General features: G+C 42.2%; 1 protein-coding gene and 1 long non-coding RNA gene across 4 annotated transcripts; one reads left to right on the top strand and one right to left on the bottom strand.

Annotated features, from left to right (window-relative positions):
* Positions 1–17647: 17647 nt before the first annotated feature.
* LOC111962564 (ubiquitin-conjugating enzyme E2 H) lies at positions 17648–46026 on the top strand. 3 transcript variants are annotated; one of them, XM_070443129.1, is made up of 8 exons: positions 17656–17935; positions 33143–33219; positions 33633–33665; positions 33827–33901; positions 34046–34085; positions 34263–34315; positions 43573–43701; positions 43789–46026. In XM_070443129.1, exons 5-8 carry the CDS (start codon positions 34051–34053, stop codon positions 43908–43910), a joined length of 339 nt encoding a protein of 112 aa, XP_070299230.1. In that variant the 5' UTR covers positions 17656–17935; positions 33143–33219; positions 33633–33665; positions 33827–33901; positions 34046–34050; the 3' UTR covers positions 43911–46026. The 3 variants fall into 3 exon arrangements, with proteins under 3 accessions (XP_023841492.1, XP_070299230.1, XP_023841493.1); XM_023985724.3 differs by lacking the exon at positions 33633–33665 and having other exon boundaries at positions 17648–17935; XM_023985725.2 differs by lacking the exon at positions 17656–17935 and having other exon boundaries at positions 33141–33219; positions 33633–33901.
* Positions 46027–48574: 2548 nt separating this feature from the next.
* On the bottom strand, positions 48575–48991 carry LOC111962566 (uncharacterized). The gene is made up of 2 exons (XR_002877122.2): positions 48918–48991; positions 48575–48684 (listed from the first exon to the last, which is right to left on the bottom strand). It is a non-coding gene; the product is annotated as an uncharacterized lncRNA (long non-coding RNA).
* Between the last annotated feature and the right edge of the window lie 2534 nt (positions 48992–51525).

The raw sequence follows: 51525 nt of genomic DNA, 5'->3' as shown, positions 1-51525 counted from the left end.
GTAATATCACACTAACATACGCAACACACATTCACACTAACATACTGCACACACATTCACACTAACATAGTCACACACATTCACACACAACACCGCACACCACATTCACACTAACATACGCACACACATTCACACTAACACACTTAGCACACACATTCACACTACATACGCACACACATTCCACATAACATACGCACACAACTTGTGTGTGCGTGTGTTAGTGTGAATGTGTGTGCGTATGTTAGTGTGAATGTGTGCGCGTGTGTTAGTGTGAATGTGTGTGCGTGTGGTTGTGTGAATGTGTGTGCGTATGTTAGTGTGAATGTGTGCGCGTGATAAGCTAGTATAAAATGAATTGTTTTGTACAACAGACCAGYGCTCTCSTAAATAAACGTTCTGACTATYGTAGCTGGGCCTCCRTCTGATTCATTTCAACCAGTTTCTTACAAATTCTGGGTTTCAGGCTGAGTAGTTAATTGAATTGGGTTTATGAACATTGAGAACATAATTCTCGTAACAACTTATTTTTTACTTTAAAATTGCACTGTTGGTTAGGGCCTTAAGCATTTCACTGTAAGGTGTATTCGGTGCGCGTTACAAATAGACTTTGATTTGATTTGACTTTGATTTGAAATGGATCACTAGTTACTTTAAATAACGSCACTTTAATAATGTTTACATGTCTTACATTACTCTTATCACATGCATATACTGTATTTTATACCATCTATTGAACTTTGCCTATGCTGCTCGGCCATCACTCATCCATATATTTACATGTACATATTCTCAATCACACCTTTTAGATTTGTGGGTATTAGGTAGTTGTTGGAGAACTGTTAGATTACTTGTTAGATATTACTGCTGTCATGACGTTGCCTGCTTGGGTATTGCAAACCCCATCCCCCGCTCCCTGCCTCTCCCTTTCCTCCTTCAACCCATGCTGTGATCACAGAGAGACGTCRTAAATTCCTGAGAATCTCCTCATGGCTAAACAGTATTAGAGAGAGGGTAAACTTTCAGGACAAAGGAAGTTTCCTCCACCTCACAGAACTTGAGGTACGAACATATTTCATGTTCCGGAAAAAGTATTAAAGCTCGGTGGAGATTCCAGTTATGAACCGGTCCGTTTGTCCCCATGTGGGCAACTCATGAGAGACGGGGTGGCTGCATTACCATACCGCTGTTTATATAATAACCTCAGATATGAGGTTTACATCTGTTTGTTGTATAAAATGAATGAGTGAGTATGATACTGTTTGTATAATTGTGTAATATGATTTTGGACTGTTTAATGAAGAAAAATACAAATCCCGTTTGATTTGAACTAAACCCGAGGACCCGCCCCTGAGCCAGTTGGGTCAGACGATCCAAGGAAGCCCCTCTCTGCTATCCGAATAAAAAGCTAAACTCTGAAAATTACCATTTAGACATGTTTTTTCTCCATTAAGGGAGGAGAACGAAGGTTAAAGTAAACATTGCTGAAAGTCTTTAACCATACCAACGTGGTTTAAACTCTTAGACGAAATAAGAACAAGTCCGTTGATATTGACTACTAGTCTGCAGCTAGGCAGATTCCCGGTATCATTGAACGCGAAGAAAAGACAAGCCGCCAGACATCCATTCTATAACGAATGTCACTCTGAACTATGGACACAATAACTACGACGACAGAAGAACTCAACAAAACGAACTTCTCTCGCAAACGATCAAGACGCACACACCGAGCGTAACTATATATATATTGATTGGCAATTGTTCCCGAATGAGTGAGCGTTCATAGGTGTTAATGGATTAGCATGTTCAATTGAATAATAAAGGAGTAATAACCTGTAGTGACTTCTGAATCGACCCCGCCATTTTCCCTTTTGTCGCTAAACAAGCCGCCAATGCCGTTCGAGGCCACTAAGGGCATATTTTCTCCATTTCCATGTAAACCAATTTTAAAGTTTGTTTGTTTTGTTTTAATGCATTTCTGTGAATTAAATTAGTTAGTAAAATAAATAAATGATTTAAGACAATTGATGTATGGATGACTCATAGTGAAGACTGGGTTCGTGCAGATAACCAACAATTTGCGACGTTTGGAATGAGACTAACGTGAGGTAAAAATAGATAAATCATTAATCAGAAGACTATTGATCAGATATGAAAATATCTGAAAGGTTATATTGGGAAATTATAATTTTGTAATCTGACTACTTTCCCTSGTGCCCTCGAATTCATAGTTAATTAGTTACGTTATTACTCAGTTGATCACGTAATCCCTAATTACAGGAATCTTTGATAAAAACTATAAGTCTTCAATTTAATGATAGCAAAGACACGACACTGCACTGTCGGAACCAGAAGCACAAGCATTTCGCTACACTCGCATTAATATTTGCTAACCACGTGTATTTGAAAAATACAATTTGATTTGATTTGAGATTTGGCCTTCTCAGTCCACCAGGTACTGGAGCCAACCCACACGACGTTGGGAGACCAGGAGGGATCTGACAGCATAGGCAGGGCTTCCGTCGATGTGGATGGGGTGTCGTGGGGGACAGCCTCAACCAGGGGACCAGGAACCACCAGGAACCACCGAGGGTGAGATCTGGTAGTCACTGGGGAGCTGTAATCTATATGTCACCTCATTGACCCTCCGGAGGACCTTGAATGGCCMCACAAACCAGGGACTCAGCTTATTACAGGGCAGGCAGAGTGGGAGGTTCCTGGTGGAGAGCCAGACTCGATCACCAGGATGGAACACGGGAGCCTCACTGCGGTGGCTATCCACCTGATCCTTAAGGTGGCGGACAGCACGCTGGATCCTCACGTGGGCATCGTTCCAGACCTCTTTTGCATGCCTGATCCACTCGTCCACCATAGGAGCTTCGGTCTGGTTCGGGGTCCACGTAGCCAGGGCTGGCTGATAACCCAGAAAACACTGGAAGGGAATCAGCCCGGTGGAGAAGTGACGTAATGAATTCTGGTTGTACTCCGCCCAGGGAAGGAATTGGGCCCACTACACCTGCCGGTCCTGGATGTGACTCCTCCGGAACCTCCCCAGCTCCTGGATCAACCTCTCCACCTGCCCGTTAGACTGAGGCCGGTACCCGGAAGTGAGGCTGGCCATGAGCACCAACTTCTCCATGAAGGTCCTCCACACCCGTGACATGAATTGGGGGCCATGGTCGKAGCCCATGTCCTCTGGAAGGCCATAGTGTCGGAAGACCTGCTGGAACAGTGCCTCAGCGACCTGGAGGGCGGTAGGGAGATCAGAAAGAGGGAGAAAACTGCAGGATTTAGAAAATCTGTCCACAACAACCATAATAGCGATGAAAACAACAGATGAATGAAGATCCGTGACAAAATCTATGGACAGATGGGACCAAGGCCTCTGAGGCATGGGAAGGGGGCGGGGTTTCCCTGCTGGAGTGTGCCAGGGAGATTTTGTTTGGGCACAGACGGGGCATGAATTAAAATAACGGACGACGTCCTGTGCCAAGTTGGGCCAGCAGTACTTAGCGGAGATGGATTGACTAGTGCGGGTGATACCTTGGTGTCCAGCGGCGAGGGATGTGTGTGACCAGGTCAACAGCCGATCCCCCTCCGTGGGGGCGTAGATGCGCTCAGGAGGACAGGTTGCAGGCACACCCCCCTAAACATTGTTGGTTAAGGGCTTGTAAGTAAGCATTTCACGGTAAGGTGAGAAATAATCATAGATTTGATTTTGATTTGATTTATGGGGGTTATTAGTCAGAGTTAAATTAATCAATAAAGAGTTAACAGGTTTTTCACATTTAGCCGGGGAGGGTTTTGAGATCAGTTGAGTAAGATTAATATCAATGCATATACTATTGATCTGAGTCCTGGGAAATCCCCTAAAATGACCAGCTCCGAGGACAGAAAATGTGTTAAACACAGATATAGCACCAAAACCATCTGCCATGGCAGCAGGGGTGCGGTAAATCCCAGCAACAAATACATGTGTATTCTGGKTTATGGACACATCTACAACAAAATACATTGTACTCATTTACTTCAAGCCTTTATCAGAGACAGAACCATTTAACCATATTTCTGAGAGAACCCGAATGTCAGGACATGAGTCCTGTACCCAAATGTCACTTGCTGATTTTTGAAATCATACTATGCATATTAAGGTACAATAGCTCAAACCCCCTACGAGATTTAAAGTCAGAGGGGGTATTAGGCTCATTCAAATAAGAGCTAACAGGCAGCTATTTGTTGATGGGGGTGGTTCGATAATGCTGCGGGGTTGCTTTGCTGCCTCTGGTACTGGAGGGCCTTGATGGTGGTGGTGCAGCACGTCATGGTGCAGCACGTCTTCCGGATCCATGGACTGCCGTGGACATGGTCTCCGACCCCTGGCCCTCAGTTCTCGTCCGGTTCTGGAAGGTGTTCTGCACCCTCATTGGGTCGTCGGCCAGCCTGTCCTCTGGGTTCTACCCCCAGTCTAACGGCCAGTCGGAGTGAGCCAACAATGGCTTAAGATGTTTTTTTCATTGTGTCCCAGACCATGAAGGACACAATACACTTAGAATTGGTCTAGGAGACATGTTTTCTGTAGTTTATATGTGTKAGACTAGGCACAAGACAAGTCTAACACTTACTTATACTCAGGCAGACCTACCCCGGACATTACTTTTCCATATACGTGTCGCTCCCGCTCTTCCCCCCCGGCGCTCGAGGGCATCAGGCTCCCCAGCATTGCGTACTCCTGCCACCATTATTACGCACACCTGCCTTTCCCCCGTCACGCGAATCAGCGATTATTGGACTCAATCACCTCTGTCATTACCTTCCCTATATATGTCTGGTTCCCCGCTCTGTTCCCTGCTTCAGCATTGATTGTCGTATGTCCTTGTTTACCCGTGTGCCGACGCTGTGCCTATCTTGTTACCTGTTTGTTGCTGATTAAATGTTGACTCCCCGTACCTGCTTCTCATCTCCGGCGTCGGTCCTTACAATACAAGGGGTCACAAGATGTACAGCAGCTCCACAAGTTCACAAGAAAAATTCCCAACTGTATCACATTTTTCAAACACAATTTCTTTCAGTTCAACAAGGTCACCTCACATCAATCATCAGGCCATTACTTTTATTGCAAACATTTGCTTTACTTCAAAGAAACAGCTGCACTACCACGTTACATAAGCACACCATAAACAGCATGAGGACATCCGGAAAGGACATGGACACAGAAATAGCTCATCAATACCTTTTTGACACATACCGTCTACTATATTATCTCTGGTGTGCATCAGCAGCAATGTGATCATCCTATGCAGTAGGTTTGACTGTAACAAAGTAAATAACTTGGTAATTATGTGTCAGTTATTCACTTTGACCAATCTTTCTAGATCAGAGGTCAGAAAGGAGAGGAGATAGGGAAAGGAAGCCATACAGGACTATTGGAACATACCACAGCCCAGGTTTGAAGCTAACCGCTAACTCTCCACAGACCACACAATGTGTCAGTGGGGAGCAGATGACAGCTCTTTACCTGCCCGTAGATTTGGTTGGGTTTCTTCCTTTGGCAGTTGAGCAGGTTCCAGCGTTTGGTGTGAACGTTGCTGTCACGCCCTGACCATAGAGAGCCTTTTTATTCTCTGTGGTGGTTAGGTGTGACTAGGGTGGGTAATCTAGGTTGTTATTTTCTATGTTGGCCTGGTACGGTTCCCAATCAGAGGCAGCTGTTTATCGTTGTCTCTGATTGGGGATCATATTTAGGCAGCCATTTCCCCACTGTGTTTTGTGGGATCTTTTTTTTGTGTTGTTGCCTGTGAGCACTCCAGAGCTTCACGTATCATTGCTGTTTTTTGATTGTTTTGTGCGTTTCACGAATAAAAAGATGTGGAACCCATATCACGCTGCGCCTTGGTCCGAATGTTGTTTCGACAATCATTACAGTTGCAGACAAGTACATCATTCCCGTTGCTTTCTCCAAAAKGAATCCTGCTCAACTTGGAAAGGATAGATAACTAGGCTTCTTACAAAATGCGCATTTCTAACGAAGATCTACAAAAGTAAGTCAATAGACTTATTATACAAAAAGATATGTAATTTCGTCAAACTTGTGAGGCTCTCTATGCTCGTTAGTTGCTCATTCAAAATATTTGCTGCTACTCTACTTCACTCAATCCCATTTGAAAAAGTCTCCCTAACTGTTGACATACCTTGACACCCACTCAAAATGTTTCCTTGGCAAAATATTCAGAGATATTCCGACAGCCATTGTCTTTTGTTTCTGCATCACCAAATTTGTCAAGAGGCAAAGAAGTAGGCTAGGTGTGCTTCAATAAGCTTGCTTTGTGCTGCAGGGGCTGTGTGGTGTGTGTGTGTGTGTGTGTGTGTGTGTGTGTAGGCCTACATTTCAGTATTTTCAATGTGATCATCCTATGCAGTAGGTTTGACTGTAACAAAGTAAATAACTTGGTAATTATGTGTCAGTTATTCACTTTGACCAATCTAATCTTTTTAGATCAGAGGTCAGAAAGGAAAGGAGATAAGGAAAGGAAGCCATACAGGACTATTGGAACATACCACAGCCCAGGTTTGAAGCTAACCGCTAACTCTCCACAGACCACACAACGCGTCAGTGGGGAGCAGATGACAGCTCTTTACCTGTAGATTTGGTTGGGTTTCTTCCTTCGGCAGTTGAGCAGGTTCCAGCGTTTGGTGTGAACGTTGCAGACGCATGTCATTCCCGTTGCTTTCTCCAAAAGGAATCCCAGTGTCCCCAAACACCAATAGATTGTTGCTGTGTAAGACAGCTGGGACACAGAGAAAAACCCAAAACTGTTCAACTGTCTGCTCTTAGTCTGACCAGGGACTGAAATTAATGGTTTAACAAGTTAATTCTGCAATGGATAGTTGTACATATAATGGACAGAAAGACAGACAATCTCCAACTCTTTCCCGACATGGAGGCCAGCTCGGTGGGCATGTAGCCCTCTGTGTGGACCTGTTGCCAGGTAGCCGTGGCGAAGTGGAATCTCCACAGCTCCCTGTACAGAGGGTAGTCCTCGTTCTCTGAGCCGCATGCCTCCTCAAAATCAGGGTTGTACCCTCCAAACACATACAGGTTGGCACTGTCTGCCACACACCGGTGCCCACTGCGCGCTAGGGAGACACAGTGACCTGAGGTGGGGGAGATAACCATGTAGATGTAAGCAATAGCGCCACCTAGTTTTGATCTGACATATTGTTTTCACTTATTTAGTCCAGCCATATCCATGAGGGGGGTGAGGTCAGGAGGGAACCATAGAGCGGAGGGAACCGTTATGGAATGCAGCCCTGAAACATTGGCTAGATTCCAATCTAAAAATGTGTATCCTGCACCTCTACCCTTGTTGACTTGACCTCCCCTACATGTTTTGCATGGGCTGGAGAGCCATAGATGTGTAGGCCTAGACTCTGTCATTTCTCATCAGTGTGTTATAGACAGCCGATCTAGAGACATAAATTAGTATAATAAACTGCGGTGAAGTAATCCAGTGGGTTTCCAGCAGATTTCTACCCAGAGCCATTATCCCTCTAGTAATTCTATAATCTTCTGCACAAATGACCAAGAACATGACTGCACTGAACTGTGTACACCTACACAAGCAGGCAKCTTTTAAGATGCATATGCTTAAATATTTTGGATTGTTTAAGAATCTAGCTAAATAGGGCTAGCGATCACACAAAGTAAACATCAGAATAGCAAGCATTTGTTTAATGTGCTCTCTATACGACAAGTTAATTTTGAAATAGTCACCAGGTTAAATGAATAATCAACTATTTCTTATTGACATGCTTTGTAACATCTGCACTGTGGATGGGGAGGTAGTTTAGTTCTGTGTGTATCGATTAACTGCCCATCCGTCATATCAGTATGATGAGGTGTATTTAAACATTTCAGACACTGGAAAATAGGGGGCCACACAGGTCTATTGTTTCCTATAATGATTATGACAATAACCACAACATAACAGACTCAGAGATAAATAGAACAGAGAAAGCGAGACATCGGAGAACACCACTCCATGACAAACATACATCCAAACCCAGAGACAGACACTGAAGGAGAGAAAGCCTCCCTGGTCCAAAAGTGAAAGCTGGAGAGGAGCTCTGCAGACTGTAAGAGGGGAGGTGGGATTGAAGAGGAAGACAGTGCTTGACCAAGTGTAGGAGAGATAGTTTACATTCGATTTCAAACCAGGCTGCCTCCTGGGCATGAGCYGGGTGCCCATTTCTGGCTGACATCGAATTAGGCTGAAAACAAAAGTGATGTAGGTTAAGCACGTGGAGTAATGAGTAGGATCCGGTTTTTACATGCAAAAGTGATTGCTTTTGAGAAAAATGTTTTATCTGCATAACCAATGAAATCTACTTTGAAAATTGAAACATATATTTTATGTAAATAAGATTTATGTTTCCAAACACTGGATCATGCTGCCTTGTAGACAACATGACCGAGCGGCGCAGATTACTGTTCAATTTGAGCAGGGTGTGCCTCCCTCACCGGCTTCGCCCGGTCAAGTGACTGGCCATAATGTGTTTTGTCCTACATATATATATTTTTTAATCTCAGCCCCAGTCCCCGCAGGAGGCCTTTTGCCTTCTGGTAGGCCGTCATTGTAAATAAGAATTTGTTCTTAACTGAATTGCCTAGTTAAATAAAGGTTAAATAAAAATATAATWWAAAAAAAACTGGTTCAACCCGGGCCAGTTTAATCTAATCCCATCATTCTTTAGCGGAGTCTGAATGCACTAAAGTTGCGTTAGTATTGGTCTGTGAAGAGAGCGCTGATAKTCGGGAAACTAGTTCAGGGAGTGAGTGTTTTAATAAAATAAAACATCATACAAAACAAGAAACTCGAACAGCACACAGACATGAAACAGAAACAATGACGCCTGGGGAAGGAACCAAATGGAGTCACATATATAGGGMAGGCAATCAAGGAGGTGATGGAGGCCAGGTGAGTGTCATAATGCGCTGATGYGCTTAACGATGGTGACAGGTGTGCGCCATAACGAGCAGCCTGGTGACCTAGAGGCCGGGGAGGGAGYACACATGACAGTACMCCCTCCCCGGCAAGCGGCTCCAGCTGCAGGACGCCGACCAAGATGATGATCCTGGGAATCAGGAGCGGACCGGTCACCTCTACTAAGGCACTGCATGGGTGCTGTGTGGGAACCTATGGCTTAGTCAGTCTCTCTCACTCGCACAGGTAAAAACATGCACAATGTGAATATTTTTGTCTTATCTGTGATATTTTGGTAAAACATTCCATGAAATGAAACAAAATACAACATGAATTCTTACTAGTAATACATGTATTGTTTTAAAAACATTACAAAGCATGCTAATCCATTTTTKGGGGCTTTTTGTTAGTGTAATTTTAGCAGGCCAAAATATTTTGGCTGGTAAACAATCTAAGTGGCTGGTAGATTTACCTGACACAGTGGCTGGTAGACCAAAAAGTACATTTTAGGCCCTGACTAAAAGTGAGGTTCACTCCAAATTTGGTCTTAGGACTCATAACAAAAGAGAAAATAACATGAATGCATTCAAAGATGGCCACGCTATACCAGTATATTCATATGCACATACGCTAATATGCTAAAATATACAAAAAATACTTAACTCTTATGCTCGTGAACCATAGGACCAAATGACACCAAATCTGGAATGGTAAATGTCTTAACTTAGTTTGAGRAAAGCTAAGGGATTGGTAGAAAAATGGCTGACTGATTGACTTTTGCATTTTACATGTCCATTTTAACCACTGTAAATCCACTCCACAGTGGCCTATCAATTTAAAACTGGTCGCCTATATAAACTCAACACAAGTGATGCCAATAAAAAATGACCGGCTGATTACCTGCTGCACAGTGGCGAACAGCTAACTTCCTGCAATTCTACACTTTTTAACATGTGCCAAATATCAAAATGTTCTGTTTTATAGCTAATCTCATCCCACAGGGCAAAAACTGGTTAAATCAACATTATTTCCATGTAATTTCAACAACAAAAAATAAATGTGATGACATTGAATCAACGTGGAATACTGATTGGATTATTAAAAAGTAATCAATTTAAGGGAATTTCATATTTTTTTTTACTTAACTTTTAACCTAAATCGAATGACACAGTGACCTTTTTGTTGATTTGTCATTGAATTCATGTAAATTGACAACTCAACCAAATGTAAATCAAAACTACACATTGAACTGACATCTTTGCCATAAGGCTCAGAGAAAATGTTGCTGTTACACATTTTAGTAAAAGGCATAAGCTGATGCACACCCCCTAACATTTTTGAGAAGCTTACTAACAGAAAGTATACTATAAAAAGAAAGTCGCACACTCTAATTATGCTCCCAAGCATTTAATTGGTGTAGCAACCAACGTTTTGGCATGCAGTGCCTTCCTCAGGGTTACATGGTAAATGCTTGAAGCAGGTTATGTAGACAAACAGTACAATTAGTGCAGCCAATTAACACAGTGAGGGGTGTGTCCAGGGCCTGAAACTAACTTTTTGGTCCACCAGCCACTCAGATTTTTTACCAGCCAAAATAAAATCGCTAAAATTACACCAACAAAAYACACAAAAAAACGGATGAGCATGCTTTGTAATGTTTTCAAAACAGTACCTAATTTGCTAGTAAGAAGTACTCTGCCTCACCTGCCCTGAATGACGGGTCGCCTCTGACCCCAATACATGTTCATGTCATCATCCTCAATCAACTRCATGACAGTTAAAAACGACGTTGACTATCACCACCAATTTCTGTATGCTAGCTATGGTACCAGATTTTACGAATGGGAGTTGGCCAATTCAGTGTCATTCTCTCCCCCACGGTCTGCATTCAATTGGTCAATTACGATGCAAYGTTGCAGAGTATTTGAATAAAGTTCATTTTATTCAAGGTTATGGATATACTGACAAGATACTCGTCTCTCCGCCCTAACATYGGGAGTCATTGTCCACAAAGCGGCACGRCGGGCTGTCTAGCTCCTGCCTATCCTTTCTTTGGATTGGTGGAACAAACTAATTATTGTAATCTTTTTTTAATATTCGATGAGGGTTGTTGATGTCAACCGCCGGTATTCAATGGAGAGAGATGCTGTGCTACTACTGTAGCCCATGACATGAATATGCATAGCCATCTCGAGACAACTCCAATATAAAGTGTATTTTCTCAAAGTTGCCAGARTGTCATGTGTCCTACTTATATCAGTATACTCGTAACAACTTATGCATTACATAACTTTTATTAGATCAAATAAGCWATTTCTTCTTTTGTTGACCAAATTCGACACTATCATTGAAAATGTATGGGCTTCAGTTGTTTCATCGCGCCCAACTTGCTATGTGGATATCTTGTGTGACTAGCAGCCATGTAGTCTTCTCTTTCCTGGCAGTTGAAACTCAAACATTGAAAAACAAACTAACTTGTGAACGAAACAATGTAAATAGCCCAAAAAAAACACAAGGACAAGGTCTCACGTCAGTAGACTTCGTTTCAAGTAAATTAGACCAATTTTTATGCCTGTGCACAGTGCTCCTAAAAATTAACTCAGCACTTCACTTGTTGTGCCAGGTGGGATAGGCTAGGATTTGCAGTTCTTTGACTTTGTGCGATTAATTTACCAGCTATGAAACAAAATGGCAGAAATACTTTGAAAACAGCAACTGCAGCATTTATTTAGGTATAAATGTGATCATACTTGACAATTATTTATTCACAAATTAAAGTGAAATACATTAAATAATTGATCTTTCGTCTCCCTGTGTTTCATAACTTTCCTTCAATTAGCAAGAGGCTTAATATATCTCACCGGCGAAAGCAYCCGAGCGAGCGAAACAGCACCYCTCTGTCTCTGTATGTTTTGTCCATCTATCTGATGCTGTCTGGCCAAAAAAGTATGACCTACTTGTAGAGAGACAGAGGGGCTCTGTTTCACTCGCTCGGATGCTTTCTCATGTGAGATACATTCAGCCTCTTATGAATTTAAGGAAAATCATGAAACACAGAGAGACGGAAGATAAATAATGGTATTTTTTATTTTAAACATGYGGCTATTCTGTGTCGAGTGGTTAACAAAKAAATAGGTACTACTATATGCTTAATTTAGAGTTATTTGTCACATGATTAGATTTTTAACACATTGTATGGTTGCATGATCCGAATTTAATGATCCGACTTTGTTTGAAAGGCATGAGCTCTGCTTTGTTTTTTTGCGCAGGCTGTACACACTTCATCAGTCTCTCATTCACAATTTGACAAGCACTTGATAATGCCTCAAATTTCCTGGCGGCATCCCCTTTGTGTGGCTGTAATGCCCCCTAAAAAAATCCATGCCTTTTGCGGCCAGTGGCCGGGGTTCCCTTGGGCTAAATATAATAATTATAATTCCCTTCTCATTGAGTGTTGCGTGCTCCGAAGCACCTCTCACTCACTTGGTCTCCATCACGTGATCGGGTCTTTCTCACAGGCTACAAGTGAAGATAGACACATCCGAGATGCAAATGTGCTCGTTCTTATCCAATTCCGAGGTACGTATTGAAGATATTGGAAGAACTGTACACATTTACTTTCCGTCAGTAAACAACATGAGTAGGTCTAGCAAACAGCTAAAGCACTAGCCTATGTCAATCTACTATCCCCCATAGTACAAAAGTTGACCTATTCTGTGCAAGAAATAAATATTCCAACCACAGTCTGGGACAGTCGTGGGATGCGATAGATCACAAATTAATACAACTACTAGCATCAAAAAAACTTTGGCGCAATGAGGCTGACGCAACAGATCAGAACGTTTAGCTTAAAATGTTGATAAACTATTAGGCTATTTCTTCAAATTATAAGCGAAGCAATGCGCACACGGCAGTAGGCAATAAGCACGAATGTTCCATTAGCTGGAAACACCATTATCAAAATTGACCGCAAGTGTGATTATGCATGTAATGCTTTTATTATAAAGGTGCATTTTTATGTTGAACATGTTCTTCCCCAAACTTGAAACTCACATGCTGCTTATGTATGCCAGTTAGGCTCTACACTCCTTGTAAAGCGGATTAATGTGCTTAATTTAAAAAAGTTATTTGGCCCCTTTAGTTGTGGTACAAACCTTATCAAAACATATAGGCCTATGGGCTAGGCTAGATGAGGTGTGAGACTTTGATTTGAAAAAGTTACAACAAAAAAGGCATTGTTTCTTGCCTTACGCTGGGCATCATTCACAAGTGATAATATACAATTTACAAGTGATAAGCTAATATTGTCACCCATCAGACTATTCTTTATTTAATCTTGTCTTTACATAATATGTGTGAAATTATTTTTGATTTAGAATGGACCATTATCATGCACCTGTCTCAAAAAAGGGGGAGGGAAATGTAATCTATGCACTTAAATAGCTAATGGAGGACGCTTTCCCGTGGTTCATTTTCATGCCAGCCTGGTAGGCTATATTCCTGTTGTTAAGAGAAGCAATGTGCTTAATATTACGAAAGTTGAGAAATAAATATAGTAGGCCTAGCCTATAGAAATCTGATGTGATCCTCTTCTTTTTAACAGAGGCCATCACTCTGTTTTCTCACGCAGTTGCATAGCCTATAGAAATGTTGCGCAACATGAGCACATGCTCTCATGAAGTGTTTGTTTAGATTTTTGGTTAAATTTGCATTGGTGTCATAGTGATTAGAGGGACAATAGAGTGCTGAGTACCTGACAGGTAGCAAGTTTGGTAGGCTACTAATGACCATCAGCAGCATCAGAGCTTGGAGAAGCCTAATTACTGTGAGTAAATGTTTACGTGGAATTTGAATGCTTTCATGAGACGTGACCGCCTGTGTGGCGGTAATACGGTCACTGTAACAGCCCTACTCATCACTACATTTAGCCAGTGGTGACCCATCATTCAGGTGAGGCAGAGCCCCACCTGCCTAGCTCAGTGCTTTCTGTGGTGGGGCAAGCCAGAAGAAAATACGGAGCGTTGCGCCGTGATTGGCTCAGTGTTCTGTCACTCATGGAGACACTATGTCACCGCCAAGTCTAATGGTAGAGCTTGAAAATTCAAGCCCCTTGGGTGCTGCCATAGAGTTAAATTAGAAGTGCCCATCCACGAAGGCTCAAGGTCATTGGCAACAGATAAAATGATGTCAAATCACGTTATATCAACAGTAGCTTTGATTGGACTGATCATGTCAACGTCATACTTTCAAAATATTAGCTAGCAGTCATCATCATGAATCAAGTCGACAATCTTCTGGCAAATACTTTTTAATCCTTGTCATATGAAGAGAAATAATGAAGAGAAATTATAGATCAAATGTATCGGTGCTCACCGGCCATTGGACATAACCATTACACAACAAGTTGGAAATTGCCAGTGGTGTAAAGTACTTAAGTAAAAATAATTTTAGGTACTAGTTAAGTAATTTTGGGGGGTATCTGTACTTTACTATTTATATTTTTGACAACTTTTACTTCACTATATTCCTAAAGAAAACAATGTACTTTTTACTCCATACATTTTACCTGACACCCAAAAGTACTTTTTGAATGCTTAGCAGGACAGGAAAATTGTCCAATTCACGCACTTATCAAGACAAAACATGGTCATCCCTTCTGGCTCTGATCTGGCGGACTCACTAAACACAAATGCATCTTTTGTAAATTGTGTTGGAGTGTGCCCCTGGCTATCCATACATTTTTAAAACAAGAAAATGGTGCCGCCTGCTTTGCTTAATTGAAGAAATTTGAAATGACATATACTTTTACTTTTGATACTTAAAAGTATATTTAGAAACAAATACTTTTAGACAAGTAGTATTTTACTGGGGGACTTTTACTTGAGTAACTTTCTATTAAGGTATCTATACTTTTACTCAAGTATGACAATTGGGTACTTTTTCCACCACTGGAAATCGCAAATTCAACAATGAGTGGTTTGGCTAACTTCAAGCATTGCAAAGCAATCATTATCCTGCTATTCAGTGGAGTGTCTGTGTGGTCCCAAGTCTAAGATTAGTTATAAACATTCAACATCGGCCATGCTGTCAATGAAGCATAATTTGTGCCGTGCTCCAAACAACTGTAAACTCGGAACTGCAAAATCTGACTTTAGTGAGTTCAAGACAACTGGGAACTCAGGAAAAATGAGCTACAACTGGCAAAATAAGTTTTGAACTTTCAACCAAATCGGAATTGTAAATTGGGAACTTGGGGCTCTTTCTAGAGCTACAACCTGAAGATCACTGATGTCATYATGATTCAACCTCTTAAATCACCTCTTAATTTCGCATACTGTTCTGACTTGGTGGTGCACATGTAGCCTATAACCTGTTTTTGAGAAATGTAATCATTGAATATTGTAAGAGCATTCATTGTCTGCTTATATGCCCCCTTTATTTATCATATGGTTTCTGACTTGGTGTACAGGGAGAACACTGTAAGAATGGCCTATGTTCTAAATTCTGTCGCTGTACATTTCAAAAGTGCTGAACAAATAGTTATATTGACTACATCCGTCCTAGCTCGCTCATTAATGTCTTAATAGATATTACGGATTGCCTCTTATCCGCTTGTCGTCCCCTTTATGCCATAGCTTGTATATCTCAATTGTCAGAAGAAACCACATTTGTTTAAGCAAGTCAGCCATATCAGCTATGTTTAAAAAAAAAAGGCAATAATAGCTGATAGCAAGGTGTAGCAGTGGTAAGGTGTTGGGACTGCTGTTGGGACTCTGCTGTTGGGACAGCTTTATGTAGGCCCTAACAGTTTGTGGGCACCGCTTGTCACCATTATAGTGCAATTAATGTATTGTTTAGTGTTATGTTGTATAGTGGTTTTGCTGGCATGCATACCACTTTTTTTTTTTTTTTTGCCCCACCAAGATTTTCATGCTAACATCGCCACTGAATTTAGCTAACATTACATAGTTAATCCAGAGATTCTTACCTTTGCCTCAATTCGGCAGTCTCGTCCAGGTCATCATGGCATTTGTAGTTATTTATGATACCCACATTATCAGCTAATTAACATTTCATTTGTTGGGGGTAAATACAGGCAAATATAATAATTTACTTTCATATTTGTTTTATTATCTTCTTGTGGTTCAAACATAATGCATAATGAACATCATCAACATGGGAAACATGATATGCAGTTTAAGCTAATAAACTGTGGGCAAATTATGTTCATTGGGTTGAAATGTTCATAGAAAGGGCCTGAGATCAAATGCAATATTCAAACCACTAGAGGTCCACGTTTTTAGGTAGGAGCTCCAGCTGTTACACATTTTTTTCATGGGGCAGAGAGAAACATTTGCAGTTTTACAGATAATCTTATGCTATTCTACATGTTTTGCCATGAGACTGAGACATTTTTGCATTTTTAAAGCAAATGTACTGCTATACTACACTTTTTTTATAAGGGTGAGAGAAAATGTTTCAGTATTAAAGCAAATTTCCTGTAATTCTAAACATTGCCATGGCTTCTGACGTGTTGATAATGCTATCTGTGGAGGCTGATTGAGTGTCTGTTACGCTACACTTCACTAGACTACACTTCACTTGCGTAATCCTTGTGGTATTGAGAGATAAACATGGTAATGCTTTCACTGATTGCACATAAACTTTGAAAAGCTGTGACCAACGATGGTTTACGATTTGACAAGAGTGATCTGCTCTAACGTGCCCAGGAAGTTGGTGCCCAGGAAGAGCAACTACAGAAACTTGCAGTGGACTGCAGCAAAGACTGGGCACGTTCGAGCAGATCACTTTTGATAAGTCGTTACCAACCATGATCACAACCTTTCAAAGTGTGTTGCATTATGGGGCAAAAAAAAATCCGACTTGTGCCTACATGTTGACTGCACGAACTTTACAAAAATTATTTGATCAAAGGTCATGACGTTTTGACTGCAGTCGACTTCAAATTTCTGCAGTTGTTCTTCACCAACTTCATCCTGCAGCAATCACCTGCATTGTGGGAGGCTCTATTGTCAACCAATCATGGGGGTGTTTTTGTTTGACCCACGTGAACATGATCAAAGACATGACTGAAACAGGAACCAACTTTGCCTCAATTCATGTATACAGTGGATATGTACAAATTAATGTGTTATGAGTCTCTCTCTCACCAATTGATTGTACACACATTTTCAGCTTGAGTGTGTGATATGGGGGTTWGAGACATGTTTATTTCATTATAAAGAACAACTTTTATAAACAATGGCAACACTGTCATGTTGCACTGATCCTTGCTGTTGGAAAACCACACAGTGTCTGTATTTYGGCTTTCCCAGATGCACTTCCCCCAACTTTTGTCTACAGTTGGTTGCTTTTGCCTTACCATTCAAACAAGGCAGGTGGGCTGCCTTAATCGACCCATTGGCGCCAGTGGGGGGCAGTGGGTTAAATGCCTTGTGCAGGGGCAGTATGACACATGTTTACCTTGTCAGCTTGGGGATTCAATCCAGCAATTTTTCAGTTCCCGKCCCAACACTCCTACCCACCAGGCTACCTGCCGTTTTGCCTCTTCCGCTCTGACTGCAAAACGTAGTGTACTGTGATCACATGATTTCTGCTCATGCAGTCCACATATAGGCACAAATCAGATAATTTATATCCCCATAATGCAACACACTTTGAAAGGCGTAACAAAAGTARTCTGCTCAAACGCGCCCAAAGCTTCAGGACAGGACAGGAACGAACTAGGTAGAGAGAGGGAGAGCGACATACATTATCTACTGTTAAGAGAAAGTGCAGATTTAGATCGATGGACAAACGTGAAAGGGATACGATATATTTGAAGTATTGAGCTAGCATCGGATTTAACGTTATTACGTTGACACTTCTCAAAGGAATACAACAATGTCGTCGCCAAGTCCAGGCAAGAGGCGAATGGATACCGACGTGGTAAAACTGTATCCTTTTCTGAACATAAACAACAGGCAGGCGAAACATCTTTGTCGTATTTTAACTAGTTAGTGACAGGTCTCTAGCATTGATTGTTTATTGATTAAAGACAACTGACGTGTTGTGTAAGTGAACAATAACTGCTGATGGTTGTTAGATTTTCTGACAAGAAAAGCAGATTTTGTTTTTGTTTTGATCAGGCATCACACGATTCGTTTCAGTTCTGTAAGGTTAACGTTACATTGTTGCCAGATATAGGTTAAATATTTTACCCAACAGTAGTAATATTTGCTAGATATGTGTGATCAAACATTTTTGCATGTTTGCTCAGATCAGAAAACTACAGGTGCCAGTAGGCCTATTGGATGACATTTGGGCACTTATCAAGCAATGTAGTTTTGGCTTGCTTAATAGTGACGCTCTCATCAAAACAGCCCATGATTGTTTTCTACAATGAATAATTTATTTTATGCAAAATTAATATAGCTTTATCCTTCAAACGACGATGGCTAGAAAAAGCTAAACAATGACGCTGGCCTTGTTGAGCACCATTTTCTGCGAGCTATGATCGTCAACCGTCCAAATGTAATGGTCTTTCTTTACAATCTAATAATGTTTCCTTGACTTTATGTCTGGGTATTTAGCTAATATGTCTCGATTTTGTAAAGTCATTTCGGTTGACAGTCCCGTCATTGTAACGTTAGCTGATCAATATATCATCGAATCAGTATTGCCATTGCACGCGTAGCTAACGTAGTCTTGTTTACGAGTCGGTTACATGTCCCCTGTCAAGTTTGCCAGTTCGCTACAGACAGGCCTACTTCTGTTTTCCACCCGTGAGTCATTGGGAAATCATATTATACAATGGGGAAATGTTTGTGGTAAAAATGTATTCCCATCTTAAAGTAGTAAATATTGTAGTTGCTAGTTAGTTATTATTGTTATATTTTTGCATTTGTGTTTTCCTCCCTAACAAAGCTATGATGTAGTGGTAATTGAATTACTAATATAATCCAAGCTCTCATTAACACTAGTTCTTAAAAACATGTATTGTAACCTTTTACACCGAGGTATCAGAATGTATACATTATATTTTATCTCACGTCTAGTTATTTAAGTTTGACTGAAAGGTTCAGACGGCATGAGTTGTTTTGTTTTTGTGCTCCTGCAGCGTGAGCTAGCTCCTCGATTGGTCAACCTGTTACTACCCGGAAACTGGTAGGGGGCGGGACTAGATAAGCAGCTGATCAAGTGACAACAAACCCTGCTTGCACAGGATGGGGGGGGCTGGGAATTGACCGAATGTACTAGTTAGTAGCTAGGCCTATCGGTCTTTAAGATGCGGCTCACCTGCCATATGAAATCAATCCAGTGGAAATGAATCATTGTGTCTATTTGTCTCTGTATATAATCTGCAGAATGGCCCTGTCTAATTTCAAAATATGTTTTATTTTGGTGTAAAATGCATGTTGAATATTTGAGTAATATTTGACACTATAGGTCATTTTTGGAGAAACCGTTTGATTTTGTTGTTACAGACGGTTGGTGTTTAAAAAATATATAGTATCCTAATCTCATGACGTGTGTGAGAGATTTCTGATTCATGATCACTCTATATTTCAGAATAGGAGCATTTCAATATAAAAAGAAATTCATARAAGCATGTCAAATTGGGTGCCAAATCAAAGCTAAGAGTCTTATTTTTGAGAAATTAAGGCTACCATTTTCCATCCCACAAATTAGGAATAAGCAAAGGCTTTGATTTCTGGTCAAACAGATGGAAAAGTGGTMTAAGAAAACATCTACCAGAAAAAGTCTTAGAAGGTATTAAGAATACATCAAAACACAATAATGTTGAAGTAAAGACCCCTGCCAACTAATATCAACACTTATATTTAGTTTTGTAAAAATTATTTGCCTTCTGTAAATTTAAGAAATATTGTCATTCTGTTACCAAAAACTCACATATATTTAAGATACTTTAATTTCTCTCCCTTATGAGGAGGGAATATAATAAAACTTCAGAGGTAACAAGTAAAGGTTTGCCTACCAATTAGTTGTTTTTACTGATAAGTTTGTTTATGAATTATTAAGTGATTTAAAACTCACTGAAAATCAGTAACAGAATGGCTGCAATTGAATTGGCTACAATGGGAAATCATAGTAGTCACAAACCACAGCTACCTGCTACTGTCCTCTCTTCCACTTAGGTGGTGGGCCGAAGCAGAAAAGAGGGAAGTTGATGGGTCCCCGTCGAGGTAAGAGCAGATTGTCTTGTACAGTGGTTCGTCCTTTAAAATTTGCAGCGTACTGCAGCACAGCTTGCGCGGTGCAGCAGAATTCTATGGCACGTTATTTAAGTGCCAGCCACTGGTACCATTAATGCTAGTTTGACCACCAGAGGGCATCTTTGAGAAGCATTTGATAGCCATCAATAGTGGCTGTACTTGAGAATTTAAAACCTTCTTTTGTAAGATCATGGTATATGGGACTGATTTYWAGAAATTTTGCTTAATTGATTTGATTGATATGGTGTTTCTACTCCAAGAAAAATGAAAAACCCTCTGGGTTTCCGTTAGGATGGAACGGAAAATATGGTRCTGTACAACGTGACGGTCGGGAGTTGGCTACAGTGCTGGGCTATTTAGCTAAAGAATCCCTGTGTCGTGCACGGGCACGTGGGAGACGGGGGTTCAATTCCCCAATGGGGARGAAAGGAGTAGGCTGTCCTTGTAAATAAGAATTTGTTCTTATCCAGCTGATCCAATTGAGATGATTGTCTTGAGAGCTAATTACTCATGATATCCATGCATTGATTTCAAACCAGACAGTATACAGTGCATTCGGAAAGTATTCTGACCTCTTCACTTTTTCCACATATTGTTATTGTCACGCCCTGACCTTAGAGATCCTTTTTATTTCTCACTTTTGGTTTGGTCAGGGCGTGAGTTGGGGTGGGCATTCTAGGTTTCTATTTCTGTGTGGTTCTCAATCAGAGGCAGCTGTCTATCGTTGTCTCCGATTGAGAACCATACTTAGGTAGCCTTTGCCCACCTGTGTTTTGTGGGTAGTTGTTTTGTGTTGCACCTTACAGGACTTTCGTTCATTCTCTTTGTTATTTTGTTTAGTGTTCTGTTTTAATAAATTAACATGAACACTTACCACGCTGCGCTTTGGTCCGATGATTCCTCATCTTCAGACGACGAACGTTAGTTATGTTACAGCCTTATTATAAAATTCAATAAATGTTTTTTTTCCTCTAATCTACACACAAYAACAAAGATGACAAAAAAAAMTGGTTATCATTTATAAAACATAAATATCACATTTACATAAGTATTCAGACCCTTTACTCAGTACTTTGTTGAAGCACCTTTGGCAGCGATTACAGCCTTGAGTCTTCTTGGGTATGACGCTACAAGCTTGGCACAACTGTATTTGGGGAGATTCTCCCATTCTTCTCTGCAGATCCTCTCAAGCTCTGTCAGGTTGGATGGTGAGCGTCACTGCACAGCTATTTTTAGGTMTCCAGTAATACCAAGGAATCGAGGCTGTAATYGCTGCCAAAGGTGCTTCAACAAAGAACTGAGTAAAGAKTCTGAATACTTACACTGCATTCGGGAAGTATTCAGACCCCTTTACTTTTTCCACATTTTGTTATGTTACAGCCTTATTCTAAAATTGATTAAATACTTGGTTTTCCTCATCAATTTACACACAATACCCCATAATGACAAAGCGAAAACAGGTTTATAGAAATGTTTGGAAATATAAAAACAGAAATACCTTATTTACACAAGTATTCAGACCTTTGCTATGAGACTCTAAATTGAGCTCAGGTGCATCCTGTTTCCATTAATCATCCTTGATGTTTCTACAACTTGATTGGAGTCCACCTGTGGTAAATTCAATTGATTGGACATGATTTGGAAAGGCACACATCTGTCTATATAAGGTCCCACAGTTGACAGTGCATGTCAGAGCAAAAACCAAGCCATGAGGTTGAAGGAATTTCCGTAGAGCTCMGAGACAGGATTGTGTTGAGGCACAGATCTGGGGAAGGGTACCAAAAACTTTCTGGAGCATTGAAGGTCCCCAAGAACACAGTGGCCTCCCTCAATCTTGAATGGAAGAAGTTTGGAACCACCAAGACTCTTCCTAGAGCTGGTCGCCCAGCCAAACTGAGCAATCAGGGGAGAAGGGTCTAGGTCAGGGAGGTGTCCTAGAACCCAATGGTCACACTGACAGAGCTCCAGAGTTCCTCTGTGGAGATGGTTGTCCTTTTGGAAGGTTCTTCCATCTCTGCAGCACGCCACCAATCAGGCCTTTATGGTAGTGGCCAAACGGAAGCCACTCCTCAGTAAAAGACACATGACAGCCCGCTTGGAGTTTGCCAGAAGGCACCTGAAGGACTCTCAGACCATGAGAAACAAGATTGAACTAATTTGCCTGAATGCCAAGCTTCACATCTGGAGGAAACCTGGCACCAGAAAATGTGTAAGAATTGAAGGTACCAACAAATGTTATAGTCATCATAAGAATGTTTTACCATCATATACAGTGGTTGCTCCACTCCCGACCGGTCACATTGTACAGCGCCTGAGTGGCGCAATGGTCTAAGACACTGCATAGAAGTGCAAGCTGTGTTGCTACAGATGCTGGTTCAATACCTGTGCCGGCCTCGACTGGGAGACCCATGAGATGACTGTAGCAACACAACACAGACTGTTTTTGGTTTCTCTCCCTCTAAAAACAGAAAKAAATAATTCTAAGTAACAAACTGGCTTTATTTACAAATTAGTAATGTCTCACTCCATGTTCAAGAATGGCCTTGTTCTCGCTCATTTTACGTTATTTGAAAACGAAATCATGCCAACTGCACCAGCATATGGTCTCACAAGGAGTCTGAGGATCTCATCTCGGTACCTAATGGCAGTCAGGCTACCTCTGGCGAGCACATGGAGGGCTGTGCGGCCCCCCAAAGAAATGCCACCCCACACCATGACTGACCCACCGCCAAACCGGTCATGCTGGAGGATGTTGCAGGCAGCAGAACGTTCTCCACGGCGTCTCCAGACTCTGTCACGTCTGTCACATGCGCGTGTGAACCTGCTTTCATCTGTGAAGAGCACAGGGCGCCAGTGGCGAATTTGCCAATCTTGGTGTTCTCTGGCAAATGCCAAACGTCCTGCACGGTGTTGGGCTGTAAGCACAACCCCCACCTGTGGACGTCGGGCCCTCATACCACCCTCATGGAGTCTGTTTCTGACCGTTTGAGCAGACACATGCACAGTTGTGGCCTGCTGGAGGTCATTTTGCAGGGCTCTGGCAGTGCTCCTCCTGCTCCTCCTTGCACAAAGGCGGAGGTAGCGGTCCTGCTGCTGGGTTGTTGCCCTCCTACGGCCTCCTCCACGTCTCCTGATGTACTGGMCTGTCTCCTGGTAGCGCCTCCATGCTCTGGACACTACGCTGACAGACACAGCAAACCTTCTTGCCACAGCTCRYATTGATGTGCCATCCTGGATGAGCTGCACTACCTGAGCCACTTGTGTGGGTTGTAGACTCCGTCTCATGCTACCACTAGAGTGAAAGCACCGCMAGCATTCAAAAGTGACCAAAACATCAGCCAGGAAGCATAGGAACTGAGAAGTGGTCTGTGGTCACCCCCTGCAGAACCACTCCTTTATTGGGGGTGTCTTGCTAATTGCCTATAATTTCCACCTGTTGTCTATTCCATTTGCACAACAGCATGTGAAATGTATTGTGAAATGTATTGTCAATCAGTGTTGCTTCCTAAGTGGACAGTTTGATTTCACAGAAGTGTGATTGACTTGGAGTTACATTGTGTTGTGTTGTAAAGTGTTCCCTTTATTTTTTTGAGCAGTGTATTTTGGTCATGGCTCCCGAGTGGCGCACAATGGGATTGCCTTGCAGTTCTCCATTTGTATCTACTGAAAGTGCGCAAGGCTCAATGCACGAGGGCAGGGGGCACGGGATGGGCCATAGAGCCGCACACAGAAGACAGACTTAGCCCATGGGGAACGGAGGAGGGAGGGAGTTGGACCCCCACCCCGCCACACTGGGTAGCACAGAGCAACACTTTAAGGGGCATTGCACTAATAATGGCGCTGACTAAGGAAACGTTCGCGCTGTTGTAGCAGGTAGCTGGACAATAGACTTGCCTAGATGGAGGGTAGGGGGAGAATTATATCGTAGCACCGTTTAGCTCTGTTTTGCGCTGCTCTGAGACAAGCATGGGGACTGGTCTTGATAAATCAATGAGATTTTTATTTTGACTGAATCTCAATTTGTGTATTGGTTAGACTAAAATTATGGTGTAGAAATGTCTAGGCAAGTCAGTTAAGAACAAATTCTTATTTACAAGGACAGCTTACTCCTTCCTCCCTGTTGGGGAATTGAACCCCGGTCTCCTGTGTACGACACAGGGATTCTTTAGCTAAATAGCCCAGTACTGTGTAGCCTACTCCCAACCGTCATATTGTACAGCGCTATAGTTTCCATTCCATTCCTAACAGAATATAAACACCATAATATTAATCAAATTAATCCCAAACTCTAAAAGTAATTGGAAAGGTAGATACAAATTATTTGTGACATTGTAGTTACAATAAAGAATGTAAACAAGATGTAAACAAGATGCTGTGCTTTTATTTACAGTAGTGATGGACATCTGGTAGCATTTTGAAAATAGGTTTTCAAACACTTGTAGCCCAATTATCAGGACAATAGACTCTTCATAGCCCGGCTAATTTTGGTGTGAACATCACCCTACCTGCAATGTATTCGATGCTTAAGTACTCTGAAGTGTTACATTTCTAACTCAAAACAGTGGTACAGTATTTTTCATCAACATCTTTATGCTTTCGTTAATAAAATAACTAGAAAAAAGACACTCAAAATGCAGATGGTTATTTAAACTACATTTTAGTTGCAGTTCCACCCTGCTCCACGACCACGGGTAAAACCTTGCTGAGATGATCAATGTATATGTTGCATTGTAGTATCATCAATTTCTCTAGCCAAAATGTCTAAAAAGTTTGGACACACCTACTCATTCCAGAGTTTCTTTTCTTTTTACTATTTTCTACATTGTAGAATTATAGTGATGACATCCCAACTATGAAATAACACATCTTAAGGATCGGCGTTCCGTCAACGGGACAGTTGTAAATCATTCAGCACGTTATGTCAAGATCGCAGATTTTAGAGAAACAACAAATGTCGATAGATATAAGTGTCTTATATCGGCTGAAAGCTTAAATTGTTGTTAATATAACTGCACTGTCCAATATACAGTAGCTATTACTGCGAAAAAAAATGCCATGCTATTGTTTGAGGATAGCTCCTAACAACAAAACACTTTATTCAACRCGATAGGTTTGATAAATTCACCTCTGAAGKTGAAATGTGTACTTACATTCTGAAATCTTGCTCTGATTTATCATCCAAAGGGTCCCAGAGATAACATGAAGTGTCGTTTTGTTAGATAAAATCCTTTTTCATATCCTAAAAAGGTCCCTATAGCATGCACAATCGATGTTGAATTTCCACTCGTTCAATTTCCAAAGAAAGGAATCTGTGAAAATCTCACCCTAAACGTTGTTTGAACGAGTCAAATCACGTTCGTATCTATTCTTCAGAGATCCTAGAAGGTAACAAGACTTCCCTATTTCATTAGGGGTGTAGTATATCCTATAGGACACCATATCTGGTSAGAGAGCACCAATTGKCGTCAAACAAAGCTAGCTAGATAGCCAATGAGCTGGGCTTTACGGGAGTATCCGGAAACCATGTATATGTCGTAAAATGTAGCTACTAACCTTGTACGACCGCATGCCTTTTCATTTTGGACAAAATTATAAGAATATTCAGAGTTATGAAAACTGGTTGTTTGCAAATGTTGAATTTATAATATGGCTACTAATACTTGGAAAGCTAAATCAAAGTCCAAGTATACAGATTTGATGATATTCTTGCAGAAAAATGAAATATGAATGTGAATGTCTCCTTCACAATTTGCCCAAATGTACCTGGGGACTTCACACTAAAATTATTGTAGGTCAGTCATTCTTCAAGTTATCCATCTGAAACTTTGCACATACACTGCTGCCATCTTGTTGACACTATCGGAATTACAACCAGAGGGATGGCTAGAACTATGAACTTTCTCTTGCATTTCAAAGACGGTGGTAGAAAAAGACCGGTTGTTTTTTTCTTTGTATTTTCTTCTAACAGATCTATTGTCTTATATTCTCCTACATTCAATTCACATTTCCACAAACTTCAAAGTGTTTCCTTTCAAATGGTACCAAGAATATGCATAACCTTGCTTCAGGGCCTGAGCTACAGGGCAGTTAGATTTGGGTATGTCATTTAGGCGAAAATTAACAAAAAAGGGTGCTATCCCTAAGACGTTTGGGGTTTAAAGGATGGATTTGGGCTGTTTCAACTAAATGAGCAGTGGCCTATTGAGTGGGGCAGGGGTCTGTCTGAGGGGTCTGTCTGTATATGCAGGAGACTGGCTGATCTAACAGGCAGCTGGGGCTCCCTGAGCTGAGCTGCTGCAATCTATGTGATGTCTGGGAGCAGGTTCACACACACACAGCACTTTTGAGTGTTGGAAAGGGAGATATACTCTCATCTTGATATTTGAGCATGTTTGTTTTTTGCCTTTGGATATTTAGTGTTTTCTGTGTTTGTGTGCATGCATGTKTATGCACTTGTGGGTGTTCCTGAAGCTCAGCAGCAGGTGGGGTCTGGGTATTGCGGTAAATCCTTCCTTTCTTTTTGTCAAACCAGCATTGTCTRTTGCCTTTACTCAGTCATTAGGACTTGTATGTTAGTCTCTGAGCTCTCAGCTCTCTTTATCTGAAGAGCCTGGTAGAAAAGCCTGCACACAGTAAATTGAGTGTTTTTAGCCCAGCACCTGTGGAGAAATGTGGCATGTCCATGATATCAGCCACCCAGTGTGAGACCTGGCTGGTGTTTACTCTAGGCAGCAGAAGACCTGTGAATGTAGAGTGTGCTCAATGTAGAACACAGCACATGACTGTGTTTGTCAGGCCCTAGTCTCTTCCCTTTGCACCTTCTGGTTCTTTCAGTGTTTGCTTATGTCTGTGGGTGCACCACGGGAGGCTGGTGGCACCTTAATTGGGGATGATGGGCTCATGGAAATGGCTGGAGCAGAATTAGTGGAATGGTATCAAATATATCAAACACGTTGTTTCCAGGTGTTTGATTCCATTTGCTCTGTTCCGGACTTATTATGAGCCATCCTCTCAGCAGCTTCCTGTGTTGTGTGCACAACAGGTTGGACCCTAGGTCTATTTGGGCAACCCCCCTAGGAAAGACAATACCGAGATACACCGTTCCAAACTGCATCATTGTAACCAGGCTTATTTATAGGTCCTGTCTGTTGTAGGTCACCGCTGCCTGCCTTGCCTCCGTCCTTTATTCTAGGCCATTGTTCTTTAACCCGGCTTCTAGGGACCACAGGGTGTGCAGGCTTTTGTTTCAGCCCAACACTAACACACCACCTGATTCAACTAATCAGTGGCATCTGCCCTGTCCTCTAAGTTAGTATTTCCTAAACCCAATAAAAAAACATGTTCTTTAGACCTACAGACACGCAACCACAACCTAAGTGTTAGCCTAGCTGCAACTCAAGACAAGCTAAGTACAACCCAACTGTGGGTCCTCCTGATTGACATGAAAAGACACCATTTTGGTAAAGCTATTTCACCAGGCCCTCTGCTCTGGGTGTAGGTGGAGTCTGTGTTTAACAGACAGGTTATTCCAGGTCTGAGTATAGCTCAGGGTTCATGTTTGCATCTGATTACCATAACAGTGAGGTCAATAGAAGGTCTGTGGCAGTTAGCTATCAGGTTTATATATACAGTGGTCAGAAAAAGTATGTGAACCCTTTGGAAATACCTGGATTTCTGCATAAACTGGTCATACAATTTGATCTGATCTGCATCTAGGTCACAACAATAGACAAACACAGTCTACTTATACTAAAAACACACAAATAATTATATGTTTTCATGTCTTTATTGAACACACCGTGTAAACATTCACAGTGCAGGGTGGAAAAAGTATGTGAACCCTTGGATTTAATAATTGGTTGACCCTCCTTTGGCAGCAATAACCCCAACCACATGTTTTCTGTAGTTGCGGATCAGACCTGCACAGCGGTCAGGAGGAATTTTGGACCATTCCTCTTTACAAAACTGTTTCAGTTCAGCAATATTCTTGATGTCTGGTGTGAACTGCTCTCTTGAGGTCATGCCACAGCATCTCAATCAGGTTGAGGTCAGGATTCTGACTGGGCCACTCCAGAAGGCGTATTTTCTTCTGTCGAAGCCATTCTGTTGATTTACTTCTGTGTTTTGGGTCGTTGTCCTGTTGCATCACCCAACTTCTGTTGAGCTTCAATTGGYGGACAGATAGTCTTACATTCTCCTGCAATATGTCTTGATAAACTTGAATTTCTTTTTCCGTCAATAAGAGCACGCTGTACAAGCCTTGAGGCAGCAAAGCAGCCCCAAACCAAGATGCTCCCTTCACCATACTTTACAGTTGGGATGAGGTTTTGATGTTGGTGTGCTGTACCTTTTTTTCTCCACACATAGTGTTGTGTTCTCATTCCAAACAACTCAACTGTAGTTTCATCTGTCCACAGAATATTTTGCCAGTAGCACTGTGGAACATTCAGGTACACTTTTGCAAACTTCAGACGTGCAGCAATGTTTTTTTTGGACAGCAGTGGCTTCTTCTGTGGTGTCCTCCCATGAACACCATTCTTTTTTAGTGTTTTACGTATCATAGACTCATCAACAGATGCTAGCATGTTCCAGAGATTTCTGCAAGTCTTTAGCTGACACTCAAGGATTCTTCTTAACCTCATTGAGCATTCTACGCTGTGCTCTTGCAGTCATCTTTGCAGGATGGCCACTCCTAGGTAGAGTAGGAACAGTGCTGAACTTTGTCCATTTATAGACAATTTGTCTTACCGTGTACTGATGAACGTCAAGGCTTTTAGAGATACTTTTGTAACCCTTTCCAGCTTTATGCAAGTCAATAATTMTTAATCTTAGGTCTTCTGAGATTTTCTGTTCAAGGCATGGTTCACATTAGGCAATGCTTCTTGTGAATAGCAAATTCACATTTTGTGTTTTATTTTATAGGGCAAGGCAGCTCTAATCAACATCTCCAATCTCGTCTCGTTAATTGGACTCCAGGTTAGCTGACTACGATTAGATTTAAGAGAAGTTATTAGCCTAGGGGTTCACATACTTTTTGCAACCTAAAATGTGAATGTTTAAATTTGTATTATGTATTCAATATAGATAATAGAAWWACAATAATTTGTGTGTTTTTAGTTTAACCTCTAACGAGTCACCATCCGGGATCCTCCTCATCAATAAAGCTGACTAGCATAGCCTAGCCTAACGCGACAGGGATATCATATAATATAATTTCATGAAATCACAAGTCCAATACAGCAAATGAAAGAAACATCTTGTGAATCCAGCCATCATTTCTGATTTTTAAAATGTTTTACAGCGAAAACACAATATATATTTATATTAGCTCACCACAATAGCCAAACACACAACGCCATTTATTCACCGCCAACATAGCTTTCACAAAACCCAGAAATAGAGATAAAATTAATCACTAACCTTTGGACAACTTCATCAGATGACAGTCTTATAACATCATGTTATACAATACATTTATGTTTTGTTCGAAAATGTGCATATTTAGAGCTACAAATCCTGGTTTTACATTGTGAATAAGTAGCCATGATGCACCAAATTGTCTGGAGCAATTTTGGACAGTCACGTAATCTAACCAAAAAACTCATCATAAACTTTACTAAAAAATACATGTTGTGCAGCAAATGAAAGATACACTGGTTCTTAATGCAACCGCGGTGTTAGATTAAAAAAAAAAAARAATAACTTTAGTACAGCATGCAATATTGTGAGACAGCGCCCACCTATTCTCCGCCTTGTTGGAGCCAACATAWWMCACAAAAATACGAAATAACATCATAAATATTCTCTTACTTTTGATGATCTTCCATCAGAATGTTATGCAAGGAGTCCTAGTTCCAGAATAAATCGTTGTTTTGTTTTAGAATGTCCATTTCTTCTGTCGAATTAGCAACTTTGGCTAGCCATGTGGAGGGCACATGTCCAAGAATTCTTTGCGCACTGAATGAAAAATTCCMAAATTCCCAATAAACGTCGAATAAACTGGTCAAACTCGGTTGAAAATCCTACTTTAGGATGTTTTTCTCATATGTATCCAATAAAATCAGAGCCGGAGCATTTCGTCGTGTATATGTAACGCATTTCAGAAGACAATGTTAGGTTCCTTGGTGCGCAGTTCAATACTGACAAAAGAGCGGACCTGTCACTCCAAGCTCTCATTCGGTCTCAGATCAAGCTAGACACCCCATTCTACTGCCTGTTGACATCTAGTGGAAGGCGTATGAAGTGCATACAGATCCATAAATATAAGCCAGTTGAATAGGCAGGCCCTGACACAGAGCCCCATTTTCAGAATTTTCACTTCCTGTTTGGAAGTTTGCTGCCAAATGAGTTCTGTTTTACTCACAGATATAATTCAAACAGTTTTAGAAACTTCAGAGTGTTTTCTATCCAATAGTAATAATAATATGCATATTGTATGATCTAGAACAGAGTACRAGGCCGTTTAATTTGGGCACAATTCTTTCCCAAAGTGAAAACAGCGCCCCCTATTAAGAAGTTAAGCACTATGTTTGTCTATTGTTGTGACTTCGATGAAGATCAGATCAAATTTGATGACCAATTTAGACAGAAATCCAGGTAATTCCTAAGGGTTCRCATACTTTGTCTTGCCACTGTAGAAGTACAGGTGTGAGCGGCAGATTTCAGATCCTAGGGGCAAGCCGGCAGCCGAGGTGAATGTTGGATGAATCCTTTCCTGCTTCAACTTGCTTTTCAGCCTGTTTGAGCTGTGAGAATGAAGAGGATAAGACTTGAGGTCCCCCCTGAGGAGTGTAAGACACATGAGGTAAAATACATCAACCCATATACAGTACACAACAAGCTAGCATTTTTGCCTTCTAGTGAGCTGGAATAGGCTCTATGACTGCCTTATTGAGAAGGGAAGTTTAGGAGATCATGTCATGTTTTTCATTGGGAAGGAAGTGACAGGATGATGAAACATGGAATAACTCTTGCTACTGGGGTGTGTGTGTGTGTGTGTGTGTGTGTGTCAGGTGAGAGTAACAGACACACTAAGGTCTGGATTCATGTCACACACTCAACATGTCCCTGGATTCTCCTGCTCGGTCACCAACACATCCTGTAATCATGACACATCCTCCCTACAGCAGCACCTTCCTCCCAAGAACCCAAGAACTCATGTTGTTTCTAGTCCCCTTAGTCTGAATGACATATTTCTTCACACGGAAATATCTGGATCATACTGTACTGTGTAGTCACACTGGAAAACAGTGGATGCTACACAACTGCCCAGCACACACACACACAACCATGTGTCAGCCATGTCTCTGATGCTGCAGAATGGAAACCTTTCTACCCTGGTTGTCTCTCTCTATCTTTCTCTCTCTCTGAGGTTCAGCTGCTGCTGTATGTCAAACTCTCTTCCCCATTTCCTCCTCTTTCAAATTCTCAGTTTTTCTATTTCTCTTTATTTCTTTTCTTTCCCATTATTTTCCCTCCCTGAGCCTTCTCTTTACCCTGGTGAACTAGAACATTGGCCAACTGAGCTGTAACAATTCATTGGTCTAAACAATACCAGGACACAGGTGTCAGAATGTGGAAGGTCATTCCATCCATAAGGCTGGAGAGGCTAACTCAAGCCCCAGAACCCCAGTGATTGATGCCCAGCGTGTAGCATCAGGGCAGGGATCCTCATCAGTCCAGAACCTGGTCTCCCAGAGCCCTAGTTGATGGGACACTGGTAATTTCTTATTGTTTTGGTTCCTATTCTCCCCAGGAGAGAAGCTTATATCTACAGTTAGTTCTGGGTAGAGTCTGAGGTTGTCGTGGGTGTTAGTTCTGGTTAGGTTATATTTACATTTGGTGTTTCTGATCCACTGGTTGACCTTTTCTTCTGACAGCAGGTCACACATTTTGCTGCTGGGATTGCACACTGCAGTATTTCGCCTAACATACAGGAGTTTGTCAATGTGATTTGTTTGAATTCTTTGGGGTTTGTGTAATTTGAGGGATATGTGTCTCTTATATGGTTGTACATTTGGCAGGAGGTTAGAAAGTGCAGCTTGGTTTCCACCTCATTTTGTGGGCAGTGGGCACATATTTTGTCTACTCTTGAGAGCCAGGTCTGCCTATGGCGACCTCGCTCAATATCAACGCTATTATTCAGGTATTCTGCCACTGTGTACTCTCTGTAGGGCCAGATAGAATTCCAGTTTGTTCTGTTTTTTGGTTGATTCTTTCCAATGTGTCAAGTAGTTCTCTTTTTTTATATATATAATTTGGTTGGGTCTAAATTGTGTTGCTGTCCTGGGGTCTGTTTGTATTTGTGAAAAGAGCCCCATAACCAACTGGCTGAGGGGACTCTTCTCTAGGTTCATCTTGCAGGTTAGGGCTTTTTGATGGAAGGTTTGGGCATCACTTTCCTTTAGGTGGTCGTGGAATTTAACGTCACTTTTCTGGATTTTGATCATTAGTGAGTATAGTCCTAATTCTGCTCTGCATGCTTTATTTGGGGTTTTGTGTTGTACTCTGAGAATACTTTTGCAGAATTCTGCATGTWGAGTCTCAATTGGGTATTTGTCCCATTTTGTGAATTCTTGGTTGATGAGTGGACCCCAGACCTCACAGCTATAGAGGGCAATGGTTTCTATAACTGATTGGAGTATATTTCTTGCCAGATCTTAATTGGGATGTCAAATGTTGTGTTCCTTTTGATGGCGTAGAAGGCCCTTCTTTCTCTCACTCACTCACTCATTCACTCACACAGACCACTAATGTCACACTATTTAGTGCACTACTTTGGACCAGTACCATTTCTCCCAACGAATTGTATCTTATTTGTAGCTCATTTAATTTGCTTGCTTACAGACATTTCAACATTTGTTTGTACTGTTTCCCTCTCCTTGTTAGTTAATTTTCAGTTGTGTCTTTTCCTTAACAAGTGCTCAGCATCGAGAGCAAGCATGAGGTCACCATCCTCAGTGGACTCAACGAATTTGTGGTCAAGTTCTACGGCCCACAAGGAAGTAAGTAACCTTGAGCCAGAACGGCTCATAGTGCAGGAGTCTCCTGTTTCTGTAGCACGAGGCAGCTTGATGTACAAGTACACCCCCTGGACCGGATCTATCGCAGGGCAATACCCCGTAATGCTGAGGGCCAACCAGAGATGCATCAGGTCCCATTTTTATAGTCTTCGGTATCCCGGGGCAGCATGTAGCCTAGTGGTTAGAGCATTGRGCCAGTAACCGAAAGGTTGCTGTATCGAATCCTGAGCTGACAAGGTACAAATCTGTCGTTCTGCCCCTGAACAAGGCACTGTTCCCCTGTAGGCCGTCATTGTAAATAAGAATTTGTTCTTAACTGACTTGCCTAGTTAAATAAAGGTTAAATAAAATGAATGACTCAGCCAGGGATTGAACTCACAACCTTCAAATCTCAGGGTGGACACTCTAACCACAAGGCCACTAAGTTGGTAAGTAAGTGTTTTCATAAACATCCTCACTGGCTAATTGTGTCAATGCAAGATATGTATGTTGATATCTGCTATGGTGTGGAGGCAATCTTCCTCCCAGTGTGTGAACATGTGGAGGTATGTGCACGTGTGTGTGTTTCTAATCAAATGTTGTTGTTTAGCACCGTATGAAGGAGGTGTATGGAAGGTTCGAGTAGACCTACCGGACAWATACCCCTTCAAGTCTCCATCTATAGGTACAGTGTGACAATGCATCGGTCACAACACTCTATGTAATATACAATTATAAACACAACTGGTGAAAGCATTATGGAAATGACAGTAACATCTTTTCAAGCCACAGGTTTTCTATGCAGACTGACTTATTGTTCTCCTCACAGGATTCATGAATAAAATATTCCATCCCAATATTGATGAAGCGTAAGTTCTTATGATGATTATCGTTTTAGTAGTTAGCAATTAATCCATGTTGACGTATAGGCCTGGACAATCTTATCAATTATCCATGATGTTTGTTTGATGTTAGCCTATATCACAAAAGGATTCTCACAATTTTGATAATTTTATTCTTTCTCTCTCATCTCCCCTCTCCTTCAGGTCAGGTACGGTGTGTCTAGATGTCATCAACCAGACATGGACAGCCCTGTACGGTGAGTAACAGTTCCAAAATGTCTACTTGGATATATAATGGACATGGTACCACCTCAGTTTGACAATGTTTGAAACCTACTGAATGGTTTGTTCCATGACATGGGTACATACCTTTTCTCTCATCAAATCTGGACTGTTGGCTGTAAGGAGCAGCTGTGACAAGCTGATATAAGAGGGACAGACTGGAAAAACAGGTATAGAATGTCTGTATAAACTTAAGTAGCTCCCAACTGAACATGATTGTCAAAAATCTTGGTCGACCGAAAGTCATCTGTTMTTTCCACCAATTGAAGGGTTGAAATTTTTAAACGTGCGTCTKTCCTTATATAGACACACCGTATGTGTTTGAATAAAATCAACTATATGCATTTAGCTTGTCTAAGCACACTGTGTGACAAAATAAGACACAAATGACTCAAAAGGGAGCCAGAGATCAAGWTAACCAGAAAAAATATAATAATACTTAACCTGACACGACCATCCTCCTCCTGCTGGCTTTCACAGATTCTTCCGTTACTCTCCTGAAGTTGCTGGTAATAGGCTACACAAGGAGTCTGCAACCATTCTCATGTACAATGCCAATTTATCTCACCATTTCTATCGATATGTGTGTCAGTTTTGGTTTTCATATGCACATTTGTTTAATGTAATTTATAATAACATCTTCGCATTTCAAAAGGATTGTAATGTGGGTAATCAAAATTCTATCCAAATCTAAATGAAAATGATGCAAGCCTAAAAAGTAACTTCTATTGCCATTGCCAACTATGTGGAAATAGCCTACATAAAGCCGACAAATAAATATTGCAGCCTGCAGGTAGAAAATATTTGATGAAAATAAATATCCTAGAAATCACATTGGCTACGCATGGCCTATCTGCAATGAACTTGAAACATTGTATCAACTATGAACTTGTGCTAGCAAGCTTGAGTCATTCTATAAAACATTCTGGGCTCTCAGTTTCCCACTACAGTGAGTTCGGGACAGACACAGGTAGGCCTATTTTATGACTTTTCCACAGGATCAGAGCATGTCATTTACCACGCCGAGTGGTTATGGAAAGGGAGAGGGCTGGATTTTTTTCCTCAAATATATTGAACTACTGTACTGTCATTTTCAATGGATGTAAAACAGACTTTGTTTGCTTGCTGTTTGAGGTGAAGAAAACATTACTTTGAGAAGCTCCACAGCTCAAGAGTGTGCAAAGCTTTCATCAAGGCAAATGGTGGCTACTTTGAAGAATTTCAAATATAAACTATATTTTGATTTGTTTAACACTGTGGTTACTACATGGTTCCATATGTGTCATTTCATAGTTTTGATGTCTTCACTATTATTCTAGAAATAAAGAAAAACCCCTGAATGAGTAGGTGTCCAAACTTTTTGAGTGGTACTGTATATGCTACTGCTCGACTCAAAAAAAAAATATATATAATAATCTTGGTCGACCAACAGCCTATCGACCAAACAATCAGCTAGTCGACTAATTGGGGTCAGCCCTAATTGCCAAAGAGAAGTTCCTWTCATTAAAACCTGTAATAACAATTTACCTTTCTGCGGTAATGTGTACTCTGTTTCAACAATTATGAACACTGTCAGTGGGACATACCAGACGGGGAATAGTATGGTTTTTTTAAGCAGGGTCAATGGGTTTCAACATGATCGGAACAGAGCACCCTTTCTGGTTTGAGTTGTTGCCCGATTCACTGCTTCAGAGCAGCGGCGCCAAACAGAGATGGCAGCCTCGCTTCGCGTTCGTAGGAAACTATGCAGTATTTTTTKGGGGTGTTATTTCTTACATTGTTACCCCAGGAAATCTTAGGGTTTATTACATACAGTCGGGAGGAACTATTGGATATAAGAGCAACGTCAACTCACCAGCATTACGACCAGGAATACGACTATCCCGAAGCMGATCCTCTGTTTGGTCCACCACCCAGGACAATGGATCGGATCCCAGCCGGCGAYCCAAAACAACGGCGCCGCAGACGGAGCGGTCTTCTGGTCAGGCTCCGTAGACGGGCACATCGCGCACCGCTCCCAAGCATACTACTTGCCAATGTCCAGTCTCTTGACAACAAGGTAGACAAAATCCAAGCAAGGGTTGCCTTCCAGAGAGACATCRGAGACTGTAACGTTCTTTGTTTCACGGAAACATGGCTCACTCGAGACACGCTATCGGAGTCGGTACAGCCACCTGATTTCTTCACGCATCGCGCCGACAGAAACAAGCATCTCTCTGGTAAGAAGAAGGGTGGGGGTGTATGCCTTGTGATCATAACAACATACAGGAACTCAAGTCCTTTTGTTCACCTGACCTAGAATTCCTTACAATCAAATGCCGACCGCATTATCTACCAAGAGGATTCTCTTCGATCATAATCACAGTCATGTATATTCCCCCCAAGCAGACACATCGACGGCCTTGAAATAACTTAATTTGACTATGTAAACTGGAAACCACATATCCTGAGGCTGCATTTATTGTAGCTGGGGATTTTAACAAGGCTAATCTGAAAACAAGGCTCCCTAAATTTTATCAGCATATCGATTGCGCGACCTGGGCTGGCAAAACCCTGGATCATTGTTATTCTAACTTCCGCGACGCATATAAAGCCCTCCCCCGTCCCCCTTTCAGAAAAGCTGACCACGACTCCATTTTGTTGCTCCCAGCCTATAGACAGACAGTAAAACAGGAAGCACCCGTGCTCAGGTCTGTTCAACGCTGGTCCGACCAATCGGATTCCACGCTTCAAGATTGCTTCGATCACGTGGACTGGGATATGTTCCGCATATTGTCGAACAACAACATTGATGAATACGCTGATTAGGTGAGCGAGTTTATTAGCAAGTGCATCGGTGATKTTGTACCCACAGCCTCTATTAAAACCTTCCCCAACCAGAAACCGTGGATTGATGGCAGTATTCGTGCAAAACTGAAAGCGCGACCCACTGCTTTTAATCAGGGCAAGGTGACCGGAAACATGACCGAATACAGTGTAGCTATTCCCTCCAAGGCAATCAAACAAGCTAAGCGTCAGTATAGAGACAAAGTAGAGTTGCAATTCAACGGCTCAGACACGAGAGGTATGTGGCAGGGCCTACAGTCAATCACAGACTACAAAAGGAAAGCCAGCCCTGTCGCGGACCACGATGTCTTGCTCCCAGACAAATTAAACAACTTCTTTGCTCGCTTTGAGGACAATACAGTGCCACTGACACGACCCGCTACCAAAACCTGTGGGCTCTCCTTCACTCCAAACTCAAGACCCTGAGTCTCGACCCCGCCCTGTGCAACTGGGTCCTGGACTTCCTGACGGGCCGCCCCCAGGTGGTGAGGGTAGGTAACAACATCTCCACCCCACTGATCCTCAACACTGGGGCCCCACAAGGGTGTGTTCTCAGCCCTCCTGTACTCCATGTTCACCCATGACTGCGTGGCCATGCACGCCTCCAACTCAATCATCAAGTTTGCAGACGACACTACAGTTGTAGGCTTGATTACCAACAACGATGAGACAGCCTACAGGGAGGAGGTGAGGGCCTCAGAGTGTGGTGTCAGGAAAATAACCTCACACTTAATGTCAACAAAAACAAAGGAGATGATTGTGGACTTCAGGAAACAGCAGAGGGAGCACCCCCCTATCCACATCGACGGGACAGTAGTGGAGAAGGTGGGAAGTTAAGTTCCTCGGTGTACACATCACAGACAAACTGAAATGGTCCACCCACACAGACAGCGTGGTGAAGAAGGTGCAGCAGCGCCTCTCCAACCTCAGGAGGCTGAAGAAATTGGCTTGTAAATCAAAAACACTCTCAAACTTTTACATATGCACAATCGAGAGCATCCTGTCGGCTGTATCACCGCTGGTATGGCAACGGCTCCGCCCACAACCGCAAGGCTCTCCAGAGGGTAGTGAGGTCTGCACAACACATCACCGGTGGCAAACTACCTGCCCTCCATGACACCTACACCACCGATGTCACAGGAAGGCCAAAAAGATCAAGGACAACAACCACCCGAGCCACTGCCTGTTTACCCGCTATCATCCAGAAGGCGAGGTCAGTACAGGTGCATCAAAGCGGGGACCGAGAGACTGAAACAGCTTCTATCTCAAGGCCATCAGACTGTTAAACAGCCATCACTAACATTGAGGGCTGCTGCCAACATACTGACTCAACTCCAGCCACTTTAATCATGGAAGAATTGATGGAATAAATGTATCACTAGCCCACTTTTAAACAATGCCACTTTATATAATGTTTACATACCCTACATTACTCATCTCATATGTATATACTGTACTCTATACCATCTACTGCATCTTGCCTATGCCGTTCGGCCATCACTCATTCATATATTTTTATGTACATATTCTTATTCATTCCTTTACACTTGTGTGTATAAGGTAGTTGTTGTGAAATTGTTAGGTTAGATTACTTGTTAGATATTACTGCATAGTCGGAACTAGAAGCACAAGCATTTCGCTACACTCGCATTAACATCTGCTAACCATGTGTATGTCACATAAAATGTCATTGTTTTGATTTAGATAGGTTGTTGTATTGTAGGTGATAACAGAAAAGAGACCTCTAGTGGTCGTTTATTATCATGACAGAACTGGATATGAAATGCGAAACTGCAAGGCCAACTAACCTCCAATGAAATACTTGGGATGGGGTGTTTTTTTTATTGTAGTTCCTGTGTGACCGCTAGTGGAGCGGTAATGAGTCATGACCGCAGTCAAATTCCATGTGACCGTTTATTCACGGTAACAAGGCTTCTCCAAAACTGTGCTCTGATGCSTCTGATGGTCATTAGTAGCCTACCAGACTTGCTAACTGCCAGTGGATAATGGCCTGGTACTCAGCGCTGTATTGTCCCTGTCATCAATGCAAATGCATCCAAAATCAAACACAGAACCCATGACCTCACTTTGCGCAACATTTCTATAGGCTATGCAATTGCTTGAGAAAACAGATTTCTATAGGCTAGGCCTACTATATTTATTTCTCAACTTTGCTAATATTAAGCACATTGCTTCTCTTTACAACAGGAGTATAGCCTACCTGGCTGGTAAGAAAATTAACTGCGGGAAAAGCGTCCTCCATTCGCTATTTAAGTGCATACGGATGACATGCATTTTTYCCCCCCTGTTCCAACAGGTGTATGATAACAGGCCATTCTAAATCAAAACTAATTTCACATATTATGTATTATATGTAAAGACAAGATTAAATTGAGAATAGTCTGATGGGTGACAATATTATCACTTGTGAATGATGCCCTAAAATATGATATCTTAAGGCAAGAAACAGCGCATGCCTTTTTTTTTGCAACTTTTCAAATCCTAGTCGCACTAATCATGTAGTCTAGTCCATAGGTTTATATGTTTTGGTAAGGTTTGTGTCACAACTACAGTACCAGTCAAGAGTTTTGACACACCTACTCATTCAAGGGTTTTTCTTTATTTTTGCTATTTTATACATTGGAGGATAATAGTGAAGACATCAAAACTATTAAGTAACACATATGGAATCATGCAGTAACCAAAACAGTAACCAATACATATATTTTAGGTTCTTCAAAGTAGACACCCTTTGCCTTGATGACAGTTTTGCACACTCTTGACATTCTCTCAACCAGCTTCACCTGGAATGCTTTTCCAACAGTCTTGAAGGAGTTCCCACACATGCTGAGCACTTCTTGGCTGCTTTTACTTTACCACTCTGTGGTCCAACTCATCCCAAACCATCTCAATTGGGTTGAGGTTGGGTGATTGTGGAGGCCAGGTCATCTGATGYAGCACTCTCCTTCTTGGCCATATAGCCCTTACACAGCCTGGAGGTGTGTTGGGTCATTGTCATTGATAGTCCCACTAAGCGCAAACCAGATGGGATGGCRTATCGCTGCAGAATGCTGTGGTAGCCATGCTAGTTAAGTGTGCCATGAATTCTAAATAAATCACTGACAGTGTAACCAGCAAAGCACCCGCACACCGTCACTCCTCCATGCTTCACGGTGGGAACCACACATGCGCAGATCATCTGTTCACCTACTCTGCATCTCACAAAGACATGGCATTTGAAACCAAAAATCTCAAATTTGGACTCATCAGAACAAAGGACAGATTTCCACCGGTCTAATGTCYATTGCTCGTGTTTCTTGGCCCAAGCAAGTCTCTTCTTGTTATTGGTGTCCTTTATTAGTGGTTTCTTTGCAGCAATTTGACCATGAAGACCTGATTCACGCAGTCTCCTCTGAACAGTTGATGTTGAGATGTGTCTGTTACTTGAACTCTGAAGCATTTATTTGGGCTGCAATTTCTGGTAACTCTAATGAACTTATCCTCTGCTGCAGAAGTAACTATGGGTCTTCCTTTCCTGTGGCAGTCCTCATGAGAGCCAGTTTCATCATAGCGCTTGATGGTTTTTGCGACTGCACTTGAAGAAACTTCTTGAAATTTTCCGGATTGACTGACCTTCGTGTCTTAAAGTAATGATGGACTGTCGATTCTCTTTGCCTATTTGAACGGGTCTTGCCATAATATGGACTTCGTCTTTTACCAAATAGGGCTATCTTCTGTATACCACCCCTACCTTGTCACAACACAACTGATTGTCTCAAATTTATTAAGAAGGAAATAAATTCCACAAATTAACTTATAACAAGGCACACCTGTTAATTGAAATGCATTCCAGGGACTACCTCATGAAGCTGGTTGAGAGAATGCCAAGAGTGTGCAAAGCTGTCATCAAGGCAAAGGGTGGCTACTTACTTTTTTGGTTACTACATGATTCCATTTGTGTTATTTCATAGTTTTGATGTCTTTACTATTATTCTACAATTGAGAAAATAGTAAAAATAAAGAAAAATGCTGTAATGACTAGGTGTCAACTTTTGACTCGTACAGTAAATTGGCTAAATAACTCCAAAGTAGCCTATAGACTAGGCCTCGGACCCCTGGAACACGGTTGGAGAGCACATAGCCTACATACAGCCTAGTGAAACATGTTCTTATAAGCCCAGTCATTGCACAATCATGTGTGAAAACAGTTTTAACCGGACATTATTTAAAAGMGGATCCCATCTTAAAATTAAGCACATTACAACCAGTGTAGCCTACCTGGCATACATAGGCTGCATGTAAGTTTCAAGTTTGGGGATGCTAATGTTCTTCATAAAAATTCACCTTTATAATAAAGCATTCCATGCATCATTGCATTTGCAGACTAAGATAGCCTTCTCTTTGTAATGTGATGAGCAGATTGGATAGTCATCATTTCGGCTAGTAATKTAAATCACTGTTTGCAAAAAAAGACAGTTCAATGCATGGCTGAGTGCATATAGTGTAGAGCAGGCTACAGGCTATATCAGACGTGTTTTCTTTCTTTGCATGGGAAAAATGTTGCTTTTTTATAAACACATTTCATGCAATTYTACTACACTTTATATGACTGGTGACATTATCMGAATCTTTTTTTAATAAGACAAATTACATGGTAGCCTACTCTGCTGACACTGACAAACCGATCAATAAAAATGACGTACATAAAATAGGCCTACACAAATAGAATATGATGTTCATCTTAACTGGAGGAGGAAATGATTGTCCAACATTTTTTTTTTACCCCCTTCTCCCCAATTTCGTGGTATCCAATTGTTAGTAAGTAGGTACTATCTTGTCTCATCGCTACAACTCCCGTACGGGCTCGGGAGAGACGAAGGTTCGAAAGCCATGCGTCCTCCGAAACACAACCCAACCAAGCCGCACTGCTTCTTAACACAGCGCGCATCCAACCCGGAAGCCAGCCGCACGAATGTGTCCGGAGGAAACACCGTGCACCTGGCGACCTTGGTTAGCGCGCACTGCGCCCGGCCCGCCACAGGAGTCGCTGGTGCGCGATGAGACAAGGATATCCCTACCGGCCAAACCCTCGCCGGCTGCGACAGAGACTGGGCGCGAAACCAGAGTCTCTGGTGGCACCGCTAGCGCTGCGATGCAGTGCCCTAGACCACTGCGCCACCCGTGAGGCCCCAAAAACAAACTTTTAAGTAGCACTCAATGATAAATAGTGAATATGMGCAGTGCACACTCACCGGGGATATTGGGATGCTGTCCGCTGGTGGCAATTAGATAGGCTATACTTTTGTTCACTCAATTAAGGTGAGCATTTTGATAACTATAAGACAGATTAGTCTTTTCAATGTCTTCTCTTTACAGCAATAATACTTTTCTTTCCAAACTGTTTTCCCGTGATTGTATTTTGTGATATGCCTTGGGCTCTCTACTTTTCACAGACAGTCACAACTCAACAATAATCTGCCCAAATTGCGCATGTCTTTCCTTCCAACTGTAGGCAAAGTGATTTAAAACAATCCTCAAATAAAAAATTATTCCACAGATACAGTATATTAGTAGGCTATATGTAAAGACCAGATTAAATTAAGAATAGTCTGATAGGGGAGAATATTATCAAGTGCTTGTCAAATTGTGAATGAGAGACTGATGAAATGTGTACAACAGGGCAGAGCTCATGCCTTTCATGCAACTTTTTCGCATCATGCAGCCTTGGAATGTATAAAAATCTAAACATATAGCCTAACTTTTGTATCACAGCTAAAGTTGCATAAATAACTCTAAATTAAGCATATAGAGGAGGATCTGTTTCTTTTAACGKCTCAACACAGAATAGCCCGCATGTGCGCACTCCATCAGCAATCGTTTGGGGGAAAATATCCTTTCTATTTTATTCAGCAGTTGAATTCTTCATACTATAAAATAATGCCATGGAATTCTAAGCAAATCTTGTCTGCTAAATGAACAAGTGTAGCCCACAGCCATACGACATAGCCAGATCAGGGCCTAACGTAAGGACATCTCAGAATGTTCTGTTATACTGAAATAGGCTGCATTTTCTTCATATCATGTTTCTTTAGACCGGGCTAAAATAATTAATGTGTTTATTGTAATGGTATAGGCTATATTACATGGATGTTTTAGACTTTAAAATGTAGATGTTCCTAAGGTCCGCATCAGTGGCTTGTAGGCTATGCATGGAGGCCAGGAGATGCTAAATGTGTTTAAGTTAATTAACGGTAAATTACCGCGAGACCATTAGTTATTTGCATGACAATCACCGACTGCCACAGCCCTAGTACAGCTCATTGAGTGTTTGCCTTGAGTAGGGTGCACATTATCATCTCTCTACCTCCATAATGTAAAACTCTGGTCATTCCTCCTCCCCTTGCAGACCTGACCAACATCTTTGAGGCATTCCTGCCCCAGCTGCTGGCCTACCCCAACCCCATCGATCCTCTCAACGGAGACGCTGCTGCCATGTACCTGCACCGGCCAGAGGACTACAAACACAAGATCAAAGGTGAGAGACACACACACACACACACACACACACACACACCAGATTTCCCGTCTGACTCCCTCTCTCTTTTCCTTCTCTCTGTTCCAGAGTATCTCCAGAAGTATGCGACAGAGGAGGCTCTAAAGGAGCAGGAGGAGGGAGGCGACTCCTCATCTGAGAGTTCCATGTCAGACTTCTCYGAGGATGAGGCTCAGGACATGGAGTTGTAGTGAAGGGGAGACAAACCCCCACTCCCCTCACACACACAGACTATCATTTCCTAAAGAGCAGAAACAGACTATTATATACATATAAACATGGCCATTTTTTTTATTACTAAACAAGGATTTTTATGGATTATATGTATGAGAAGCGGCGGTGTGAAATGTTAAAATGTCACCCTCGTCTAGATATTCTTTATAACTCAGTCATAGTCCCCCTCCACCACCACCTCCACCTTTACCTCCACCACCACCACAACCACATTATTACCCCCTCTTACCCAGAAAGGAGTGCAGCATTCCCAGGATCCTAAATTCCCTCTGCTGTGGTCTGGGTCGTATTCTCATTGACCGTTGACCCACTATCCGCGGGGTAGGCAGAAAGCGGGTTTTTCAGGGATACAATATTTTCAACATAACTTCCGTTTCCCCTTAAAAATGGATGTGGGGACTCAGCTCAGGCGCCTGCTACATTAGGTTACCTTTGACCCAACCCTGATAGAACTGATGGGGTGAGACCAGAGAGCCGTGCACCATGGGAAGACAAGAGTGTCAGACTGTCATTGTCATGACGGAGACAGGGATGGAATGTTTATACTCAGTAACCCGGCCACCCCCCCACTCTAATTTGATTTTTAATTCTCAGAATTGTTCTATATTTGATTTAGTGTGTGAATCACTGTTTTGACAGGCACAGCTTTTTACCCTCCCCTTGCTCTCAGAGAAGCTCTCTGGCTCTAGTCCACGGCCCACTGTTTCTGGAGTCATTACCACWATAAGGAATCGCACTTTGAGATCCAATTTCACTTGTTGACTTTCTACATTTTGGGGGTTGGAAGCTACCATCAGGAGCACCACATGATCACTCCTTCCCAAGGATCAGTTAGTGCGTTTCATCCAGACCTATCCAATATGGCTGCCATTGTCAGGCCTCACCCCAGAGGCCAGTATATCCTATCCAACCACCACACCCTGTTTGTCATAGAAACTGTTCTGTAAACAAGCCTTTTAGCCTGTAGTCAGGAGCACCAGCCCACCAACCAAGAGACACCTAAAAACACCAGAGTTGAAAGGGGTGTTGAAGGTGGACTGAACATCCTTTCTTTTCTTTCTTTTTTCTCCTCTCTGCTCAGTGACTCCTTCAGAGGCTTGCTACTTGTTGTTTTCACAAAGGGAGGGTAGGGGGGTCTCTGTGTCTGTGTGAGAGAGAACCAATCTTATGTTTTCAGACCCAACTGACCCAAWTGGAAGTGAACCAGACTACTAGAGCCATAGTAGTTTGTCGTCCTCGGTGACAACCCTAACACACAACACAACATGAAACAACACACTGWTGTCGCCCTGGAGGAGAGAACCACAGAGACTAACTACTGTCATACCAGGAGCTGTCTGTCACTAAACAAACTCACACAATCATGCACCAGTCACTCCTTTAGCCCTCCTCTTCCTCCTATTTATCCTCTTTGTCCTCTTTCTCCCCCTCTCCGTTTTAGGAAAGTGTTTGTGATTCTCCAAGCATCCTTTGGTACCTTGTGACATGATACAGAAGTGAAGTTGTGTAGGGCATTAAGTTTATATGCTGTAGAAAAAGGGAAACACCTTGTGTGATGGATGGGTTTCTATCTAGATGTCAGCAGTGTCCAGCGTATCCACACTGAGGGCCAGTATATGGCCAGGTTTCATTCCTTCCAAGCACTGTTTGGACCTCTGTCTTCATAGAAGACTTATTAGTTGAATCAGGTGTGTTAGTGCTTGGTTGAAACAGAAGCCTGGAGCCATACGACTGGTCCTCTGTAGRTAAGACTGGACAGTCCTGATCTAGGGGTTGGGTTGGATTGAGTAGTTGTGTGGGGCAGGGCTGGGTTGGAAGGCTACCTTGGGACGTGTTGGATGGAATAGGGAGTGACATGGGGTGGGATGGGGAAGGAACTAACCAGGTCCTTGTTGACCTTCTTAACTTTGCCTGTTGCTTATGTTCAACTATAATATGTGTAGCTTAGGGCTTGTTAGTGTGCCGGGTGGTGAGTCGTATTATAATCTATGGTTTTATTTMTTCTATATCAAGCTAGTTTCAAAGCTTATCATCCTGTAAAGGTGAACAGATAAATACATTGTTTTAATTTGAGTTGACTTGTTTTTTTTCTCCTGGTTTGAATCTGATCCTCCAAAGACMTGTTGGGAAGTCTCCTCTCCCTTATGAAAATACCCCCCTCTGTCTGTATTCTCAGTTCAGTGTGCAGGTGGACTCATCTAGCCTGCGTGTCTGGCTGTTTTTGCTGTAGCCAACTCCTGTTGTTCTTATGTAAATTTGGTCTAAAGCAGAAATGCACTGTCTGATACCCAGGCTAGATGAGTACACCTACATACTCAGACTGGCTAGCAGACAGTGTTTTTGGTTTTCAGCCTGTGTGATCACTAACTCGGAGCACATTGGGAGTGCTCCAGGATTCTTCTCTCTTACTATTGTGATCATTGAGAGGCTGCACATCAACCTACACAGGGTGTCCCATTCCTGCCACAGTAAACTATATGTRCCCAATTCTATATCCTATCATCTGTGTGCTTAGTTCTATATCCTATAGGTCACATTCTGATTGTTTCAGATAGAAATTGGTCATGATTGTCTATTCCACACGAGGATCTTGTCCATTCTGTACATGACAGATCTATCTATGATTTTCTAAACATTGTGCATCAGTTCAATATGCTACACTTAGTGATGTAAGTGAAAGGTCTAGGTCCTAGACTCAATGAGCTGGTTGCATATTACTGGTTTAATGACGGGGACTCTTTGCTCAAAGCAGATGTCAGAACGCTTCAAAACACGTGATAAGACGGACATAAGCCTGTTACAGAAGTGTACTGGCCACCTGTCTTGGGTCAGATGAGATGTATCATCCGTATTTCTTTAAGAAAACCAATCTCTTTCATTGGGGACATCCTAGTCGTAAACATTAGAATTGAATCACAATTGATTTAATCCCTTTGTTTTTCTTTTCACAAAATGCAACAACTAAAATGTATAATGTTGACAATACTTAACGTATGAGGGTTCAGGWTTGAAGTTAGATGTACAGATAACATACCGAACCCCCACCTCATCTCTACATTCTGATGCTATTGGTCTGTAATTTGTATTCTGCCTCCATTAAACTAAGAACAGGAGAGTCAATGAAACAGAAAAATTWAATTTATTTGAAATAATATTGCATTGAAAAACACTGTCTGTACTGACAGGGGGAACTACCTTAGTGTTGAGATGGTTGGAGTTGGCGTTAGAATTTTCATACATTATGATTGTAGGTTTAGCATAACTCTGTCTCAATAACATGGGCACCGGACATATACTGTGGTGTATTGTAATGGTTACCACAGCCATAGTGTGTAACTTCACTACATGACCAAAAGTATGTGGACACCTGCTCGTCAAACATCTCATTACAAAAATCATGGGCATTAATATGGAGTTGGTCCCCCTTTTGTTGCTGTAATAGCTTCCACTCTTCCGGCAAGGCTTTCCACTAGATGTTGGAACATTGCTGCAGGGACTTGTTTCCATTCATCCACAAAAGCATTTGAGAGGTCGGGCTCTGATGTTGGGAGATTAGGCCTGGCTCGCAGTCAGTGTTCCAATTCATCCCTGTGCAGGCCGGTCAAGTTCTTTTACACCGATATCGACAAACCAATTCTGTATGCGCCTCGCTTTGTGCAATGGAGCATTGTCATGCTGAAAAAGGAAAGGGCCTTCCCCAAACTGTTGCCACAAAGTTGGAAGCACAAAATTGTCCAGAATGCTACTGTATGCTGAAGCATTAAGATTTCCCTTCACTTGAACTAAGGGGCCTAGCCCAAACCATTATTCCTCCTCTACCAAACTTAAGTTGGCACTATGCATTCGGGCAGGTAGCGTTCTCCTGGCATCTGCCCAACCCAGATTTGTCCGTTGGTGATTCATCACTGGAGCAGTGGAAACACGTTCTCTGGAGAGTCAAATGGCGGCAAGCTTTACACCACTCCATCCGACGCTTGGCATTGCGCATGGTAAACTTAGGCTTGTGTGCAGCTGCTTGGCTGTGAAAACCCATATCATGAAGCTCCCGACGAACAGTTCTTTGTTTGCTTCCAGAGGCAGTTTAGAGTATTGCAACAGAGGACAGGTGATTTTTACATGCTATGCGCTTCAGCAGTCCTGTTCTGTGGACTTGTGTGGCCTACCACTTTGCGGCTGAGCCATTGTTGCTCCTAGATGTTTCCACTTCACAATAACAGCACTTACAGTTTACCGGGGCAGCTCTAGCTATGCAGAAATTTGTTTAACCAGGCAAGTCGGTTAATAATTTGTTCTTATCTACAATGACGGCCAAACCCGGACGACACTGGACCAACTGTGCCGCCCTATGGGACTCTCAATCACGGCCGGTTATGATACAGCCTGGAATCGAACCAGGGTTTGTAGTGATGCCTCTAACACAGATGCAGTGCCTTAGACTGCTGCACCACTCGGGAAAGGTAGCTTCCTATTGCAGTGCCACATTGAAAGTTACTGAGCTCTTCAGTATGACCATTCTACTGTCAATGTTTGTCAAGTTGTCTAGGTGTTATAATTATTTCAGCTCTGCCCAAACTTGAAAACGGCTTGCTCAACACGTGAAGGATGCAAAGGGACAACTCAATTCCTTTTTAGTGTTTTATTATGGTTTTGATGCCATTTGTTGAAACAGTTGATTCGTTGAATAGAGTAGTTGAATGACAGAKGAATAAGGGATAGGAATAGGTTGATAACCTTAAACAGAGAATAAACATGCATTATTTTACACAATAAACAATGCATGACACAGCAACAAAGCATGGCTTTGAATAAAGTAAACGTTTAAACAATTTAATCTAGCACTTCAAGCAATTACTTCTGCAGTCAGAAAATATCCACAACAAAAGTCACCACTCCTACCAGAGTTAACCATGTAAATTGTGCTAAGCACTGGATGCAACATAATAAATAATCCAAACATTACATACCAGTTGCGTCTTTAGGGTTGAACAATGAGCTGTTTGTATGTTGAGGACCCAAGCAAAGCTAAGCCCAAACATTTATACCATGCTTATCTGCCAGGTGCGCATGTAAAAGAGTCCCTCCAGAAATCCTGGCTCAATTTTTTAGTTCCACCCGTGTTTTTGGGTTCTGCCTCTTGAGCCTCGAGTTCTTTAAAGGAAGAGCTGCCATTGTGCTCATGTTTTGAGTGTTCTGTTTTTGACGCAACACCTCCACTTGACTCCTGGTTCTTGAACCAAGGAGGTCACACGAACCTCGTGTTGGGGCAGTTCGATTTCAGCTATCAGGCTCTTCCTTCTTCAACAGGAAGTAAAACAATGATGCGTCTGACATCCCTATGAAGAACTGTAGCAGTATTTTATGAGTTTCTTTGACTTCTCTTGAGCAGGCTTCACAGTTGGGACTGGGTAGCTGGGAAAAGTTCTGACATGCACATCTCTGACGATGCCCTTCTTGTCAATGTTGACACTTGATGACTCTGGCTAGTTTGTAGTGACCCTCCAGGCATTTTGGTCAGCCAGCCAGACAACATCTCCAACAGCCACATTCCTATGTGTTGTGTGCCATTTACTCCTCACGAATAGATTGGGCCCAGCTAACTGCTCCACTTCCTCCAAACCGTCAACTTCTGTTGGATAGCTCTCAATCTTTTTGATGGGTAGCTTTCAAAATCAAAGCATCCAAGATCTCCTCTGGGTCCAATCCGTCAAGCAGAAGGGAATTTGGGCTAAGTATTCTATGCAGTCCTCCCCGGCTTTGAGTTCTTGCATCTATGGCCTGCTCATTGGCCAAGGTAGCACCGTGTAGAGAAATGTTTGAAACTCACTCCATGTGAAGAGTCCTTCTCCTCCCAGGTTGTGCAAAGCCTGCTTCACAGTACGAACAGCTGCTTCTGCAGCTCCATTCCTGTGAGGGGAGTCTGCTGGGTGGATTTTCCAGCTCCATTCTGTCCCATGCTTGGAAGCTTCATTTTCAAGCTCAGATTTACTTAGTTGATCCAAGAAGAGGTAGAGTTCTTTTGAGGGCAGGTCTGGCACCCACAAAGTTCTTTCCAGGATCTGACCACAATTTCTTTGGGTGCCCTCTGTGCCGTGAATCTTTGGTAAGCCAGTAGGAAGCCTCAGTCGACTCGTCACTGATAACATCTGTGTGTATAGCTCTGGATACCATGCAACAGAAGACAATACCCCACACCTTGAGCTTGGTTTTCTTTTTCAYCTCGTCCTTGACTTCATACGGTCCAAATAAGTCCACTGTTGTGTACTCAAATGGTCTGGCTGGTGTTATCCGCTCGGATGGAAGGTCACTCATGATCTGTTGGCACTTTCTGGCCCTGGCCTTTCTGCACACCACACAGTTGTCAACTCTCTTTTTAGCCAGCTTCCGGCCTTTTATCACCCAGGCTTTCTTCCTCATCCGGAGGAGTRTGCCTGCTATTTCTTCATGGTTTGCACCATGGGCCTCTTGAGCTAGGAGAGTGGATATCCATGCCTCATATGGTAGAATTGGTACGGCAGTTTCGTCCTCAAAGATCTGGAACCTTCCTCCACAAASTAAGAGCCCAGTCTCTTTATCTCTGTAAACAGCGAGTCTGTTGAGAGTGGTGTCTTGAAAGGTTMTACCTTCTTGAGCTGCAAGGAACAAGTCTCTTAGTGCATCTTCACACTCCCCGACAGTGAGTACAGCTTGTTTGGCTCTGGACCTCCAGTTTGTTGAAAAAGCGTCCTCCCACTTTGGTTTATATCTGAGGCTGAATTCTTGGTCAACATTTCTTTCCATCTCGTTGCGGCTCTCCAAACCCAGGCAATGACTCGGATCAGCCTGGTCAGACTGCTGAATTTCCTGATGTCAATCAGTTTGGTTACCGCAGAGCCGGCTGGTGATCTTCGGATCCGAGTCTTGGGTTCATCTGGGTTATTTTGCTGTGCATCACTCTGGTTTCTCTTGACCTGCGCTCTGGTCAGTGCTGCCGAGAAAGCTTTCCTTCGAAGTTTGTTTATGCCTTCCTTGGCATACGCAGCGATTTCTTTGGCTGACTTATGTGGCCACTCTTTCACAGGTTGCCTCAGGAATGCTGGTCCATCCTGCCACATGGAATCTTCCTGGAGGTCTTCTGGGGCTGCCCCTCTTGTTATGATGTCAGCACTGTTCAGGCCTCCTGGGATCCACCACCAGTCTTCTGCGGATGTGGATTTCTGGATCTCTCCAACTCTATTCGCAAAGAAAGTTTGATATCCATAGCTGTCTTTCTGGATTGCTCCCAACACAGTTTGACTGTCCAGTAGATGGAGCCATCGTTCAATTTCTATTTGACTGTGCTTTTCAACGTACTTTCGAAGTCGTGCTGCATAGACAGCACCGCAGATTTCAGCTTTTACTGGTTCTCCCTTTTGGTCCAATGGTGTGAGCTTAACTTTGGATTCAACCAGTCTGACTTTGATGCCTTGCTGGGTCTCCCATCTTAAGTACACTACGGCTCCATAGCTCTTGTCACTTCCATCAGAGAATGTTATTCCCCAAGGTTTTCCAATCCAGTTGACTGGTGTGAGGCTTCTGTGAAAGGTGATTTGGCCA

The sequence above is a fragment of the Salvelinus sp. IW2-2015 genome, linkage group LG4q.1:29, assembly GCF_002910315.2.
Source record: "Salvelinus sp. IW2-2015 linkage group LG4q.1:29, ASM291031v2, whole genome shotgun sequence".
In the NCBI taxonomy this organism is placed as follows: Eukaryota; Metazoa; Chordata; class Actinopteri; order Salmoniformes; family Salmonidae; genus Salvelinus; species Salvelinus sp. IW2-2015.
Note: the sequence above shows the minus strand (reverse complement) of the source record. Positions and strands in the feature narration are given on the sequence as shown.